This window comes from Eleutherodactylus coqui, chromosome 7 (assembly GCF_035609145.1).
Source record: "Eleutherodactylus coqui strain aEleCoq1 chromosome 7, aEleCoq1.hap1, whole genome shotgun sequence".
In the NCBI taxonomy this organism is placed as follows: Eukaryota; Metazoa; Chordata; class Amphibia; order Anura; family Eleutherodactylidae; genus Eleutherodactylus; species Eleutherodactylus coqui.
In genome coordinates, this window is record NC_089843.1 from 187,753,158 (window position 1) to 187,814,105 (window position 60,948).

Here is a 60,948-nt window from a genome sequence, read left to right on the forward strand (position 1 = left end):
CAATAGTTCAACTCCCTGAAATTTGAGTGAATTTGCATCACCGCCATGTAGGGACCAAATACGTCAGAATTCCTGAATGGTTTTTCCCACGTAGACCTTGGGACAGGGGCACGTCGCCATGTACACTATGTTTTTGGTCCTACAGTTAATGAAACTGCGGCAATCTCCTCCTCTCAGCAGCCCTCATTGGTGTATTCATCAAATCCCTCCCACAGGGAGGTTCTCTCCCTGGTGTATACAGCGCTGATCTTGCAATAGCTAACCATTTACCTGTGGCTCACCATCAGGGCCACAGGCTTTGGCCTCCTTCCCACGAACGGATTTCCGCCGCGTAATTCGCGGCGAAAATCCGCTGCGTTGCCCGCAGCTATTAGGTTCTATTGAACCTAATAGCACAATGCTCACGATGCGTAATTCCACCGCGGAATTACGCACCGCGATTTCTCCCGTCCTCACCCGCAGCATGCTCTATTTTCTGCGGGTGAGGACGGGCTGTACGCACTGACGGCTTCCATTGCAGTCAATGGAAGCCGTCCATTCACGCTATCTCCCGCTGTAACCAGCGGGAGATAGCGTGAAAAAACGCTTTCCCGCCCACCGCCGAGCGTCATATGACGCCAAATGACGCGGTCCGGCCGCGTCACGTGACACGGCCGGCCGTGCACGTGACACGGCTGGTGACGCGAGGGCGGTGGGCGGTGACGGGCGGTGACGCGCGGCGGTGGGCGGGGAAGCGATTTCACGCTATCTCCCGCAGGTAAGTATAGGGGCTCTGGGGGGCGCCGTGACGGGCTTCACAGCGGAATATTACGCTGCGGAGCCCGTCACGCTCGTGGGAAGGAGGCCTTAATCTGTTTGTTATTTTACTCTATGTTTGGCACAATAGGTAACCTTATCTTGGGGACCTATTGTTTGAGCAGAAAAATTTGTTGAAGCCTATTTTTGGCTGCCTGCTTGAATATTAGATTGGTTGTCTGAACTTTTGATAGGAGTCTAGCATTTCTACATTAGTGTTGCTGACATTGCAACACTCTTAGGAGGATAGGTATGCAGCTTTAAATACAGGATCCTCTTTAGCTGACCTATCTGAACATGCACCTGACTTTCTATTAATGTCAGTGCATATGACTAGAAACTCTACATTAGTGCTGCTAACATTGCAACACTTGTAGGAGGATAGGTATACAGCGCTAAATACAGGATCCTTATAGCTGACATATCTAAACACGCATCTGACTTGTGACTACTGTCAGTGCATAAGTTCTTTATCCGAGTCCTCCTTCCTTCTTTACCAACGTAGCCACTATACCATCGTACCCTGCTGGCTTTTTGTCTAACGGTGTCTGGTATATATATATACCTGTTGGCGACATCTTCGCAGACAACCCACTTTCTTGCCAATTTAATCCTACTGATTATATATCCTAAAAGAGGAAGATAGCTTAGTCAATTAAATGATTGACGCTATTAATCCCACTAAAGATTTTTTGGTCAAATATACATCTGTGGCTCCTGATGAACCGCTCTAAAGCGAGCTGAGAAACGCGTTGAGCCGGATTTCTCTGTGACTTCACCAGTCATTCAGAGCCGTAGTTCTCTGCGACCTCTACATACGACTGTCACCAGTCATTCAGTGCAGGAACTCTGTATATGCACTAAAGTTATCCACTTATACTGACCATGCTATTGTGACCATTATCTACATTGGAGACATTGGATGCATAATTCAAACTTGCACCTAAATATATCTTCTCTTTTTTGTGTTAATGTATGTTAGTACTGTTAGTCAGCCCGTATATGTTTTTAAGAGTTTCTAATAAACTATATTCTTTTAGTCTATACCTGTGAAGGGCACAAGGAGGAACCAGAAACTTGGAACAAAGTTGAATTCTAGTCCTGTACATTTGCTCAGATATGACAGAAATGTATGACTTATCGCTCGTTCACATGGGTGTATGTGTACAACTTTACACGCTCTACCGGCAGAGAGCCAGCAGAGACTGCGTATAGAACTTCACATGCCTGGGAATGACGCGATCACAGACATGCGCAGTGTGATTTTTTTCCCTTAAATTCCCAGCTCTGTTCAGAGCGAGCATGCATGTGGAAACACTGCCTGTACGCAATTCATGCGCATGGACAGAATATGATACGTTGCCCATACTAGAGCTGCATATGATACGCTGAGAAATAGAGCATGTTGCGATTTATTTCTCCTGCGTATCGATACAAAGTGCCAAGACACCGATGTGCATAGAACAAGTCCATTGACTTTAATTAACTCCAGTCACAGTGTGTTGTGCACCAAAAATATGCGTGCGTAATACGTGGTGACAATACACCCGTGTGAATGAGCCCTTATTAGAAGCAGTATAATAGAGACGATTAAAATAAACTGCTAGGGCTCTTTATTTAATGGGATATTACTACCTTGACTGTTCATAGCTCAGATAGGAAACTGCCAGTAACTATGAAAACAGCCAATCGCTTCAGCAAGTCCAGAAGTGAACAGGGGGCTATGGAAACGGTAGCGCTACTCTGATGTATCTCACTTCAATAAGAGCAATGAAAACAGCGCTGGACTGAAAAGCTCTTTTGTTTGACAAGTAGTTGGAAACCAAGGGCTGGATTTTCCCATCTCGGACAAAAAAAGACAAAATTAGAGAACCCCAATAAGGCTGTTTAACCCCACCTCCACCCCCCAAAACCTCTTCCCCCCAAAAAAATGCATGATCCTAAAGGGTACGTTAACACGAGCAAGAAAGTCATGCAAATTACACAAAAATATACCCATTACAACAGGTTGCATTTACAAAAATTGCAGCAGATTCTGTTTTCGTGCGAATCTCCATGTCCAATGCAAGTTGCATCCAAGAATGTTGGGTGGGACTCGCTCTCACTCGTGTGAATACACCCTAACGCAATACTTTTGTAACTACTTAGGATTTACCAGAGTACACAGCCTTCGCACATAGCAGAAGTGCTTTGGAATTCAACCCTTAAAATATCAAGTGGCAGATCTGCGCCATTTAGGTGCGAATGTAGCCACTACAGTTTTCCAAGCTAATTGCTGCAGGTTTTCTGTTGCAGAACGCCCGCAGTGATTATGCTATGCTTACAATTTCCACACCATCTGATAACTCTCCATATGCCTTGTACGGACTTTCCGCCCCATGGGAAGACAGCCTAATAATAGCTGCAGACATTTTGCAACACTGCAGAGGAGCCCCAGAAACAGAGCAGCACCAGATAATAATTTCGGGCCAGGACCGTAGGGTCGCTTTGAGGGTACGGCCAATGTGGATTCTCCTACAATTCTGTGGCAAAATCCTCCTCTTGATTTGTCATGGAGTTTACCCTCTGGCTTAGGGGTGTAACTAATGGCTCAGGGGCCCGGGTGCAAAAGTTCAGCTCGGGGCCCCCACCTCTGCCCATACCTAACTGTGCTGCATACAGCTGCAAAATGAATTTACATACATGATGTAGTCCGTTGGCATAAGCTTCCCAAAGATAACCAATTTTATGGAATACATGAAAACGTTGGAGCCCCTTGGGCTGTGTTCATGTTTTTAGTAGCATTTTTGAATCACAATAAAAAAAAATGTGTTAAACTGCAAGCAGTATTCAAAAAGCACATGTAGATAAGAAACTGCATACACTATTAAAAACCAAATATGGACTTAAACAATACTGCATTTTTTTTAACTCCATGAAGGTTCTTAATACATTTTTAAATTATGTGTAAAGTGTGCAACCATATATAGGAAATACCCAGGTTATACCAGCATGCTCCATATCACTATACACAGGAGATATTTAACTTATACTAGCTGTACATATATAATTATATACATGAGATATCCAGGTTATACCAGCATGCTCTATATTACTATACAAAGGCAGATATACAACTTATATCAGCAGTACAAACATATTTATATACATATATCCAAGCAAGAGGCAGTACAGCAGGGTACTAGAGCCTCCATGCCTGTCCGCATCATATCTTGTATCCAAGCTATAGGCAGTACAATAGGGTAATAGAGCCTCTATGCTGTCAGCATAACATCTTGTATTAAAGCTAGAAACAGTAAAATAGAATACTAAAGCCTCCATGCCGGCCCACATCACATCATATATCCAAGATAGAAACAGCCCAACAGTGTAGTAGAGCCTCCATGCCCACCTGTATCACATTTTGTATTCAAGCTAGAGGAAGTACAAGAGGATACTGGAGCCTCCATGCCTACCCATATCACATGTTGTATCCAAGGTAGAGGTGGTACAACAGGGTACTAGAGTCTACATGCTTGCCCATATCACATCTTGTATCCAAGCTAGAGGCAGTACAACAGGGTACTAAAGCCTACATATTTGTCTATATCACATCTTGTATCCAAGCTAGAGGCAGTACAACAGGGTACTAGAGCTTCCATGGCTGCCAACATGACATATTGTAGTCAAACTACAAACAGTACAATTGGGTTCTAGAGTCTCCATGCCGGCCCATATCACATCATGTATCCAAGCTAGAGACGGCCCAACAGGGTACTAGAGTCTCCATGCCCGCATCACATCTTGTATCTAAGCTAGAGACGGCCCAACAGCATACTAGAGCCCCCATTACTGCCCATATCACATCTTGTATCCAAGCTAGAGGCGGTACAATAGAGTACCAGAGCCTCTATGCCTGCCAGCATCACATCTTGTATTCAAACTAGAAATAGTACAATAGGGTACTAGAGCCTCCATAGCGGCTCATATCACATCATGTATCCAAGCTAGAGACGGCCAAACAGGGTGCTAGAGCCTCCATTCCTGCCCATATCACATCTTGTATCCAAGCTAGAGGCAGTACAACAGGGTACTAGAGCCTACATGTTTGTCCATATCACATCTTGTATCCAAGCTGGAGGCGGTACAACAGGGTACTATAGAGCCTCCATGGCTGCCAACATGACATATTGTAGTCAAACTACAAACAGTACAATTGGGTGCTAGAGTCTCCATGCCTGCCCATATCACATCTTGAATCCAAGCTAGAGACAGCCCAACAGTGTAGTAGAGCCTCCATGCCCACCCGTATCACATTTTGTATTCAAGCTAGAGGTGGTACAACAGGGTATTAGAGCCTCCACACCTGCCCATATCACATCTTGTATCCAAGCTAGAGGCGGTACAACTGGGTACTAGAGCCTCCATGCCTGCCCATATCACATCATATATCCAAGCTAGAGACAGCCCAACAGTGTAGTAGAGTCTCCATGCCCACGCGTATCACATTTTGTATTCAAGCTAGAGGCGGTACAACAGGGTACTAGAGCCTCCATGCCTGCCCATATCACATCTTGTATCCAAGCTAGAGGCGGTACAACAGGGTACTAGAGCCTCCATGCCTGCCCATATCACATCTTGTATCCAAGCTAGAGGTGGTACAACAGGGTACTAGAGCCTTCATGCTTGCCCGTATCACATCTTGTATCCAAGCTAGAGGTGGTACAACAGGGCCCTCCCGTATCACATCTTGTATCCAAGCTACAGGCGGTACAACAGATACTAGAGCCTCCATGCCGGCCCTTATCACATCATATATCCCAGCTAGAGACCGCCCAACAGTGTAGTAGAGCCTCCATGCCCACCCGTATCACATTTTGTATTCAAGCTGGAGGTGGTACAACAGGGTACTAAAGCCTCCATGCCAGCCCATATAACATCATGTATCCAAGCTAGAGATGGCCCAACAGGGTACTAGAGCCTCCATGCCAGCCAGTATCACATTTTCTATCCAAGATGGAGGTGGTTCAACTGGGTGCTAGAGCCTCCATAACTGCCCATATCATATCTCCTTTATTTATTCATCGACATCGCTGTATGAGGGCTTGTTTTTTGCGGGACGAGTTGTATTTTTCAATGGTAATATTTTATGTACCATATAATGCACTGAAAAACTTTTAAAAAGTTCTAGGTGAAGTAAAAAGAAGAAAAATTTCCAACATCTTTACGTGCATCTTGTTTTTACGGCCCACAAGACATTTAATTTCTTTTAAATTATCTGCCGCCATTTTCTATGCGCAATAACTTTTTTATTTTTCTGTCCACATAGTTGTGCAAGGGCTCATATCTTCTGGTACGACCTGTAGTTTGCGTTAGTACCATTTTGGAATACGTACTTTTTGATCGCATTTTTTCTTGGAGACAGAATGATCAAAAAAGCGCATTTCTGGCGTTCTTAATTATTTTTTCGGACGACATTCATAGTGTAGGGTAAATAATACGTTACTTTAATAGATCGGACTTTTACAGATTCAGCTATACCAAATATGTATTTTTGTTTTATGATTTTGTTTTTTTTTAATTTCGTCTAACGAATGACCTGTGAAAACACAGTTCATTGATTACAACAGTGGATGATCTGCACTGTTTCCGCCACATGGAAACATACCCTATAAGTTAGATAAACCTACCCTTAGGGCTCAGTCAGACAAGCGTTTCTTTTGCACACCTACGTGCTCAAAATAAAAAAGCCGTCCACGCATAAGCAAAATGCGTATGACCATGGCTTCGTGCCTATTGCTACAGCCGCCGGCCCCATTGAAAGCAATAGGATGCAGGCAACCCCTGCAGTGATTTTTGGGGAAGGAGCAGCTTCAGCAAGGCGAGTTTTTACACTTCACTATTTCATCCTAATCAGATATAAATTCCCAGCTGCAGTTCTTATTGTCATGCTTATTTTGCATTTTTTTTTCCTTAGGTTGTCCTGGCATCCGTCCGTTGTTGAAGCATCTTTAAGGCCATCAAGATCATCAACAAGGAGAAGGACAACATGGAAGAGCTGCAGTGCGAGAGACGACTACTCCTGGCGGCCAGAGATTACCTGTTCCTATGTCATCTCAGTGTCACGCTACAGTCTGAGGTATACACAGGGATCTCCCTGCTCCGGTCACCTATTAGAAAATGCGTTTCTTAGGGCATATTCACAAGGGCGAGCGCAAGTCCCAGGGCCGACTCACATCGCATAGGAAACAGACACTTTGCCCGCGTCCTGTGTGGGAGCTCTTACTATAGCATTGTGCTTTGTATTGCAGGATAACGTCTATTTCGTCATGGAGTACCAGTCCAGCGGTAGCCTGCAGACCCTAATTGATATGTCAGGTAAACTGAACTGTCGTACTACACAGTGAGTAACTAATTCTGGGGTACGGGCAGATCGGTTATGTCGGAGGTAAGATGACATTTTCCTTTCCAGCAGTTATGATTTCATCATTGATACTAAACACTTTCCTCTCTTTATCAGGTTCTTCACAGCAGAGTTGATTTGCGGCCTCCAGTTCCTCCACCGGCGTGGCATTGTGCATCGGTAAAAGGAACATATATTTATATTTTGTCATTGTTTTCTTGGGCTGTGTCTGGTACTGCGGCTTAGCTTTTACTTGAATGGGACTGAGCAGCAATACCAGATACAGCCATGGACAGGAGAGGCGCTGTTTCTAAAAAACGTCTTTCACTTCGTTGCAGAAACATCAAGCGAGACAACATCAAGCTGAATAGAGATGAGCACCTCTGAATAATTGACCTGGGTCTAGCACAAGATGGTCTGACTGCGTCCAGCAAGATCCGCGGACTGTAAGGAACATTCGGCTACATGACCCCAGAGATGATCCTGAAAAAGCCCTACAATGTAGCAGTGGACTGGTGGAGTATGGGCATCGTTGTGTCCAAAATGGCAACCGGACGTTCACCGCCAGTCGATCACCCTGGTTGGATGCAGACCTGAGACATCTGATAAAGAAGGTGCTATGCAAGGATCCAGAGCGGCCCATGGGACTGACAGGAAACATCAAAAGCCACCCATTTTTTAGAGACGTGCGCTGGGAGGAACTGGAACAGGGAGAATAGTGCCACCATTGAAACCTTTCCCTGTAAGTGAAAACATACTGAATGTAATATTTCCATGCCAAGTGTCCAGAAGAGAAGAAAACATGTATATTCTTATACCTCTTTATTTCTTCCTCTTGCAGCACGCTGTAGGTACAAACCGTCTGGATTTGCCAGAAAATGCAAGAGCTCTTCACCCTGTGTCCAACTTCTCATTTCTTGCACCTAGTTAGACACAGTAGGATAGATCCGCGCATCCTGCCCATCACCTGTGTACAGCCGGACATCTAGACGTCTCCCAGTGCCGTATCATCCAAACACTACATTAATCTCTAGGCTCTGAATCTTCCGACCTCTGAGATCAGCATCCCTACAAGACCTCAGTGATTCTACAATCAAGACAGAACTCACTGACTGCGCCCGCGACATCAGATGGAGGTGAGGTGAGTATCTGGATGGGCATTTGATCCAGTCACTAGTTTCCAATTCCATATTTGGAGTCAGGAAGGAATTTTTTTCCCGCCTTATATCAGAATAAATTGGCGGATGTCTAAAAGGGTTTTTTTTCTTTCCTTCCTCTGGATCAATACGACTACCCCCCCTCCCTCCAATTCGGCCACTTCCCAAATATTTGGTCACCTTCTTGGGACAAACGAGTGAGACATTGATTTAGGGGTGGTTCTGGCTGCCATATGTGGAGTTGGGCAGGAGGTTTTCCCAATGTGAAGTCGAATTAGCAGACGCCTCAATGAGTTTTTCGCCTTCCCATGGATTTATTACAATAAACGATCCAGGGAACTTGTCTGACTGCCCTTAATGGAGTCAGGAAGGAGTTCTTCCCCTGAATCAGTGAAAGTCAATGGATCGAACACATCCTTGACTTTTATTTAAAATATACATCAAATCGCAGTTAATAAAATTGTTTTCACCCCAATATCTTTACATGTCTTTTATTTCCATTGTCTTATACTGCTGCTTGTATATTTGGGGTTCTCTGATCTCTTATGTACTCTGATTTTCATTGCAGCATTTTGCCGCCGTTTTCCGCCACAGGTTACTGCGTTCGGCTGCGGTTTTTAACACATCCTATCATTATGATGGATGATTAGGTGCATTTAAGTGTGAAAAATGTGGCAAAATAGATCAGACAGGCCTTTGAAAATCACAGCATTAGGAAACACCGCATTCTAGTGCATATCTGCGAGGCCCCATTGAAATTAATGGGAGCATTGTACTGCAGTGGCCAGAAAATGTTATATTTTACAAGTATTACGAAACAAAAACTACATAAATTTGGTATTGTAAAGCATACGGACCCCCAGGATGAAGGTATCATGTTGTATTTGCTGCAGTGTGTAGCCCAGGGGTTAAAATGTCAGTAAGCCTTTAATGTAACAGTAATACTGAGCCGCCAGCATGGTCCTTCTGCCTGAATCAAGACCGGCTCATTTTTTTGGGTGTGTTCACATATCACCAATTTGCAACAGATTTCACCCTATCAATTTGAATCCAGTTGAAAAGGTTGAAATTTGCACCAAAATCTGAATGCACCCTTAAAAGGCATTTTGCACTACATACGTAACACATTAGGGCTTGTCCTCATTAGTGCTAAAGGATGCTGTGCCCCTCCTCAGTTCGGGGGAACAGCAGCCCTGGCCAAATGGATCAACCGAATGGACCCCATTGACTATAACGGGATCTGTTTGGTTTCAGTCTTGTGTTTTACATGAAGTAGCGCTGCACTGTTTGTGTGAATTCAGTAATGGAGGCTCTGAATTGAACCTCCAACACTGATGTGATGTGACCCAGAGGGCTAGTTCACACAGGCGTATGCGGGGCTCCTGTAGCATTGTACACATTACAGCCTATACACTCTGAGACAGACTGCATACGGGCTGTGTATGCTCTGCACATGCCCACTGATGATGCATCACGGACATGTGCAGTGCGATTTGTTTACATTTTTTAAGCCCCCTGCTATGTTCAGAGCGGGGATGCATATGGAACACTACCCATATACAATGTATTGCGTATGGACAGCGTATCATACACAGCCCATACTAGGGCTGCATAGGATACACAGACAAATAGAGCAAGCTGCGATCTATTTCTCTGGTGTGCGGATAAGCAGTGTCCACACACACTAGTGTGCATGGAAGAATAGTCAATTGACAATCATTGCCTCCATTTACTGCTTTTTAATTACGTGATCTACGCAGTGACACTACCCCTAAATACTCAGTAGGAGGCTCTATTCAGCCACTGACCAGCACCCATCTGTAACATTTTATATAAAAGGTCTTGTTCACATCTACATTGGAGGAGTCATTCAGGGCCTCAGATACAGATTCTGGTTATAGCCATGGACAACATAATGGAAGCCAGACAGACCCGCTTACAGTTAATGGGATCTGTTGTGTCATAGGCCATAACAGAAAAACTGAGTTAACAAGCAGTGATGTGAATAAGCCCTGAAACTATTACTTTTAGCCCTAGGTGCTAAGCGGTAGGTGTTCTCCTTACCACCCCCATAGTCCGTGCTAAAGATGCTGCTGCAGTGCATTGAGGGACACTGCCAAGTAGTCCATCCGGTCTAAACTTATGAGTGAACTACTGAGCAGCGCTGCACAATTCTTCCAGCGCTGACAGAGGGAGACAAGTATAACACTGACATCCCCGATTCAGCGGACCACCAGCTTTCATCCCACAAGCTTAGCCTTAGGCTAAACGTAGGTGACAGTTGTCCCTCTAAAGAGCAGTAGTCCCATATGGTGCACACATTGGGAAGTCTTAGGGCTCACTCACATGGGTGGATGTTTAATGCAGTGCACAGCAGATACACATGCAAGTTTGCTGTGTATGTTAAATTTCCATCGCATATATTGGTGAATGTTACCTGCAGTGTTTTTTTTTGTAAACTAAGTCAATGAGCCTTTAGCACATGTGAAAGATATGCATAATAAATGAGTGACATCTGCCCACGTGAGCCTTTAGGGTTACTAGTATATAAGTAAGGAGCCATCACAGCTCCAGCAGTGGCAAGTAGTAACCAATAGAAGCACAACGTTTTATTGCACAAATTCTTTATTCCATTCAAACATTGAACAAGAGGGCAGATACGTCACAGAGTTCCCTTTCTTTTTTGGCATTCCTTGGTCCAACACAGGTTTGGTTATTAACCTCTTCATTCACAGTGCATTTTAGCCTCCAACACAGGGGAGACTTCAAGCCATTATTGTGGTGTTGAGGATTCAACGTAAATAACTCAGTTTTGTTTCTCTTGCTCAATTGCTGCAAAAGGAAAGAAGCACATTAACACAACATTCTCCATGATTAACCCCTCAGCGACAGCCAATATGCTTTTTGCTGACCTCACTAATGGTCTTATAACCTGCACATACATCTTTTCAAGGTGGTGGCTTGACACCTTACTGACAACCAGGATCCTGCTCTAACTGCCAGATGCAAAGAAACCTCAGATCCTGGCAGTTTAACCCCTTATATCACATAAACAGCTACAGCATTTTTCTGTCAGCTTTTCGCACTCTGTAGGGCGATGCCAAGGTACCCATGGCAGCTGGAAGCCGGACAAAGGCCTCCATGTCTGTCATGTAACTCAGTCCATTAGACCCCACCCCTGGCAGAGTCTAAAAGACTGTCGTCGTTGGTCGAGTAGAATGCACTACATAAGTAATGCAGTGTAGTATCCTAGTGATCACATCTTCTGGTTAAAGAAAAAAAAACAAAAACAAATAGGTATTACTGCATTCATAAAGACCCAATAAAACGCTATTTCGCATGGTGACTGCCATAACATTTTTTAAAGAGCAACACCAGAATCACTAGTTTGTTTGCCTCTCAAAAATGCAATCCAAAAGATACATGTACCTCAAAAATGGTGCAAGTGGGTGGGAGGGGGGGGGGGGAACCCCACCCTGCCACAACTTTCCCCACAAAAAAGAAAGAAAAAAAATGATAAAAAGCACATTTTATCTTTAGCTGTTCACCTCACCCATTGTTCTCAATTGGACCTTAAGAGGTTACATGGTACTTGCACTTCACACAGCATGCATGTGAGGCCAAGTTTCCCATTGAAGTCAATGGGAAACACTTATGATCTTATTTTGCACACAAGGTTTGCAGTTTCACAGAAGCGATACAATTTGTAATCGGAAATGCTTCGCAGATCCTTATAGCAAAAAAAAAAAAAAAAAAGGCTAGTCACTAAGGGGTTAACCCCCCCCCCAGATGAGCAGACAGCCAGAGGATGGCATCTATATGTGGGCACACCCTGCTTCAGGCACACAGCTCAAAAATGCCAATCACTCCCAAACATGGATCTCAGCCTTGCAGGGTATTACTAGCACTACAGAGGAGAGACAGTACAGATCATGGGGGAAGGGGATTCTCACACTTCCCACCAGCCTTCCTCTGCCCAACAAAGCTGATAACAGGAAACAATAGATTCCATTCAATTTACAGACAGATGTAGCAGAACAGACACTCACTCTCTTTAGTAGGCAGCGTGTTCTTTTCTTGTGTCTCCGTTTTTTTCAGTTTGGACTTATCAAACCTTCCAATTTCTGCCAGATCCGGCTTGTCTGCCATATTGTGTTCTGCGGATAAAACAAAATAATCACATATCAGACAAAGGACGGCACCCTATTTACCATGCTATACCCACACATTGTAGGTAGGCCACCACCCCTAGAGGAAAGAATGCCACATGCTGAAATATAATCCCATGGGTGGGAAGCCCCCTATCATATAGTATACACTACAGCCTAGGCTCATAATTTAGCATATGGTATGCAGTAATAAGCACAGCTAATATTACAGGAGAGGCAGTAACAAGCACCAATAGAGAGAAAGAAAAAAGGGACCCCATACTAAGCTCACCTGCCACAGCACTAACCCACAAGCTTCACAAAAGGAACAATGGGGAGAGGGTCTCAGCCCCCCATTTATATACACAGCCCTGCCCATGGTCACGTCACGGCCTCACATCATTGGCCAAGGGAGAGTGAAGCATGATGCAGCTGCTCCCACGCCCAAGGACTACTGATTGGTCATCCCAAATGAGCTGCTGGCTCCTTCTGGTGGATGATGGGCATCTGGAAGTTACAGGCTGCAACCCGTTCAGTGCTGGGGAGGTGACCCTGCTCCTTACACAGATAGAGTCTTGGGTTGTTCAATGTAAACCTTCCAGTATGTACTGGGCAGGTAGAGCACATATAGCACATTATACACCTGGGGATCTCAGGCGGACAACAGCTCAGGGGCCTTCTGTAGTGACAGCAAGTTGTCCATCATTAGTAAAATCCTGTAAGGCCGGTGTCATATGGGCATAAATGCATTTATGTGCACATTTGCGCTGCGTATTTGCACAATGGGCGTTGTGTTTTTCTCCGCACATGTATGTGTTTTACTGTACTTTTTGCACATGCAAATTGTGCACAGAGGGCTCCTGCGCACAGGTGATTTTGCATGCGTTTTCGCTCGATCAAACTATAGACAATAAAATTCATTGATTTCACATTGAGCATTTCATGCCCACATTGACATTGTGCAAAACATATGCGTCATGCTCTATTTTTGCACACCCCGTCTGCACGAAACCGCACACGTAACTGCGCGATTTTGCGGTGTTAACTGCTAACACCGTGAACTAATTAGGCTGCTGAGCCAGTTCAAAACCGGCGCAAGTGTCACCCACGCCAATGTGAACGATACAGTAGAATGCATGCACGAAAACACGTGATCACGCTACATTCACAGCGCAATGACGTTATCCGCTCGCAAGTGTATCTATGCATACGCTCGTGTACAGGAGTGATCAACCACGCTCCCATTCATTCAAATGGCATTTAGTGTAATTATTTCAATATCTGCTCTTTCCCTATGAAAATACACAGAAAAATAGAGCATGCTGCGTATTTTATTGCACAAACAAAATGTGGACGCAAAATATGAGAACCCACTGAAATCAATGCGTTCTATTCAATGCATATTTTGTGCACAAATTTCTTGTGCGTAATACGATGCGCAAATACATTTGTGTTAATCTGGTCTCAGGGCTCCTTCACACAGGCATACTTGCCCACGTATTTGTGCACGCTGAGAATAGAACCCATTGATTTTAATGGGTTCATTCACATGCAAGTATTTTGTGGGAAAAAGAACACATCTGGAACTCATTAGGCTATAAGCCATTTAAATCGGGCATTTTTGAACATGCGCTGCGGGCGCAAATAGTGGGGTAGGATACACTGATACAAGCGCAAAAAGGATTCATTCATGGCAGATATGTTGCGCTGATGCATGGACAGTTGCGCTTATGTCCATGTGAAGCCAGCCTGAGTCTTCCACACAGGGAAGTGCCGTTTATGGCATATGCCGCTTATATGTCTTTCTTTGTTACAGTCACCCCAAGCCATGAGTAGTAAAGGAGATTTAAAAAACCTGCGACAATGTGGACCGACCCGCCCCAGGATTGTCCGACAGGTGTGGTAGTCCTCAGGGACCTAGCTTATTCAGGCAGTGCAGCATCCTGCCCAGGGAGTTCATCCACCCAGCACGCCAATGGTTCTCTGCCAAAATTTTGTCTTCTGCTCTCGAGTATCGATTCATTTTCCGACACTCACCGCCGCAGGAAATAACTGAGCCGACTTCCATCATTAACTTGAAACTAAACTTTATTTTACAATACGTGGCTTTTCTCCCTGGGCGCTGGGGTGGCACACTCCGTAGAGTCAGGAAGTCATGCCCACCTCTCTCGCTGCTACTAGGCCTTGGGCTTGCTTTCACAGTACCTACTGCACACCACCTCAGATTGGTGTACTCTTAATCTGCCAAAGGGAGGGGGGGCACCATCACTCCTTTTATGCCATTCTCTGGTTTCTATGGCAATGGGGACTTTAGGCGCTTTGCATCCAACAAAGGTTGCCACACCCGGGGGTTAAACCAAACGTTGCTCACAATATACTTTTGAAAAAAGGACAATAAAAAGTTTATCTTCAATATACCAAAAAGCACAGGGGCTACACACCGCCCTCCTACAGCGTGTCTGGAGCGAGGGCAGAAATATTATGTAAAGAAAAATTAAAAGGGTTTTTCCACAACTTAGAATTGCTCTACAACCTCTCTGTCCTTCCTGGTTGCTGCTGACCAGGTCATGTGACTGCTGCACCCAATCACTGGCTATAGAAGGTCACTGCTGTGGCTGGTGATTGGCTGCAGCAGTCACATGTTCTAGTCAGCAGCAACCAGGAAAGACAGAGGGGCTGTGGAGCAATTTTAAGTTGTGGGAAAATCCCTTAAAGAATCTGTTTACATGTAAAACTCCACTGCAAACTACACATCATTTCTGCAAAAGCCAGAGACTCAAAAGCAGCATCAATAGGTGAGGAATTTGAGTTGAATCAAATGCAGTTGATTTCAGCAGCCAAAGCGCTCTTCGTCGCCTCCAAAAGTTTTTGCGCTGCCAGTACTTCCTTCACTTAGGCCGCCTGCAGACGGCCGGGTCGGATCTGGCTGCGAGAATTCTCGCAGTGGGACCCGACCTGAGCGCCTGCAGAGAGCAGCGCGGGCACTCACCTCTCCCGTGGCCCCGGCTCTTTCATGTGCCGGCTGCAGGGAGGACGGCATATGCGCAGAGCGGAGCCGGCGGGCGGTGAGTGATGTTTCTGTGCGAAATAGAGCATGCCGCGATTTGTTTGCCGCGGCCGTCTGCATAGGATTGCGTTTGTTAATGCAATCCTATGGCAGCTTCCAGCGGCGGAAATCCCGCCACAGAATTTCCGACCGTTTGCAGGCGGCCTTAAGTGAATGCAACGCCGCTAGTCTGATGACGTGAAAGTGCCATCACCTGACCGCGGCGCTGTGCTCACTAGAAGACCTGAAGAATCTGCTGATTCACACAACTTTATGGGTTTTTCTTTTTTTTTTATTAGTTCCTATTTATTAAAAAATGGTCATTTTGGAGGGATAATGTTTTTTTCTAAAAGGAACCTGTCACCATAGTTATGCAGCCTGAAGCACAGCCAGCATGAACGCAGGACAGCTATGCACAACATAGCGCCCATGTATATCTTATTCTGAAATGCTAGGGGGTTTCAGGATATACATACTTTGTAGTTCAGTTGCGAACCGCACTCTGAGTTATGGGGACGGTATGGCCTCTCGCTGCCTGCATCACCCAGAGTGACAGATCTCTCTCCGCTTGAATATAGGGAGAGATAGATCTCACTAGGTGATTGGGGCAGGGAGCAGCCGGCGCCCCCTCCCACCTGTGAATCTGACCACTGCTTGGAATCCAACTGAGTGTTTACTCAGAAACGTTGTAGCATTTCATAATAGGACCTACATGGGCGCTGTGCACATACCTGCGCTGATAATATCCATGTTCAGGCAATATGACACTGGTGACGGGTTCCTTTTAATATTTATTTATAGTTATAAAGAATGCAATAACTTTAGGCTGAGTTCTCACACGCCAGAATCCTGGCGGAAATCTTGCGGTTTGGCCGCAGCGAAAAAACGCGAGATTTCCGCCGGGAAAGCGCTTCTTCGAAACCCGTGGCACCTAGCTGCGGGTTTTGAAGCAGCCTGGCTGCATGCTTTTCTGTTGCAGACGGCGCTCCCATAGAAGAGAGCGCAGCCACAGCAGAAAAAAAATGGACATGCTGCAGCCGGCGAATCCGCGCCGCAACGCCGGCTTTTGACGGCATTGCCGCGGCGGATCCACCGTCCCGTGTGGACGAGATTTCTGAGAAATCTTGTCCACACGGTTGGCTAATCCGGGTATTAGCGGCTGCAGGCAGATTTGCCGCGGCTAGATTCCAGACGGAATTTCCCCAGCAATTCTGCCCAGTGTGACCCCAGCCTTATTCTCCATATTACAGCAATACCAAATTTATAGAGATTTTTTGGCTCAATAAAAACACTGAAAAAAACTGTGTATTTGCATCGCCGCATTCCATGACCCATAACATTGTTATTAGTGGATCTGTGCAAAGTATTCTTTCTTGTGTCATGGGTTGTAGCTTTCAATGGTACCACTTTTGGGGGACATGCAACTCATTGAATCAATGGGGAAAAAACATCTTTTTTTTCAGTTTCTCTCCTTCAAAAAGGAGCGGAGAGACGGAAACCCTGAACTGACCCTAACGCAGCTGTGAAAGGAGCCTAACGTAGCCAAAATAAATAATTTTTTTTTTTTTTACCTCTGTCACGATAGCAGAAAAACAGATTTCAATCTAAAAAAAGGGGTTTGGTACGGTGTTAGCCAGTAGAGCAAAGAGTGATTGTTCTCAGTAAGAGAAACCAAGTAATCTTGTAGATATGATACTTTTTAATGACTAACAAAAATACATGATGTTACAGCAAGCTTTCAGGTCTTCTATCGATCCTTCATGAGGCTAAAATGGAACTGGTTTAGATAGGGCACATATATAATATACAAATGGAGAGAGGATACCCCTCTTGATTGAAATACAAATGTTCACACAGAAATTTGAGACTGTTTTTCATCCATCACACGATCAGCACCAGCGGTACTAGACAGACCCCACGACTTATAATACCTGAACGAGTTGCTGAGTTGGCGTAGATTTCAGATTGTGGTACGTAGATGGCCAGAAAATGCTATTGCCACTTTATATATATGTTGCACTTCACATTAATGCAGTCTTTATGTAGACTAGTGTATAAGACGCGGGTTTAAGTAAGGCTAATTTCACATGGGCGAATGTGATATCGGGCCGTGCAATGTCCCCAGGAACGCTCAAAGTTAGGATATGTCACAATTTTTTCCTGTGATGCGAGAAAAAAGCTCACTCATGTGTATAACTCCATTCAAAATAGTGGGCTCCATATTCGTGCAAATAGTGCCGAACGGACCCTATTGACTATAATGGGATCAGTTCGGTTTCTGCTCAGTTGCTCAGCACTTCTTCTGGTATTTTGTGCCGGATGTGTACCTGAACTTCCAAAAGGAGGTTCCCGCGCAGATGTGAGAGCAGCCTAAGAGCCACAAAAAACTATGTAGCAAAGCAGCCTTACAAAGGATGATACAGTCCATTCCCATTGGGATGCATGAACATAACAAATGTATTCTTAAAAGTAAATGTGGAAAATGATGAAAACGAATTAGAACCATTAGAATGTGGTCTGATTAAAACAAAGGCTTCCACCTGAGAAAGTGTGGCAATTTCCATTTACTGCAGAAGCACTTATTGATGTGGTTTCTAAGCTGCTTGAACTCTAAAGTTTGTACAGACACAAGTAGAATAATGCAGTATGAATAATACATATCACAGCAGTACAACCTTCAGACCAGGGGTACTCAACTACTTTTAGTAAAGGTCCACCTACCTTAGTCTGCCAACGGAACAACAACAGTAAGTTGTGGTCTTCTTAACTTTTATTAACACTTTCTGACAGAGAATGGGCAAAAAACACCAGAAAACTCGGCCATTGTTTTTCTGTGGGATAAAGTTAACGTTTTCATTGGTACCATTTCTATGGCCCCACTTGGTACTAGTGTCCCCCTCTATGGCTCCACTTTATACCAGTTTCCTTTCTGTGGCTCCACTTGGTACTAGTGCCCCCCTCTGTGGCCCCACTTGGTACCAGTGTCCGTTCTGTGGCCCAGCTTGGCAATAATGAGTCCTGCTCTGTGGCCCCATCTAGGTAAGGCCTCCTGCACACTGGCAAGAGCGATATCGGGCTGTGCTTCACGGCCCGATAGCTCTCTCAAAATCGATGGGAAACCCCTGGATGAGAGGCGGTTTCATGTGAAAACAGCCTCGCATTCCAGCAGGGGTTCCCTTCATCCCACTGCTTTCATTGGGGCGGCAGCAGAGCCGGCCCCATTGAAAGCAATGGAAGAAGATCGCGCTCCTCTTCCACTGCTGTGACAGGGAATTCCTTCATCCCAGCGGGAAGTCCCTTCATCACTGAACACTGTGACAGGAGGGGACTCCCCATGTGGATGAAGGTATCCCCTGTCACAGAAGTAGTAGAGAAGCACGATCTTCTCCCATTGCTTTCAATGGGGCTCTCACTGCTGCTGTTGACCCCATTGACAACAAAGTGAAACCCCTGGGCCGGCTCCCCATTGAAAACAATGGGCGATATTGCAAAAAGAATGGGCATGCTGCGATTTTTTTTTCCATGCAGCATTGCTTATGTCCATGTGAAGCCAGATAAATAAGAATGAAAGCATTGAAATTCATTGGTTTCATAAACATTTTTACACCTACTAAAACCTGTATATCATTTACTATACTGGGCATTTACATAGTTACTTTGTTAAGCATCTTGTGCTGAGCATATCTATAAAATAAAGGCTATCAGTTTGCCAGTATGGCATGCAAATTATCGGTGATCGGCCCAGTGGGCTGCCGGCCGTCTTGGGAGATGGAGACAAATTCTTTCTAAATGCTTTTGTATAAAAAAGACAAAAGTATTATGGAGGTGACACCAATATTGGCTAACTAGGAAAATTATATATGCAAATTTAGGCTTATGTGTGTGTTTTACATCATTGTACATCAATACCAGATATATGGATGGAGGGTGGAGCGCGGCTCTCACTGCCTCATTTACCCCAAACCATCATTATTCTCCGGGGCGCAGAGGGCACATCGCCGCCACCTTAGCATATCAAACTGGTTGTAAGCAAAGAGTAGGGCTGGGTTCACATAGTGCGGATTTGCTGTGGTCTGCCGTTGCATATCCACACTGCGGCAAAACTGCTGCATTTGCAGTGCAATGCAGTGCAAATGTGTTTGGCCAAAAAGCTGTTCTCACAGGGCAAAATTTTTCCACACAGCGGCAGTGCGGAAATGCAGCTGCGGTGCGGTTTTAGAATATGCAGCATATCAATTCTTTTGGATTTTCCACAGCGCTTTTTTGCCCATAGCCTCCATGGATGCAGCAAAATCCGCTGCAAAAGTAAAAAAAGCGCTGCCGAAAAAGAGGTCAAAATACACAATAAAATCCGCAAGCCAAAAAGAACCCTCTGAAGTGGTTCTGCGGCAAAACCGCAACGGAAAGACTGCAGCAAAACCGCGGCAAATCCGCTGCGTGTGAAGCTAGCCAAAGGTTACTACTCAGTGGTTATGCCGCAAGGTCGATGCAGGACTTATTTTTTGCCGGTAAAAAATGATTGAGTTCTGGCCCCGTCTCACCCCCAAATTGCTGGGTCTCACTCCCGATTATCTGGCTGAACAGCAAAGGTTCAACAGATCAATCACTCACAGCATCACACAGTGCAGAACCTGGCACTGATGGTCTAAAGTGCCGGAGATGAAGAGGAGGACCCGCTGAGCCTCTGGACCCAGCGCCAGGCATCCAAACGGTCAGATGCTGTAAGAGATTGGTCTGTTAACCCTTTGCTGCTTGGCCAGAGGAGGAGAGAGAGAGATTAGCAAAGCGGGGGATATACAGCTTCCACAGAGAGACCCTGCTGGTTAAAGCCGATTCACAGCCCCCCACCCCACCAGAATGGTGACTGTAATAGAAAATGCATCCACTTAAGGGCAGAGTTCCTGTCCCAGGACAACGACTGCAATCGATATATGTATAAATCTCCACACTCATGAAAATTACTTAGTGGAATTGGGAATAATAGTCGCAATGCAAAGGCGTCAGCTATTCTGAATACACAAAATACTCAGCAGGAGCGGCCGGCCAAAGGTGGGTGAAGCAGAAACAGCTGAGCAAACGGGCAAGTTAGTGTAGTGGGAGCCGCTCTCCGCTACACTGCTCAGTGCAGGGCACACTGGAGTAAGTTTGGATCAGATGGCTCCTGCTCCTCCGCTTGGTACTGCCCACATCACGCTATACATTCATTTATAGTGCTTCGATGTGGGTGCTGACTGTAGCAGGAACCGCTCACTGCTACATTGGTAGGTAAGTGGAGCGGCATCGTTCTCCCTCAACAAACTTGCGCTGCAATGCGACTTTAATATTAGAAAGTCCTATTGACTTTTGCGATAAAAAACAGGCGATTTTATCGTGGGCGGCAGCGATTTCAGATTATTCTAAAAAAATTTGCCGAAACAAAGATGCGATTTTGACGCTATTTTCTCACCGGAAAATCGCAATCGCCTGTGTGGAACTAGCTTAAAGGGGTTGTCTCGCGAAATCAAGTGGGTCTATACACTTCTGTATGGCCATATTAATGCACTTTGTAATATACATCGTGCATTAAATATGAGCCATACAGAAGTTATTCACTTACCTGCTCCGTTGCTAGCGTCCTCGTCTCCATGGTTCCGTCTAAATTCGCTGGCAGCTTGCTTTTTTAGACGCGCTTGCGCAGTCCGGTCTTCTCCTTTCAGCACGAGCCGCTTCAGTGTGCTCCCCGCTACAGCTCTTCTGCGCATGCGCAGACGAGCTGTCACTGCTCGGGAGCGCGCTGGAGCGGCCATTCTGTACCATCCTCTGTTAGAGGAAGGTGCAGAGCCGCCCAGCTGTCCGGAGAAGCCGCCCAGCTGTCCTGCCGTCCTGGTAAGTGATGGGCCGGGGGGGCTGCCGCTGCGCCGGGGGGGGCTGTCGTCGCTGTGCCGGGGGGGGGTTGTCGCTGCGATGGGGGGGGCTGTCGCTGCGACGGGGGGGGCTGTCGCTGGGCCGGGGGGGCTGTCGCTGGGCCGGGGGGGCTGTCGCTGGGCCGGGGGGGGGGCTGTCGCTAGGCCGGGGGGGGGGGGGCTGTCACTAGGCCGGGGGGGCTGCCGCTGTGATGGGGGGGGGGGGGGGGCTGCGCCGGTTACCTTCTGCCTGGCGGTGGGTGACTGGTCGGCCGTGTTCACTCCAGGGGTCCGGTCGGCGGCTGCGGGGCGTCTGGTTGCCATGGAGACACAGCTGGTAGCGTCTCGGGAGCGCGCACGTCGGGCTGCAGCGAGCGAAGGGAAAAGAGCCGGCGGCCATCTTGGGAAAATTTTTATAAGTTGCTGAAACGCTGGAACGGTAAGTAGAAACCAGCTAGAAAGGTCATTTACAGGGGTAATTAGTAATGTTTGCTTAATTAGGGGGACTGGGCAAAAAAAAAAATTCACTGCTTCCTCGAGACATCTCCTTTAATTGAGAAAAAGTAGCAGAGAAGTGGCAGCATAAGATGATGCAACGTTTCAATGAAACGTTGCCTTTTTAAACTTTGAAACAATAAAATGTTCCTTTAACTAAAGAAGTTTTTTTCACTTGCATCATCTTATGCTGCCACTTCTCTGCTACCTTTTCTCCATATATCTAAAGGGGAATTTGTCCATAGCCCCGAAGTTGGCTCTGCATTTGTTTGGACCAGTTGCGGTCCTTTTTGTCTCCACCCCCATAAGTAATTTTTCTGCGGGGGTCCTCTGTGAGTGCCGTGGCCCTTTGTTTTTTGATCTGGAACTAGCTTAAGGCATATATATACATATATACACATATATATACGAGGGGGTGCTGATAAGTCTTTGCCTTTGTGTTCTTTTTTTGTTTCTATGGTAACGAATGTTAAATCACATGAAAGCCTTATGTGTCTAATATATGTTTATAAAAAAGTTGTGTTTGTAGCTTATGGCAACAGTGATCTAGGCACGTGGGAAAACAAAATGGCGGAGTCTAAGGCAATATTCACTGCAAATGAGAGCAGAGGAGTGATGAAATTCTTGTTTCTGCAAGGAAAGTCCACGAAGGATATTCATGGTGATATGTCGCAGACATTGGGGGATCAATGCCCCTCATATTCTACAGTTAAGTACTGGGTGGCCAAATTTAAAACGGGCCACTTCAGCGCCAATGATGAGGAACGTCCTGGACGACCGAGAGAGGTTGACGTTCTGGAGATCGTCGATGCAGACATCATGGGGATTAGTCGTGAACATGTTTGTGTCATTATCCATGAACATTTGAACATGAAGAAGCTATCTGCAAAGTGGGTCCCCGAATGTTTGACAACAGATCAGAAAAGTATGCGAGTGAAAACTTCCCGGTCCATTTGTCAGCGTTTCCAGACTGATAAGAACTTCCTGGATCGGCTGGTCACTATGGATGAGACCTGGATTTATTTGTATGACCCTGAAACCGAGGTGCAGTGAAAAGAGTGGAGGCACAGTGGTTCTCCTCGAACAAAGAAGTTCAGGGTGCAAAAATCAGCCACTAAGGTGATGGCGTCTGTGTTCTGGTATAAGGAGGGCGAGCTGCTAGTGGACTACCTTCAAAATGGTTCCACCATCAATACAAGGTATTACATTGAACTTTTGGACCAATTGAAGGCAGCTCTGAAGGCCAAAAGGCACGGCAAGCTGTCCAAAGGAATCTTGTTCCTGCAAGACAACGCCTCCGCTCACACTGCACGAACGACCACGGCAAAACTGGTGGAGCTAGGCTTCCAGCTGGTTGACCACCCACCTTATTCACCAAATCTAGCTCCCTCCGACTATCATCTGTTTCCAAACCTGAAGAAACACCTCAAGGGTACCAAATTTCACACCATTTCTGATGCCATGGCTGCTACGTATGACTGGTGTGAGGCACAACCGAAATCCTTCTTTTTGCAAGGCTTAGGCTGCCTGTCCATGGGCGCTGCGGATCTCCGCCGCAGGGAGCCGCTGCCCGGGAGCAGGAGCCTGCAGGCGGATCTCCACGGTCAGCCCTATCTGACAGATAGGCTGACCGCGGAGAATCGCGGCAAATTGCAGCATGCTGCGATTTGCCGCCCGCGAGTGGAGAATCGCTCGTGGACAGGGGGGAAGCCCTCTCTATAGCAACGCTATGGAGAGCTTTCACTGCGTTCCCCGCAGCCGGGTTGTCGCTGCGGGGAACGCAATTCAAACTCGCCCGTGGACAGGCATCCTTACAGAACTTGGAATACCGATGTAAGAAGTGTGTTGACATCACTGGAGAGTATGTGGAATAAATGTAAAGTTTCATCTTCCTATCTCGTTTCTTTCTGGGTAAAGCCAAAGACTTATCAGCAGCCCCTCGTGTATATATACATATATATATATATATATTTTTTTTTAATTAGTTTCAGCAAGCCACTTAGTAGACTCTGTGTTTTAATTACGCCTTGAAACTTTTTCATTCTCTGTCGACATAGCTGTATGAGGGATAGTTTTCGTGGGACAAGTGGTGCTCTTTAATGGCATCATTTTAGGGTACATATAGTGTGCTGTATAAGTTTATTACTTTTGGGGGGGGGGGGAGAATTGAAAAAAAGAATACCACCATTGTTTTCATTTTTTACGCTGTTCAGCATGCTTTTATACAGAACGACCAATCGGGTGCCGATGCCTGACAGGTCTTCCCAGCAATAGTCGTTCCTATTCTTTTACACGGGAACGATTGTCGCTAATGAATGGAATAGTTCTGGCCTGCCCACCCTCATTCACAGTAAGCAGGCAGGTGCTCATAAGTGATTACATTGTGTATGGGCAGCGAGTATACCTGCCAATGAGAAGCGACGGTGCGGGAAATATAAACAGGTGGACTGCGTATCACAGGTTATACCAGAATGCTCCATATCACTATATACAGGAGATATATAACCTATACCAGCTGTACATATGTAATTATATACAGTATATACCAAAGTTATACCAGCATAGTCCATATCACTATATACAGGAGATGTATAACTTATACCAGCTGTACGTATATAATTATATAAAGTATATACACAGGTTATACCAACATGCTACATATCACTATATACAGGAGATGTATAACTTATACCAGCTGTACATATATCATTATATCTATATATATATAAAGACGAAAGCCATCACTGACTGACTCACTGACTCGCCACTAATTCTCCAACATCCCGATGTTGTAGAAACATGAAATCTGGCACAAGCATTGATTATGTCCAAAATAGGAAAAGTAAAGGGGTCCCAACTCGATTATTCAATTCTAGCGCAAGAGAATTGGCGTCAAAACTTTATGTATGTAATCTAATTCTCTCACTTCCCAATGTCATAGAAATTTGGAACAAGCATTGATTATGTCATAAATAGGAAAAGCTAATGGGTCCCAACTCGATTATTCAATTCTAGCGCAAAAGAATCAGCGTCAAAATTTTATGTACGTATTCTAATTCTCTCACTTCCCGATGACATAGAAACATGAAATTTGGCACGGGCATTGATTATGTCATAAATAGGAAAAGCTAATGGGTCCCAACTCCATTATTCAATTATAACGCAAAAGAATTAGCGTCCAAATTTTACATACGTAATCTAATTCTCTTACTTGAAATTTGGCACGGGTATTGATTATGTCATAAATAGGAAAAGTTAATGGGTCCCAACTTGATTATTCAATTCTAAGCGCAAAATAGTTAGCGTCCAAATTTTACGTACGTAATCTAATTCTCTCACCTCCCAATGTCATAGAAACGGGAAATTTGGCATGAGCATTGATTATGTCATAAATAGGAAAAGTTAATGGGTCCCAACTCGATTATTCAATTCTAAGCGCAAAAGAATTAGCGCCCAAATTTTACATACGGAATCTAATTCTCTCACTTCCTGATGTCATTTTATATAAAGAAAACGTCGCATGGTTACCTCCACGTGGTGTTTCCTGGGTAACGCAAAGAACCATGCAAAATGGTGAACATATTTTTTTCCTCGGTATCTCTAAAGTAAGCACGACTTCATAAGATTTTCCGTGTGAACACCAGATAAACAACAGTACCAAATTAACTCGGGCGAAGCCGGGTATATCAGCTAGTACAGTATATACCCAAGTTATACCAGCATAGTCCATATTACTATATACAGGAGGTGTATAACTTATACCAGTTGTACATATTGTGAGACGGTGACCGGCAAGGTACTGGAGGGAAGGTATATCTCGCCTAGGATGCTCTCCTATGCTGCTTTGGGGAGCGCTTGGGCAGATACGTGCCACCGAGCAGCCTGGGCTCGGTGGAGGAAGCCGGCAGGATGGTGTCAGTAACACTAAGTTACTGACACGGTGTAGCAAGTAAGTGGCTCCAAGCCGCATAATCCGGGCCGGCTTTTCCTGGAGTGACCAAAGTGGAGGGTGGGATGGTCACTCCCACGTACCAGGTGGGGCTGGTACCAGGCCATATAAAGCCTGGGCCTACAGGGCCTAGGGGAGAGCTGAGACCTCTGCAGGTTCTGAGAGTCCTGGCTGGCTGTGTGCAGGAGCCATTTTGTTACCAGTGTGTAGACAGGGACGCTACATGTATAGTAAGTGCTCAGACGAGCAGGATTTACTTTGTGTTTGCCTGATGTTAAGGCCTGTATTTTGCTTTGTTTGCTTGGAAATAAACCCAGGCAAAGCCTGGACTAAAGACTTTATCCTATGTGTCACTGTCTCTGACTGCTTATGCCCGGGTTGCTACCGATCCTAAACGCTAATCCCTCACAATATATAATTATATACAGGAGATCCCCGGGTTATACCAGCATGCTCCATATTGCTATATGCAGGATGTATAATTTATATCAGCTGTACATATATAATTATATACAAGAGATACCCAGGTTATACCAGCATGCTCCATATCACTATATACAGGGAGATGTATAACGTATACCAGCTGTACATATATAATTATATACAGGAGATACCCAGGTTATACCTGCATGGTCCATGTCACTATATACAGGAGGTGTATAACTTATACCAGCTGTACATATATAATTATATACATTATATACCCAGGTTATACAAGCATAGTCCATATCACTTTACACAAGATGTATAAGTTATACCAGCTGTACATATATAATTATATACAGGAGATCCACAGCTTATACCAGCATGCTCCACATCACTATATACAGGAGATGTATAACTTATACCAGCTGTACATATATAATTATATACAGTATATACCCAGGTTATACAAGCATAGTCCATATCACTATATACAGGGAGATGTATAACATATACCAGCTGTACATACATAATTATATACAGGGTATACTAGCATGCTCCATATCACTATATATCCCTTGCCTGAGTGCCACCCACAGCCGGCCTGTGGCCGAGAAATGGCATATGGCTGGGCCCCACTGGCCCCCGTTCACTAAGGGGTCGCGTCGCAATTGTGACCCCCTAGCAGTATGCTGCTGCTCCCTATTGAAAGACAAATGGAAGTTAGATTATGGTCACTATTTCCCAGGTGCCCCCAAGCTGCATATAGTTAAAAAATGTTGTTTTTTGTTTTTTTTTGGCCAGGTATATACGAGCAGATTATCACACGTCCGTAATACGGATCCGCATTACAGATAATATTGCGACTGTATGTTATCCATATTTGCGGTCATTGGTTTTATTTTCTACAGGGGCCAAATACAAACATGCTTGTCTGGAAGTAGCCTTTGCCGGGGTGGAGAGGGACAGGACAGAGTGAACCTCCACCCCCTGCCTGCACCACAATCAGCACCGATCATGGGATCAGCAATGACGTGTGTACGGCATCATCATAGAACTACACATCGCCGATGACGTACGCATACATCATCTTGTGATCTTGTGTTAGCTTGTTTTAATGGCCAAGTCAAGAAGAGGGATGGATGGTGCAAGGGACAAATATTACAGTCGCCTACGGCAACCGGCTGTTATTGCGTTGACTTTACAAATGACCACTGAAAAATGAGAAGTAGTATCCAACTGGCTTTTACTGGCAACTACTCTACTTTTTTGTACCAGTCTTGATTCTTCTCTTGCCAGCTGCCCTGACTATTCAGCCAAATCATAACTCCATTAATGATCAGTGTTGTCCAGCCTGCTTACTGATGGTTTCCAGGTAGCACTACACAAAGTTATGATACCATAGTACAGTAATTAAAAAGATTTGCTGACTTTATGCCGAGTAAGGCCGCTTTCACACGTGCGGCAATATCACACGATTTTCCGGCGATGACATAGTGTGAGAAAACGCATGTTTGTGAAACCCATGCTTTTCAATGGTTTCCTTCACGTTAGCGATGTTTTTCCTGATGCCATGTTGTGAAAAAACAAAATAGCGACTTGCTCTATCTTTCTGCGATATGCGATTTATTTTTATCTCCCATGCAAAAAACTTGCGATTTTCGTTGGTGCGTTTTTAACATTAGAAAATCCTATTGACTTTTGTGATTAAAAAAATCGTGTGATTTTATCGCGGGTAGCAGCGATGGGAGATTATGCTCAAGAAAAAGCATCGCTAACACTCAAAAATCGCAGGATCAAAGCTGTGATATTGTCACAATTTTCTTATCCGCGTGAAACTGGCCTAAAAGTTGTTTTTAAACGACAATAAAATCACGTGATGCGAGAGCGAGTAAAAACGCAGAATTATGAAACCAATGATCTTCCATGGTTTCCTTCACATCTGCGATGTTTTCACTCATGCAATATTGCGATTAAAAAAAAATTGCATCATGTTCTATTTTTCTGAGTTTTGCAAATTTTTTTTTATCGCCCATGTTTCCCCATGGAGCCTCCCTTTTATCGCATCACAACGCATGAGCTTGCGATTTTCGTGCAATGCAATTTTAACATTAGAAAGTCCGAGTTGACATTCACGCTAAAAAACCCGTAAAATGTTTTTGAAAGAAAAAGCAGCGCTGACGCTCAAAAATCGTGGAAACAAAAACGTGATTTTGGCACAATTTTCTCACGGCGATATCGCCATTGCCGTGTAAAACTACCCTAAAAGGCAAAACTTTCCCCAGAGGAGGGCTCCTAAAAATCTCAGCTCCCCACATCACATCAGTTATATCACCGTCTAAGGGCCGGTTCACACAGGCGTAAGCGCATTTTGATTGCGCAAATGTGCCGCATATCTACATAATTGAAAATAATTTACGCCCACGGTTTTTTTTTTGGCAGCTCTGGCATGTTATTTTCTGTGCTCAAGTTCACTATGTATTTGTGCATGCAGAAATATGCGTAAATACGCTCCAAGCAAACTTGAGAAAAACTGCAGTATAGCAGTGGAAACGTTGCTGCATGGATTAAATAAAGGAAATATCGCATATTAAGGATATGCCTTGAAGATTTTATGCACCCCGGATGCTGCTCTATATGGTTACTGAAGTGCGCTCCAAGATAGGGCATGCCGCATATTTTTTCACGCAATCGCATATCCAATCCATGGGTTCTATTCGCTGTGTGTTACGTGAAGATATACGCTTGTGCGCACTCGCTACCCTTAGGCCCTTTTCACATCTGCGTTTTGGCTCCACTGGGGATTTCCGTTTCTCCCTCCCGTTATTGGAGGAGACGAACTGAAATAAAATGGAAAAAAATATTGGATCCATTTTTTCCTATTGATTTCAATAGGGTTTTAATAAATCATGGAAAGGCTTCTGTTGCCTGCCATTCCATCAGGTTTCCGTTTTTTTTGCATGGAAAAATAGCGCAGTCTGCAGCATTACTTTTTCGTCCATGACATCCAGAAACTGATGGAACGGAAGCAAATGTAAGCATTCCCATTTGCTTTCCGGTTTATTGAAACCCAATTGAGATCAATGGGGCCAATAAAAGTAGCGGTTTTTTTAATGCTGTGTTTTTTTAACGCGATTGTCAATGGGACTTTTTGTTAAAAACGCATCGCACAAAAATCGCAAACCATAAACTTGCGATGCGTTTTTAACATTAGAAAGTCCCATTGACAATCGCGTTTAAAAAATGCAGCGTTAAAAAAACCCACAAGTGTGTAGGAGCCCTAAGGCTGAGCGTATGTTTTCTGAGCATTATGTGTGCGCTGTATCCCCGTTTGATACGCGGTAACTCGCAGGCAATCAATTACATATCCTTACGCAGTTGCGCTCATATTAGCGTGTTGGAATTGCATAACACGCGGGTGCAAAAAAAAAAAAACACAGCATGTTCTGTTTTGCAGCTTATAGGCCTCATGTCCACGGGGAAAATCAGGCCCGCCGCGAATTCTTCATGTAGAATCCCACAGCGGGTCCCTCCTGCCCCGCGGATATGAGGCCTAAGGGCTCATGTCCACGGGGAAAAGAAGAATTAAAATCGGCAGCGGATTTTAACTCTTCTCCCGCGCGCGGATCCGCACCCCATAGGGATGCATTGACCACCCGCGGGTAGATAAATACCCGCGGATCGTCAATAAAAGTGATTTTAAAAAAAATGGAGCATGAAAAAATCTGGACCATGCTCCATTTTCATGCGGGTCTCCCGCGGGGACGGCTCCCGCGGGCTTCTATTGAGGCCTATGGAAGCCGTCCGGATCCGCGGGACACAAAAATCACATTTTACTTACCCGCTCCGGTTCTTCTCTTCGGCGCCGCGCCATCCTCTCTCAGCCGCGGCCGGATCATTTTGCTTCAGCCCGGCGCATGCGCGGGGCACGTCACCGACGTCATCGTGCACATCCGCCGAGCCGAAGAATGAAGATCCGGCCGCGACGAGAGAAGATGACGCCGCCGCGAAGAGAAGAAACGGAGCGGATGGGAGGTGAGTTTATTGTCATTTATTTGTATTTTCAGCGCTCATGTCCGCGGGGCAGGAGGGACCCGCTGCAGATTCTACATGTAGAATCCGTACCGGGCCCGATTTTCCCCGTGGACATGAGGCCTAAGGGCTCATGTCCACGGGCAAAATAAGAATTAAAATCCGCAGCGGATTTTAACTCTTCTCCTGCCCGCGGATCCGCACCCCATAGGGATGCATTGACCACCCGCGGGTAGATAAAATACCCGCGGATCGTCAATAAAAGGGATTTTAAAAAAAATGGAGCATGAAAAAATCCGGACCATGCTCCATTTTCATGCGGGTCTCCTGCGGGGACGGCTCCCGGGGGCTTCTATTGAAGCCTATGGAAGCCGTCCGGATCCGCGGGAGACAAAATTCGGAATTTACTCACACGCTCCGTTTCTTCTCTTCGCCACGGCGCCATCTTCTCTCCGTCGCGGCCGGATCTTTTTTCTTCGGGACGGCGCATGCGCGGGGCACGTCACCGACGTCATCATGCGCATCCGCCGAGCCGAAGAAAGAAGATCCGGCCGCGACGCAGAGAAGAGGACGCCGCGACGAAGAGAAGAAACGGAGCGGATGGGAGGTGAGTTTATTCTCATTTATTCTTATTTTCAGCGCTCATGTCCGCGGGGAAGGAGGGACCCGCTGCAGAATCCGGAGCGGGCCTGATTTTCCCCGTGGACATGAGGCCTAAAAAGAAGAATAAAAACTCACCTGCTCTGGACGATGCGGATCTTCCCTTCTTTGCGGCCGGATCTTCTTTCTTCGGCCCGGCGGATGTGCTCGGCACGCCGGCAGCGTGCCGCGCGCATGCGCCGGGCACATCGCCGGGCCGCAGAACGAAGATCCGGCCGCGAAGAAGTGAAGAACCGCATCGTCCGGAGCAGGTGTTTAATTCAGGCGCGGGTCTGAATTGAGGATTGCCTGCAAGATACTGCGTATCACACGGATGTACAGCACCCCCGCAATACGCAGTAATCATATAGTAGTGTGAACGAGCCCTCAGCTTGCTGCAAACTACAGGTCTACAAGAAAATGGCCGCCGCGGCGGACCGCACGAGGACTGCAGGTTGCTCCCTGGTGGCCAGTGGATATAACCCGGCGCACACGGAAGGCCTGCTGCGAGCCGGCTGGTAGTGCAGCTTCTTACTCCTGCAGAGCAGCGCCCTGAGAGGATGCAGTCTCCGGGGGAAGAGGATGGAGAGGCGGCGGCAGTACCGGACGAGCTGGACGCAGAGATGGCCGCTGACTGTGACCCGGACTACGAGCGACTGTTCGACCGCTACAATCCATACAGGTAGCCGCGCTGTCAGGGAGGGGCGCTTAACCCCTTCACCACTGGAACCCTTTTTAGTGTTTTTTTTTTTTTGCTTTTTTTTTTTTTGAATTTTCGTTTTTTTCAACCCAATTCTTGATCCCAATGATACCAAGCTTGTTCTTGCTGGACTACTGAAAAAAAGAAAAATCTATGAGGAATGCTTATAAAAGGATCTTGTATGTGGGTCTTTATTCCTTAAACAAAACCCAAAACTTTTTGGCTTTTTTTATTGTAATAAAACAATTATTTTCCCCTTTAAGCTCTCAGGGGAATTGAACTGGTGATGGTTCGTACACTCCTGCAATATGATATACTGTGGTATTACATTATAATGGGATATGAAGGGCATGGCCTGATGGGCAATCTGCAATAGCAGCCCTGGGAGCCTGGCATTGGTAATTTGATTGTGTGGGGGGGCTGTCTGGGACCCCCTAATTCTCATTGGGAGAATTAAATTCTCTTCCCGCTACATATTACACCCCCCCATAACATAACTACACAAGGGATTAAACGCTATCGCTATGGCGCACATATACGTCTTATTTATTAGTATCCGCTGTATTTGCAGGGAAAGGAAAGAATGGGCGGACGTGATGCCAGTTCCTCAAGACGATGGACCGAACCCAGTGGTGCAGATCGTCTACAGCGAGAAGTGTAAGTGTGGGGAGTATTATCAGGCGGGAGGAATAGAACCGGCGTTCTCGCCCTGATCCGCTTGGGCCGGCTGCGGGTGAGGGGATCCAGCTTGGACAGCCCCTAACTTTGTCTGACCGTATAGGACTGTGGCGAGTCCCTGCTATCTGTAGGGGGAGCACCGCTGTGAGCAGTGTCGCCCTGCGCGGCTCCCCTACAGCTGCATGCAGATGTTACTTGACGACTAACAAGAATTTGCCTGCTGTTCGTTTTATATAGGCATAACAAAAATCATTTGCTCGCTTACACATCACTGTGTGAGACCGGTGACTTTAGTCATCCGCAGTCTCTGAGCAGTAAATGTAAGCGATTGAATGATATGTCAACTATTTATCTGCTCGTATAAGATGACTCCGGCGTTCGCTCGCGCAAACTATTTATTACCTTGTGTAAAAGGAGCCGTAGGAATACAATTGACCAACGCATCCATATCTGACCTGTGAGGGTCTAGCCCCCGGAATACCACCTGTCGCCTTCCTGAAGGGGCTGCGGTGCTCATGAGTGCTGTGACCTTCTCAGTGTTCACACCCGAGTATGGTTCTGCTCGTGTTCAGTACTTCGCAGTGACTGCAGGGAGTGCTGTTTCCTGGGACCCTGTTATAGCTGGCGGGGTTTGCCTGGTGCTGTCCACGTCAGTTGAGTGCCGTATCCAGCCCTTCTGTTATTTTCACTTTTCACTTCCTATGATGGATCTGGGCGGTGAAAATAATAGCGCAAGTGTGAAGCTTATCTAACAGTGGCTAAAGTCCCGCCACACCATCAAATACATCCAAGTATCCGACGTCAAAGAACTACAGGGGGACTTCTAAAACTATCTGAAAGAAAATCTGTCTTTGTTGCCCATAACAACCAATCACAGCACAACCTACACTGCTCTTGGAAAATGAAAGTTTCACTGTGATTGGTTGCTATGGGCAACAAAGACAGATTTTCTTTCAGGCAGTTTCATAAATCTCCCTCTGTGTATCCACTATATGCTGTTCTTAATGGACCCATCTTTTCTTGTGTGGTTTTTTTTTTTTTCCTTCTCCCCACCCCAATGGCAGGGAATATATTTCTTTGGCAAACATGCGCTTGGTTCTAGTGCCCGCATCTGTGCAGTACGCTTGGTTCTGGTGCTGTACAGTTTGTCTAAGATCATTTAAATTGTTTATCCTAGTTTGGGCCTGCAATCTTCATACGGGGCCCATTGTAACCTTAGTCCACCCCTGCGTGCTAGTAAGGTGTTGGACCTACATCTGTCAGTTATTGTATATTCTGTGGATATGCCATAACTGTTTGGGATGGGGAATATTCCTTTTGAGGTGGTTCTGTGCTAACTTTTAGTGCTGGATTTGGTATATTTAGAACTTTTTTTTTTTTCTTTAAATATTTTCTACAGACTGATATTAGACAGAATAAAGTTTCATAGAATTCCAGGCTGTTCAGTAATGGCCCGCTTACACGGGCCGATTATCGTGTAAACTTATGCAGCAACTGAACGGCATTTGTTCAGTTTGTGCGTACAAAAACCAAACGCTGTGCCTTTCAGTGTAAACCGTAGTCACCTTTGAACCACTGTCTGCTTACTGTGATACTCGCTAATGTGTAACCGTGCAGAAGTGGGCATCACTGGGATGAATGTCTGGCATCGTTTGCCTGACAGCTCATCCGTGTAAATGGACCATAAGTAGTTAAATAAAACAGGCAAAAAGTACAATGAGTTGTCTTGGGTACGCCTCTTTGCCCCTTAGTTGCAGCACAGGGATGATCTCCCTCCATCGGGGCTGTGGAGTCAGTAACCCAAACTTTCCACTCCTGTTCTTTTCCGCACGCTGACTCCTTCATAAATTGCTCATGTATAATCACTGGTCAATAAATCAAACTTTTTTTTTTATCTGTATCTGGTTTGGAAACAGGTTGATTCAACTAACTTTGGGTTGCTGAATTCAGTGGAAGAATCAGATTCTATCACGTCACATTTCTGAGATACATAGCACTGTTACATAGACTATAATACAGTGTCGCCACATATTGTCTGGTTTTAAATTTAAAAAAACTAACACTCAGAACTCAATGTTTTTCCGGTAATGTATTTGTGAATTTGAGATAGTAAAAAGTTATCTCACCTTCTGAAGAGCTTGCGGTGCTTGTGGTCTGTACACGCATAGAAAAATCAACCTCCGGTCCGTTTAGCCATCCCGTCCTGTGGCTTGTTCAATAGCAGAGAAATATGTAGGAATCCGGACACGTGAGTTGAATTTTCTTTCTTTGCTTTATTTTCGTTTAAGCTTGCATGATCAGGTACGTGGTATCACAAGAGCGTGTTTTGGCGTAATGCCTTGTTCACCTCAATGTATGATCCATAGCTTACTGATTTATAGGTTAAAAACAATTACTACTGATTCCAAATACCTGATGTATTAACTCCTTCATTACATTTTGTTCACTGCTGGTTCTCTTCCCACAGAACCCACTGCTTGAATCTTACTTGGTAATTAACCCTTGCAGATCATTATATATTGTGCACTCGTTTCTTATCCCCTATGGCACTAATGAACATTAATGCAATCGTGTTATGCACTTAAACAAGTCCTTTGTACATTATACTGAGATATATATCCATTATTATCACTTTAAACACGTTAGGGAATTTATATTGTTTAAGAAAAATAGTTAAAGCATGATTAACAAACTTATAATATGCATTGTTGGACTAATAAAATATATGACCCCTAGATGTAAGTGTTAAGTAACATGCTGTCATAACATGATCGCATCATAATTACATTGAGAGTCCATCAAAAACAAAATATTTTTTTCTTATAACTGTCTTAAAGTTCTAACTTATAGGTGTACAGTCCATAATGGTAAATTTTATGTAAATTATATAACTGCATAAAAAACGCATATGAAAAGAAAAAACAAATTTTTAAACAAAAAAAAAAATTACTTTTTTTTTTTACCAGTTTATCATATTACACTTATGATGTTATAGTGCTGTGATTGCATAAGAATCTATTATACATAGAAAAAATTCTCCTAGGATCTCTTTTAACTGGGTCTTTATCTTATTTATTTATTTGGTATTAAACCTAGTATAGCCTTATCTATGATAATGTTTGAATTACATGTAGACTGCATGTGATGGGACCCACTTGACCTTTGACATGTTGTATATATTGTACTATTGATTGTTACAATCATACATTCACTTCAATACAAATATAATAGATCTGTTTTGATGTTCAACCCCTCTGGTTGTCTGGTATTCAGAGTGAGTATCCAGAAACCTTCTCGTTTAAGTACTTCCGAACTATCTACTTTTTGTTTTCTTTGTTTGGTCAGTTTTTCTATTCCAAAATATATCAAATTCTTTATGCTTCCCCCATGAACTTCTATGAAATGTTTCGCTACTCCTGAGTGCTGTTTATTACCTTTTTCTACATTTCTAATATGTTCTGTCATACGCGTCCGCAGTTTGTGTATAGTGCAACCTACGTACATACGTTTACATTCTGTACATATTATTATGTTGAAGGAATTGCAATTTATGTATTCTTTTATCTGGAAATGTTTTTCACCGGAACTATCACAAACTATTGCATTTGTGTGCGTATCTGCATGTGCTGCATTGAGCACTGCCACATTTTACAAATCCATTATGTGTTAACCAGTTTTTGTTGGTACCACTTTTTTTAGAGGAGAAAGAACTGGGGGATAAAGTGTCATAGATTTCTGCTTCTTGCTACTACCCTTACCCCCCTACCTAAGATGTCTCTAGTTATTTTATCTTGGTTTAGTACAGGTAGATATTTTACAAATATTTTTTTAATGCTATGAAATTGTTCACTGAACCTTGTGGAGAACACTAATGGATTGTCTCCACTTTTCTTTTTATTGTGTGAATTTTCTAACAATTTCTATGTTTATTTTTCATTTTACGAGATGTTTTCTCAAGGAGACTTTTTTTTATATCCTCTTTCTTTCGATCTATTATTTCAACTTCGGTTCTTTTATAATCTTCATTTAAAGAGCAAGATCATTTAGCTCTAATCATTTCTTCTATTGGTATAGCGTTAATTACGTGCTGTGGATGTGCACTACGTGCATGCAATATTGTGTTGCCTGCAGTTTCTTTTCTAAAGGGTTTGAAAATAATTTTTCCATCTGCATTGGATCCTATTATAGTTGGATCCAAAAAGGATGCAGTGTTTTCCTTCCATTCACTGGTAAACGTCAAATTATAACTGTTTCTATTGATATAAGCCCCAAATTCTTTCAAAGTGATGTTCATGTCCTCTTGTGCTTTCTTTGTCCAGATAATATCGTCGATATAGCGCGCATACCACACCATGCGGTCCCTGAATGGATTATCATAACAAAAAATGAATTTGGTTTCCCAAAAACTCATTGTTAGATTTGCGATAGTTGGTGAGAAATGGGAGCCCATAGGTGCTCCCGATATCTGTAAATATTTACTGTCAAACATAAAAAAATTATGTGGAAGAAATTCAATAGATAATAGAATAAATTCTTTTAATGCCATTGTATAATTACTATGAAAATCTAAATGATGTTTGACAGCCAGCAGGGCCACATGGTGTGGTATACTTGAATATAAATCGACTACGTCACACACAATCCAACATGAGTCGGAATTCCAATTAAATTTTTCTAATTGCTGTATAACCATTTTACTATCACGTAAATAACCAGTTGAATTTGAGACCAACAAAAGCAGTAAGACCTACATATTGCAACATTCAAACTGGTTTGGTTTGTTAAAATGGGATGATGAAGCTTTTCTCTTGTATGGTGTCTAATTGGTCTCCCAAACCAGAAACCAACAGTAATCCCCCATCATCGAAGGGCTCCAGTGTCCATGATAACTATGTTCCATACTAATGATGCCTTGGTGAAAGCGTTCATCCTGTTCATCACTGAAGGCACTGGTGTATTATGTCGCCACCGGAAGTTAGGGGTGGGGACATAATACAGTAGGTGACTCCCCAGCTTGTGATTGGCTGTGGGCAGTCTCCCTGCCCCGGCCCTCTTGCTGGTCCCTTAGGCTCTGCTGCCATCACTCACCCCCGGGCAGGCGCTGCTGGCATGCAGATCCCCGGCCCTGTGCCTGCTGCGCACCCCTGGAACCTTTGCTGGTGGCGTCGGCGCTCCTGCCATCACTCACCCATGGACGGCCACTGCAGATCCCCCGCCGCTGCTGCCATTCTGACACCCTGCCCTCTGCCTGCTGCAGTCGGTGCTGCAGAACCCCGGACCTCTTGCTGCTGCCCTCACTCACCCCTGGTCTGTGACATGCTGCTGTTCTGCCTGGGCTCCCGGCTCCGCCGATCAGTTCCCCCAGCGTGTCGCCATCTGCAGGTGACAGTTCCTGCTCATCAGCGGTAGAGCGGAGGACAGCTGTGAGCGCGGGACCAGGGGGGGAGCAGAGCGGAGGACAGCTGTGAGCGCTGGGACATGTGTGACCTGCAACGGCCATGTAGGTAAGAGCGCAGCACAAGCGGGGGACACAGTCTCGCCTGCCAGGCCCATTTTCCTAGGATGCTGAATCTTGTTTTCCAATCCGGAACTAGGGACGTGACAGGGGTGTTTACTCCTGGTGATGGCTATCACACCCCTAGCTTCCGGTGGTGTCAAGATACACCAGTACCAAAGGCACCCAAACCTTTGGAACAGCAAGCTGCAAAGCTCAGTGCTTTCCTTTCATCCATTCTGTTAGAGTTGTTGTGCAAGTTATACAAGCAATATGAGGTGCAAAGCTTTTCTCCTGATCTCAAGAGAGCACAATCAAAATACAGTTTATAAGCCTTCTTAACTAAATCGGTGATTGGTTTCTTCGGGTTTTTGGAGTGAATCTGCCACACCCATAACAAAAGTTTACACAATGTTTACCCGTTGCCACAGTACTAACTATAACTGTCAGATTGTTTCACTACCTCACACAGGAAACTCAAAACACAAATAAGCAGAAACTGAGGTAACAAACTCAGAAAATATTGATCTGCTAAGGTAAGACTGAAACACTTAGGCCCAATGTCCACATGTGATTTTATTTATAAAATCCGTGTGCGGCATTTGCACAGGAGATCCGTGCATCTTGCTGTCGTAGGGATGCATTAGTATCCGTAAGGCAGCGACAAGCACGCGGATGGGACTTCTTCCCGGTGTGCGGGTCGCACGCACAGGAAGAAATTGCAGCATGCTCCATTTTTCTGTGGGTCTCCCGCACAGACTGCTCCCACGGCTTCCATTGTAGTGCTGCGCCACAGCTGTTTTTGTGCTGTGCTGCAGGAGTTGAAAGAAAGGCTGTGCGCGGCACGCTGCCAGCGGGCCGAGCACATCCACCGTCTGGAAGAAAGAAGATCTGGCCTGCAATGAGGAGAGCCCCGCAGCGTCTGGCCTCATGTCTGCGGGGAAATTATAATTAGCAAATCCGCATGTGAAAGGGGGGGACCCTGTAAATCCACATCCCATAGGAAAGCATTGACCATCTGCAGTTAATTAAATAGCCGCGGATGTTATTTTAAGTGATGTGCGGTTTTCACGCACATTAAAAAAAAAAACACGCACCACATAAAAAAAGACAATTAATAGTGCATCCACAACAGAAATCCACGCGGGCCTGATTTTCCCCGTCGACATGAGGCCTTAACAGCAGTACAAATAGGTACATGTCGGTAACCTTCCTGCTCAACTACATTGTTCTGCCATCTAGTGACCATTTTTAGAACTTCATCAACTGTATTACATTCAAATAAAAAGTTTAGCTTAGTCACTGATTTAATTTTATATAAAAAATTTACCAGAAAATGAGCACAAACTGTTTAAAAAAAAAAAAAAAATTGCATAAAAACCTTACACGATGCATCATTTTTAAATGTAAATTCGGATTATACACCCCAAAATCCATAAGAATTGATATATCGCACACCAGATGCAAAAATGCTGTTGAGCAGTGAATTGTCCGTAACAAATCTCCTGCAGTGAACTGGTAGCATAAGGCGTAATGGATATCTTTATATATATATATGAAGCATGAGCTGGGCTGGTCATTCTTACTGCTCTGCGGCTATATCTTTGTGCAGGAATAATAACGTGACCTTTACTCCTACAGTCCGCGATGTATACGACTACTTCCGTGCCGTTCTTCAGCGAGACGAGCGGAGTGAAAGGGCTTTTAAACTGACAGGTGACGCCATTGAACTGAATGCTGCTAACTACACAGTGTGGTGAGTAACACGTAGGATATAATTCAGTCTGCACCCCGAGGCTCGTATGATATGATGCGCTGTCTGACTCCATGAAGTCTGTCTGGGAAATGTTGAGACACGAAGGAAGAGCACATGTAACGACATAATTGGCGATACATTAGTGGCGCCAATTATGCCAATACAGCTTTTCCAAACGTTCTTGGGACCCTTTTACACCGGCCGACCTGTTGGGCACATACAGTCATCACTAGTGATCGCGCCCGCCTCCATTCACAGTAGGCAGGCTGGTGTTCATAAGTTAACAACTGCCTGTTTACATACTGGTGGTTCAGTCGCTCCATGCACTTACACTGAATAATGGTGAAACAGCTGGCTAGTGGGAATCGGAATGAAACTGCATGGTTATCCGCTAATCCTCATGAGTCGGTCGTCCGTCTCTCAATCACTAGATTTTAGAGCAGATCTTAGGTAGTCACTCACTTCACTTCCAGTAGGAAGGTAGTATTACAATGACGCTTGAGCAACTATGTGACATTGTCTTATTAAGTCTGCCGCTGCAGAATAAAGTCTCTCCTCTCTGACTCACTGAAGATATAAGCAGGTCTTTAGGGTTATCTAAACTTGGCAACCCTCCTAATTAAAATGTAGCTTCAAAGCTAATACTTGGGAAGGGTGGCAACTTTGTAATGTCTTCCCCACTTCTTCCTCATCATATTTGGTTGTGGGCAGCAGTGAAGATGAGTTTTTATATTGGTTCTCTGGAGTAGAAATGACTATTCTAGAACACAAATTATAGGTCAGAGCGCTTTCTACACACAGAAGAGCACGTTGTGGCTGACATGTCTGGGATATGTTCTCCTACATCTCTACTGTGCTGCCTTTCCACACAATTCCTGCAATTGGTGAAAAGTTTAGAAAGTTGTATGGCAGCACAATTGTACAACTTTAATGAAGCTCTTAGAACTCTTAAACTTGATGAATAGCAGGAATCCTGCTCAAAAGTGACTGACGCTATTAGGCAGGACTTTTTTACAAAATTTTTATTATGTCCAAATGAATGACAAGCTTTTATTTTCGTGCCCATATCATATAGTAGTAATTGAATCCATTTGCATTTCAGGCATTACAGACGAGTACTTCTACAATCACTGAAGAAAGATTTAAGAGAAGAAATGAACTATATAACAGCAATAATTGAGGACCAGCCGAAAAATTACCAAGTCTGGTAAGAGTACATTCGAAATGGCCATTTCTTCAGTGAATGCCGACAGCTTAAATCAAATGCTGATTAACCCCTTGAGTGTCGGGTTTCTTACCACCCTGTCACACCCAGTACAGCGGGTTTTTTAAATAGTCTAATCATTTTAATTTCAACTAATTTTGCAGTCGCGTTCCAAGAGCCATAACTATTTCATTTTTCCATTGACACGGCCATATGAGGGCTTGTTTTTTGCGGGACAAGTTGTACTTTTTGATGGCATCATTTTTGGGTATATATAATGCATTGCATAACTTGTAAAAAAAAAAAAAAATTTGTAGGGACAATAAATGTAATAACATTATTCTGAGTCAGCGCGATACCAAGTGGTGGTTTTTTTTTTTTTGTTTTTTTTTCTTTGCCATTTTTGTACATTTAAAACATTTTTTTTTTTTCTTAAAGGTTTGCTTTTGTGTCGCCACATTCCAAGAGCCGTATTAATTTTTTTTCCATTGCCAAAGCTGTAGAAGGCATTGTATTTTGCGGGATGAACTCTAGTCTTCATTTATCTAACTTTTTCTGGAACATGTAAAACTTCGAGCGCTTTTTATTCCCCTTTCTTTTTTTTTTTTTTTTTTTTTTCCCCCTAGTGGCAAGATTAACAAAATCTGTAATTCTGGAATGTTTGTTTTTATTTTTCACTGCATTCTCTGAGCAGTATAGATAATGTATTAAAGTAAGTCTACAGGCAGTACGATTATGCCAATACCAAATTGTAGTAAATTTTTTTTTTCTTTTTCACACTATAAAAAAAAAAAAAAAAAAAAATTGTTTAAATCACCTCCTTTTGTCATATTTACAATAAAAATCTAAATCATAAGAGAAAAATACAGATTTGGTATTGCCGCGTCCGTAAACGTCTGATCTATCAAAGTAGTGCATTATTTACCCCGCACAGTGAACGTAGTGCATTTGTGGCATTGTTTAAATTTTTTTATTTATTTTTTTTGGTCACCCTGTCTCCCAGAAAAAATGCAATAAAAAGCAATCAAAAAGTCGTATGTATTCCGAATGAGCACTAACGTAAACTTCAGGACATCCTGCAAAAAATGAGCCCTTGCTCAAGTACATCGACAGAAAAATAAGTTATTGTGCGCAGAAGATGCAGCAGAAAATAATTTAAAAAAATTAAATCTCTTGGAAAAAAAATAGTTTGGTATCGTAGTAATTGTGCTGACCCATAGTTTTATTCTATTATGTCATTTTTGTTGCAGTTTGTGTGCTGTAGAAACAAAACGCACTGAAAGATGGTGGAATGTCGTTTTTTTCCCCCATCTTACTCCACTTAGAATTTTGTAAAAGTTTTTTAGTACATTCTAAGGTACTTTAAATAGCACCATTGAAAAATACAACTTGTCCTGCAAAAAACAAGCCTTCATACAGCGACGTCGATGGATAAATGAGTTAAGATTTTTTATTTTTTTTTAAACGGGGGGAGGAAAAAAAGAAATAAAGGGGGGCTTTTAGGGGACTTCCACAGAGACCCATCGGGACCCCCTGATCACATCCCGGGAGTTCGATGGTGACAGCCCTTTACATGCTGCAATCACATAGACTGCAGCATTTAAACGGTTAACACTGCAGAGATCGGAGGTCTTCTCTGATCTCTGCTGTAAGAGCTGGTGCCTGGCTGTTCTCTGACAGCCAAGCACCAGCTCTCTTTCTGCCACAGAGACCATGGGCTTGAAGCAAGCCGATGGTCTCTATGGCAACCTGTAAACAAACCAGTGCAGGGAGTTTGAATTCAGAAGCGGGAGATTGCTGGCAGATCAGCAATATCTTCCTGCTTCTGTTTTTCAAAGTCCTGCACTGGTTCTCTGTGGGACTGTGCGGGCTGAGCACAATGCCACAGCTTGTGGCATTGTGCTCTGCAGCTTCCATAGTGATACATAGCCCGGAAATCTTCCAGGCTATATCGCTATGGGCAGTGGAGCTCGTCACAGAAAATTACCGGACGTGCCACTCAAGGGGTTAATAGATCTTTATGAAGAAAACTATAAACTACTGTAGTTGTAGCTAAAGTCAATGAAATGGTAACTAGAAGCTCAGTTACAGCAAATGTGAAGCGATATGCCGCAGGATACCATATGGAACCGATGTACCCTCATGCCTGCCCATATGACATCTTGTATACTGATGTACCCTCATGCCTGCCCATATGACATCTTGTATCCAAGGTAGAGGCAGTACAACAAGGCACTAGAGCCTCCCTACAAGGGGTCAATTTTTCACAATAAATTAGCTTTTCTTTTTTTTTTTTTTTGCTCTGATATTGTAATCCCTTATATTAATGGTATAATCGCACAAGGTTTCAATTCTGACAGCTCCTAGGTGCTTGGGGTGTTTTTTGACAATGTGTGTATGTAATATAGGTCACATTGAAGGTGAAAATTAAATTAATATATGTATATATTTTATTTGCACCTTCACTGGGACAATTCCATTGACAAATTTGAGATCTTTTTGAGGTGGAAAAATAACAAAACATGTTTGCATAAGTGTGAACACCCTCTTATATTTAGGGATGTTCAGAATTAGCCAATCACATGTAGACATGATGAATAGTCAGTACTTCACGCCTACAGTGATTTTGATCTACCCAATATAAAGCTGAAGTCTTCTAGTGGAATTTTTGTAACACTAAAGTGGCATTTTTCAGTAAAGCCCGTACAGATTTTACAGGACCTCAATGGGATCTGATTGTTGGAACGTATCCATCAGGAGAAGAGGGGGCAAAACCTCTCCAAGATGTTACATATAGCATGGGGCACAATGAAGACTGTCATCAAGAAGTGGAGTAAATTTGGCACAACAAGAACTGGACTTCCCTCAAAAGTTGATGAAAAGATTAAAAAAACATTGACCCAAGAGGCTGGCAGCAACATTAACCCCTTCCCTCCATATGACGTAAGGGTACGTCATGGCAGCGGGGTACTTCCCGCTACTGGATGTACCCTCACGTCATGTGGATGGCGCGAGATCAGAAGCGATCTCGTTCTATTCAGCAGCGGGAGCCGGCTGGCAGTGATAGCAGGCCTCCCACTGCAACACTGGGGATGCATCGGAGATGTGCCCCCTGCTGTTAACCCCATCCATGCCATGATCTATGGAGATCGTGGCATAGGAAGGGTTCAGAGGGAGTGATCCCTCTGACGTTGCTGGGCTCTCGCGATATAATCGCAGAGAGCCCAGCTGGTTGTCACGGCAACATGACGCCAGATACTGGCTTTCTGCATTGCCATTGCCTGTAATAAGTGATAAGGCATTGCAGGAGAGAAGTCCTGCAATGCCTTATCATAATGATCAGAGCTAGTATGGTTTAAGTCCCTCAGAGGGACACGAATGGTGGGGGGAAAAACCCCCCACATATTTGGTATCGTCATGTCTATAACGACACGTGCAATAAGTTGCACCAGCTTTTTATCCTGCATGGCAAAAAGCGTATAAAAAAAAAAAATTCTAACTTTTAGCATCTTGCCTCCCAAAAAAACAAAATGGTAACCAAAAAACTACAGCTTGTCTCGCAAAAAATAAGCCCTCACAGAGCTCTGTCCATATGGGGGGGGGGGGGGGGGGGGGTAGAGGACTTTGAATGCAGCGATTTAGAAGAGAAAAAAAGATTTGCAGAAAAGTGGCAGATCTATGGCAGAATTGATGTGCTCTCCTTACGATCATAAAAAAATAAGTTTTACAATATAGTCTATGTATCTAAAAATGTCCCCAATAAAACTACAGTTCGCCATGCAAAAAAACCAAGCGCTTACTTATACGGCTGTGTCGACGGAAAAATAAAGTTAAGGCTTTTGAAAAATGGAGATTAAAATCTGCCAAAAATCGATGCTGATGGACACTGACTTAAAATGACTGAATGTCGTTAAGTCAAAGGGTACAGCAGCAAAGTATTAGTTTTAGGGTGTGACTATATGTGCCATATTATTTTAGTGTGGGGTTTCTTCCCCACCTAAAAGATTTCAGTTTGTCAGTGGAATTGTACAGATAACGGGTCACACACTGAAGGTGTGGAAAGATTGAAATCCTTCATCTTTGGACTTTTTTTAACATGACCTTTTAGCAGAAGGATGGATGAGTATGACGGAGCTGTGGTGTTAATTCTCTAAGTGGGTATTTTGTGACTTCTGTTTACTGGTCGACCTCTGCCGAGTGTGAGCAGCCGGCATGAATGTTCTAGCAATTGACAAAGTCGTCTTCTCTCACCCTTTAGGCACCATAGAAGAGTTCTGGTTGAGTTGCTAAAAGATCCCTCAGAAGAACTTGACTTTGTTGCAGACATCTTAAACCAAGACTCCAAGAACTACCATGCGTGGCAGCATCGGCAGTGGGTCATTCAGGTAGGGTATGGGTCCTAATGGGAACAACCCTTTAGTCCGCCTAGTTAATAAGCCTCTGTGCCCACACTGTCCCATCTCTACTAGATGTGATTAGTAATGAATCCTCACTTTTGACCTGCAGAAAAGTTTTATTTACTATTCCAGGAGTTCAATTTGTGGGATGGTGAATTGCAGTATGTTGACCTGTTGTTGGCCAGAGATCTCCGGAACAACTCTGCATGGAACCAAAGATACTTTATTATTTCCAACACGTCTGGATACAGCAACCCCGAGATCCTGGAGAGAGAGGTCCAGTAAGTGATAATAGAAGTCGTCTTATTTAGGATGCTTGTATTTAAGCCCACCTGTAGATGTCTTACAGCGCTGGTGGGGAAATTTGTGAAACTGTCTAAAAGGAAAACTGTCGTGGTTGCCCCTAGCAACTAATCACAATGCAGCTTTCTCTGTGTTCTGCTCTGGTAAAATTATGTGATTATTTGCTATGAGCAACAGACTTTATTTTTTAAGTTTTAAATGGAAGGAAACCAGGGCAATGGTGCATTAGGATGGATTATCTGGCAGGAGGCCATGCAGGCAATGCATTTTGGCGCCCATCTGGCCACTTTGATGCTAAACTGCTTTGCCTGCAAGGTCTCCTCCTGCCATCCTAGCCCGACATTTCCATGGTTTCATTCTGTGCATTGATTAAGAAGCTTTGTCTGTCCAGATTGGGAAGGCTGCTGCTCCTGAGACGCACCCATTACTTGCCATTTCAGCACTTGCATATCATTATTACATCTGTCTCCTTTATTCAACACCAGATATGTGCAGTGGAGTTTTTTTAAAATTATATTTTTAAAGGCTGCCTCCTAAATTATATATATTTATTATATGCTCTTGTCTAAATACATACCAGCTAACCAAAATGCTCCCTATTAACATCAGGAGTGTTTCGGCTAATGGGTGAATGCGAGCACAGCTAAATGTTACTTCTTACAATGCTCTGAGTAAAGGAGGTAAAGGGCTTTCTTCTGTCTCTTGACATCATACAAGCAGTATAAATGGCTCACAGGGAGATGCTGAAGGAAGGTGACTGCCCAATAGGTGCCTTTTAAAGCAGAAAGTGATACAATTTTAAAGGGACTTTCTAGGACGCCCCAGCTATCATAGATGAGATACAGGGGGGGTCGGAGCGGAGGCCGATGCTCCAACCCCAGTGTAGTGGCTGGTGCTTGTAATTGCAGGTGCAGCTCTCATTGGAACTCCAACCTGCAATTGGGAGCACAGGTCACTGCAGTATTGCTTTGAGTACTGCATAATACGGTTTGTGTTCATAGTATGGCCATATGTAGGCACTGAATAGGACTGTTATTTAGCATTGTACATGGCACTGTAATTGGGGAAAGTGTTACTGTTCTCCCTAAATCTTGATCCAGATTTGCACGCAAGGACTTCATGAGCTGCTGTAGGAAATCTATTTGCCTGTGATGCTTGCTGTGAGCCTTTTTGAATGTTTTTGGGGCAGGGTAGAACAAACTCTAGAGGATTGTCACCCACCTAAATCACAAGTCCTAAGTTTACAAACTGGGGCGAATGCGCTTCCATGCTGGTATACAAACAAAATCAATGCAGAGTGCCTGCAGCACAAACGTTATACCTTTTTGCCAGGGGAGGTTTGAACTGCACAGCCAATTCCAGAAGATGGACTCAACTCTTTCACTATCACAAATCACGAAGGCCAATGTGAATGGCAGCAGACACGCTCCGGTGCATTTAAAACAGGCTTTTCTTTATTCCATCCTTAATAAAATACAAGCGACATTGCGGCCCTTGCAAATGGCTTTTTTTCAAGCTGGTATACAAAGGGATGGGGTGCTAGCTTTCAAAAATTGAAAGTTTAACCAGCATTTAATGCGTTTGCTTTGATTCTAGGCATTACTGCAATATGTTAATAGCCCCTCTTGCTACGCAGCTAGATGAAGACGTTGCTAGGGATTTTTCTGACGGCCATCAAGGAGTCGGGAGGGAATTTTCTCCCCTATTATTATTTTTTTTTTCCCTTCTGCCTCCTTTTTTGCAGACAGCTGTTGCCTTCATAAGGCTGTATTTAATTAAACTTTTCTTTTTTTGTTGTTTGACCCTTTGAGTAAAAGGTTATAGCTACACTACATAATTCTGTAGCAAATCACTGATTGTTTTGAACCTTCTATGGTCTACTCCTTTTAAAGCTGTATAGCTTTAAATTCTCTATCCCGAAATACGGCCATTCCGTCATCTCTGGGAATTTTGTTTAAGGAGTACTCTCTTTTAGCTATATGTGTGTCCTATTTGAGACTTGTTCATCAAGTTCTTTTTTATAAAGATTTAATAAAAGTTATATTTTAGTTTTGAACCCTACAGTGACAAATTCAGTTTGACCATCTGGTGTTCCTCCTGCTCCAGTGATTTCTTAATCTCTATGTAGGGACATGTAGGTTGGATTGTTCATTATGATGGGACTCCTTGAAAGTTGGTGTGAAGATTTAAGCAAAATCGTATTTGATTTGTATAAACAGTCTGATTTTAGAATCTCTATAATTTTGTACTTCTTAGTCTGTTGGAAGAATAACTCTATATATTTTTGACCACTGCTATTCATTTCGCTACCAGGTATGCCCTAGCGATGATCAAGGTTGCTCCTCATAATGAGAGCGCTTGGAACTATTTGCGAGGGTAAGAGCTGTTCTTGAAATCTTCAAGTGTATTATAGCCCGTAGATGTTACAGCCAGTAGCAGCTGTGGCGCTTACCTGATCGCCGCCCCACCCCCACCACCACAATGTGATTGCATGGTGCTGATCGGTTGTTATTGTTATAGCTTAATGAAGACCCCTGGGTCTGCCCTCTCAGTACTCCTATTAGCAGAGTATAATACTTTAATGTTGAAATCACAATATACGGCAATACAATTTTTGCTGCAGTATTTGTGGCCAGACGCTTTCTGCGAATACCGCAGCAATGTCTGTCCATAGCATGCCATCTTAAAAGATTCTTCCCTGCCCACAAGTAGAAATCAACTGCGTTCCCACGGGGGGGGGGGGGGGGGAATTGCAGCATGCTCTATTTGGTATGGAAAATCGCACAGGCGGCTTCCTTGCAGTCAATGGAAGCCGTCTGATCTGCGGCGATTCCAAAATGTCAATTTTGAAATTGCCATGGATCCACATCGCCGGCGCATCTTGCCCTATACTGTGCATACGCCAACTGAGACACTCGCAGCAGATCCAGACAGGGGAGTATGGGTCTCTGGCTGGGCATCGGGTCTGATTCTGTAGTCTGAATCTGACTCGGCCGTGGGTATTTGGCCATATATGAGTAATCGCATGGTAGTTTTCGATTTGCGGCAGGAAAAAAGCCTACAAAAAAGTATTAAATTTTACAAAAACTATAATATATATTTCCAGAGCGTCATCCCGACGGCCCCATTACATATGGAGGTTGCCCTCTGACCCAGGTAGGGACAGGAAGAGTTTAAAAGCACCTCCCTTTCCACCCGTGCTTCAGTGTCTTCCTGTCCCTACGGTGGGACAGAGGAGCAGCTCCAGAGCTGCAGGAGATGGGAAGCTGCGGAGGCAAAGAAGACTTACCGCAACGAAACTTACCGCACGCTGTGCGGCCCCCCTGGAGGGGTAGAGGTCGGGGCCGCACACTCAAGAATCCCTTCATCCCCGACCTGCGCCGCCGACGGAGCCGTCAGTCGCCTCAGTAGCGCTGGTCTCCCTCGCGCGGATCGCGTGTTCGGGCTGCCGCGATGGGATAGTTCCTCCTGGCAGGGGAACGGCAGCGGCGGCCTCCCTGGACCTCGGGCGCATAGCGGTGACGTCATCCGGCGTGGTGACGTCACGCGCACAACGTAGGGGGCGTGGCTACCGGTGAAAACCCGGAAATGGCGCCAAATTTAAAAATCCTCCCCATAAAAGCAGGCTAAACTCCAGGGAGGATCCTGCTGACTGCCAGACAAGTGTATGTGAGTATGTCTACCCGCGACAGCTCAGCACGTGAGGGAGAGATTGACACCCTACCAACTGTAAGTAGGCTATACGCCAAAAGATGCGCAAATGGTCACTTGTACAGCGGATGCATATATGTTCCCTTTCTTGTCTCCCCTCTCCCCCACTTTCATGGGTAGATGGATAAGGAGGGTCCAAAGAAAACGGACCCGAGGAAAAAATCGAAAAAATGCGTCCTCTGCAACAAAAGGCTCGAGGAGAGCTATAAAAAACCCCTATGCGAGGAGTGAGTGTATTACCGCAAGTAATGCTCCTGAATCCAACGCTTGCACTGCTATAACAGTGAATTGCTCTGCCTTCACAGATGCACGGGGAAAATTCTCGCAGAGGAGAAAGCAGCATTCAAATCCGATATCCGCTGCATGATAAGGGAAGAGCTGCAGGCTTCCATGGCGTCCCTTCCCCAGGCCCAGCCAGGTCCGTCACGGGTCCCTAAAAGACCTAGACAGACCGAGTCGGCGAGTTCGGTCTCCGGTGAATCACTGGAGCTCCTGTCCGAAGGGGAATTAGAGGACCCACCAGTTCCCATAGAAGACGAGAAGAAATATTACTTCTCATCAAGCGACATTGCGCACCTCATCAAGGCGGTGAGGGAAACCATGCAAATTGAGGAAGATAACCCGCCGAGAACAATCCAGGATGAGATGTTTGGCGGCCTCCGATCTAGAAGAAAGATCATGTTCCCAGTCAACTAGACGCTGCAGCAAGTGATCACAGACGAATGGCAGGAACCGGAAAAAAGGATCACTGTTCCAAGAGAGATCCGAAACCGGCTCGCATTCGCTACCGAGGACGTCCGTCTGTACAGGGAAACCCCTAAGGTGGACATCCAAATCGCAAAAGTGGCCAAGAAGACCCTCTTGCCCTTCGAGGACACCTCCCAGCTATCCGATCCGATGGATAAAAAAATCGACGGATTAATGAAGAAAGCCTGGGAGGCAACATCCCTCACCATCGAGGCTAACATAGCCTCAACCTCAGTGGCTAGATCCATGGCGCTCTGGCTAAACAGGCTAGAAGCCTCCATAAAGGATCGGGCCCCCAGAGAGGAGTTGGCCAGCTGTCTCCCCCTCTTAAAAATGGCTACCGCCTTCCTGGCTGACGCATCAGCGGAGACGGTAAGATACGGGGCAAAAACCGGAGTCCTCAGCGAGAAGGGCACTATGGCTGAAGACTTGGGCCGCAGACATTACATCAAAAAATAAGCTCTGCGCCATCCCCTTCCAAGGGGAATATATGTTTGGGCCCGTCCTGGACAAAATCCTGGAAAAAGTCTGCGACAAGAGTAAAACCCTGCCCGACAGACAACCTTTCAGGAAACCATCCTTCCCGAAGAGGACGCGCCAGCCTCCTCCCGAAGTTAAAGGGAAGACTGGAAGATGGTCGTACCCCAAGGGAGGTCGGGGTAAGGAAGTCCAACCCTCCCCTGAACAAACAGGGGGTAGATTAGCGGGCTATCTAAGCCAGTGGCAAGGGGTAACGTCTAACCCCTGGGTACTCCGAATAATCGAAGCAGGGTACCAAATTGAATTCCACTCGCTACCCCCTAGGAGATTCCTTATAACCTCCCCGGGGTCCCTACAGGAACAAGGGAACCTCCTAAAAGGCGTTCAGGAACTTAAGGACCTAGGGGTCATTACACAAGTCCCCGATTACGAAAGGGGTGAGGGATTCTATTCCCCCCCCTATTTCTAATAAAAAAACCGAATGGTTCCATTAGGACTATATTTAATCTTAAAGCCCTAAATAAATTTATCTCGTACAAAAAAATTCAAGATGGAAACAGTAAGATCCATCGTCCCACTAATAGATCGAGATAGTGTAATGTGCACCATAGATCTTAAAGATGCATATTACCATGTCCCAATAACGGCAGCCCATCACAAGTACCTGAGGTTTGCTCTGCGGGAGGGAGACAAGATCCAACATTACCAATTCACGGCCCTTCCATTCGGAATCTCCACCGCCCCTCGGGTATTCACGAAAATCGTAATAGAGATGGTAGCCTATTTCAGGCGGAAGCAGATCCGCATATTTCCGTATCTGGATGACTTTTTGTTGGTGTTAAGGACGGAGAAGACCATGCGTATAGACCTATCCATGGTCTTGTCCACCCTAAACAGTTTAGGGTGGATAGTTAACAAGCAGAAGTCCGACTTGAATTCTGGTACACAAAAGGTGTACCTGGGAGTATTACTAGACTCCCACATCCAGGAATCCCGGCTTCCATCATCTAGGAAGGAAGACCTCACCCAAAGAGTAAACTCCTTCTGTCAGGCTACGGCGGTTTCCATTAGAGAAACAATGAAGGTGCTGGGCATTCTGACAGCTTGCATTCAGATAGTCCCATGGGCACAAGCCCATACCCGGCAACTACAAGGATTTATCCTTGCCAACTGGGACAAACGGCAGACATCCCTGGATAAGAAGGTGACCCTGTCCGTCCGAGTCAAAGAGTCCCTGCGCTGGTGGACCTCACAGAGGAACCTAAGCAAAGGTACCTCTTGGTCACAAGAATCTACCGTACCCATCACAACAGATGCCAGCAAAACGGGATGGGGAGCCCAAGTAGCCGACCAAAATCTACAGGGAATCTGGGACCCCCAAGTAGCTAAACGCTCATCCAATTTCAGAGAACTAAGGGCAATCTGGGAAGCCCTTCAGGCGGCAGAACCCCTTATAAAAGGAAGGCATGTCAAAATTCTAACCGATAATATGACAGCTCTGTCATTTGTTCGTCACCAGGGGGGAACGTGACACCCGCACCTGCAACGACTGGCAACAGAGATACTCTGCTGGGCGGAATCCAACGTGCTGTCCCTCTCAGCGATCCACTTAAAAGGGTCCACAAACGTCGCTGCCGACTTCCTGAGCAGACAGAGCATTCATCCAGGAGAATGGGGACTGAATCAGCGAGTCTTCGACCAACTAATCTGCCAGTGGGGAGAACCGCAGATAGACCTGTTCGCCACGAAGAGAAATTCAAAGTGCCAGGACTTTTACTCGCTGAACCCCAGAGACAATCCACGCGGGGTAGACGCCCTGTCCCAAAGCTGGGACATGGACCTAGCCTACGCCTTTCCTCCCTTCCCACTGATCCCCCGCTCCCTCAGGAAAATCCAAACCAGCCGGGCGTTAGTCATACTAGTTGCCCCTATGTGGGACAAAAGGCCCTGGTATCCCCTGCTAAAAGCCTTGGCGATCCGGGGGTCCATTCCTACTACCAGCCGTAGAAGATCTTCTCCTCCAGGGCCCACTAACATACCCAGGGGTCGAGAAATTGAAGCTAGCAGCATGGATGCTGAAAGCATGATACTGCGTGGGAAGGGACTCTCCCATAATGTAATTACTACCCTAACAAAAAGCCATAAACCTATCACGACAGCTATCTACGATAGGATATGGAAAAAATTCAGAGTTCTGTAAAATAGAGCCAGGGAAAATCCCGGGAATTGACATTCCCGTAATCCTGGAATTTTTGCAGGCAGGCCTAGAAAAAGGCCTTAGTCCTAGAACCCTTAAAGTTCATACAGCAGCACTAGGGTCCTATCTAGATTTTCCCTTGGCAGAACTCCGCTGGGTGCGTAGGTTTCTCAAAGGGGCAGAACGGCTTCGACCCTTTGTTAGAGAAACCTTTCCTACCTGGGACCTAAATATAGTCTTAACTAGCTTTTGCCAACCCCCCCTTCGAACCCCTCTCACAACTCTCCTTGAGGCTGCTCACACTAAAAGTTACCCTTTTAGTTGCCATAACTTTGGCTCGGAGAATAGGGGAATTGCAAGCATTACATTGTATTGAACCATACATGGTAATACAAGACAACAGGATTACCTTCAAACTAGACCCAGCCTTCCTTCCGAAGGTAGTGTCAAAATTTCATAGGGAGCAGACGATCACTCTGCCCTCCTTCTGTCAAAATCCCCGCAACGAGAAAGAGAGAATTTCATAACCTAGACGTTAGGAGAGCTGTTCTAGCGTACCTAGAGGCCACCCGTTCTTTCCGTAAAAATAACCTCTTCATTCAATTTCAGGGGCCGGCAAAAGGAAAGACGGCAACTAAGAGCACCATCGCGAGGTGGATCAAGACCGCCATCCAAGAGGCATATAAAGCCAGGGGTCTCGATCCTCCGGGGAAAATTAGAGCCCACTCCACTCGCTCTCTCTCCTCCTCTTGGGCAGAAAAAGGCCAGGCGTCTGCCGAGCAGATTTGCAAAGCGGCGACCTGGTCTAGTATACATACATTTACCCGACATTACAGGGTTAACGTCCAGTCGGACAAAGACCTGAGTTACGGACGTAAAGTCCTTCAGGCAGTGGTCCCACCCTAGGGCCACGTATAATTTGGTATACTCCATATGTAATGGGGCCGTCGGGATGACGCTCTGGAAAGACACGGATTACTTACCGGTAGTCCCATTTCCAGGAGTCATCACGACGGCCCATAGTTCCCTCCCCTTTAAGAATAATTTATGTTCTTCAAATGTAAATATGACCGAATAAAGGTAAAATTTGGTTTAGTAAACATTGTCCACCGTAATAATTTATAAGTCACTGAAGCACGGGTGGAAAGGGAGGTGCTTTTAAACTCTTCCTGTCCCTACCTGGGTCAGAGGGCAACCTCCATATGTAATGGGGCCGTCGTGATGACTCCTGGAAATGGGACTACCGGTAAGTAATCCGTGTCTTTCTTTTTATGAAGAATATAAGTAATTAAAAAAAAAAATAGATTTGGTATTGCGTTGTCTAGAACAACCCGAACTGTTCAAATGCTTATCCTGCATTGTAAGCGGCGTAATAAAAAATAATGCTCTTTTTATGAAGTCCATTGTCTCCTCTAACAAAGTATCCTAAGCAATGCTGATAAACACTACAGGTTGACCCACAAAACATGCCCTCCCACGGCTATATGGACATAAAAACAAGTTGAGTCTCAGAATATGCCAACACGGCAAATTCCCCTTTTATTTAAATATTATAATTATGCAACAATTATAAAAGTATATAAAAACTACCAACTGCCCATCAGAATAAATACTGCAAAAACAAGACCCAAGCCCACCCCAAAAAATGTACAACTGCCAATGTTTTTCAATGCACTATATAATGCATTAAATGATGCCCCTGTGACGCCAGCTGTGTTCATCTAACCAATATGTTTGCTTTTAGAATATTACAAGACCGAGGTATGTCAGATTATCCAAACCTGTTGAAGCAAATCCTGGTTTTGCAGCAAATGCACAACTCGCCATTCCTTGTGGCCTTTCTGATAGACTTGTATGATGACATGTTAGAGAAAAAATGTGACGATACCAAGGATATCCTGAAACAAGCGCTAGAGGTTTGTACTGTTTTTATGGAATGTTGGAGAAATTGGCCACACAAATACTAGCAGGATGAGATGATTCTACATATATTGTACAGAACACGGTTATTGCTATGGGATGTATAGAAACGAATCATTAGACCCTACGAAACGGCCAGACATGGTGCCAAGAGCTGATCTGATTATACAGCCAACCGTAATATGGATATCCCTCAGGCATCAGCCATCTGCGGGAGCCACAACACACTGCATGTTTCCAGGTGGGGCAGGACATTAGACAAACTAGATAAAGGGAGGCTTTTTATTTTATTTTTTCCTGTGGGAGCAGCTGCCGTATATCGGGCAAAAGGTAGTTCCAGAACTATCTTTTTAGCCGCATATATATATATATATATATAATATATATATATGCGCGCGCGCGCCATAATTCGGTCGCATATGTTCCATTTTTGACGGTCCAATGTATTTACGTGCCATATATGCGCCCATGGGGACAAATTCATTGGAAACCAGATGGTCTCATATATTTTAGTTGGCCGTAAAAGCGCTCGTGGGAAAGGGCCCTAAGGGGTCAGACAAGGGAAGTTAAATTCTGCGTTGCTAGGAGTTAGCAACGCTCGCTGCTAAAAGCGCTGTGAGGATTGCGTGAACGGACTCCTTTAGGTCCGTGGAGCAGCCCATTCACATGCTCTGTGGTGCAGATTGCGAGCTTTCCAGGCTCCCTTAGGAGCCTATGGAAAGCACACAGCAATGATGGGACATGTCCTATCTTGCCCGCACCTCAGAGCCGAGATACGAGTTTGCACTCGCAGCCCTTTCTTTTGTCAGAAGCATGGAGTTTCGCGCACCTAATAACCTCCATGTGAACGCTTCTATAGGAACCTATTGGTTCCCATTGGTGTGCGCTGCTAGCAGCACAGAATTTTAGTTCCATATGACCAATCCCATAATCATTGGGGGGAAAAAAGAAATGGATATTTTAACATTTAATTTTTTTAAACTGGCTAGTTGGAGCAGTCATATTAGACTATTAGACTTTTTCTGCAGTTTACTTCACTGTATAGACTGGGACAGAATGAGCAGAATTGGATCATAAAAGGTTGGCTTAGTGATAGCTGTGTTGTACCAATGGATGAGAATGCTCTACCAATGCTTGGTCTTAGGAAATGAAGTAAATCCTCTGCTTTCGGTTATCTAGAACACAATCTCCCTGAACTGGTTCCATTTATTGCAGCTATCATAATGCACGCTGCCATACAGAAAGAAAGGATGTGTCTCCAACAATGATGTCCTGAGTTATAGGGGGTTATCGCATTAGCCCCCCCCCCCCCCCCCAGCCTAGTGGTTGGACCCCAGAGACAGCGCACCTGAATGCCCCATGTTTATGGAGCGCTGGTGCACATGCTTGACTGGTGCTCCATTCACTTCCATGGGCCAGGGAGAGGTTACTGAGTGCATTGATCTATGCATGACTCATAGACTGGAATGGAGTATTGGTGAAGCATGTGTGCCACCGCTCCGTAAACATGAGGCATTCAGGTGCCCAACTTCAGGCTGTCTGGGGGTTCTAGTGGACGAACCCCCACTGATAAAGCCATTAAACCCTAATCCACAGGATGGGGCATACATTTCTTAACTTCGAATATCGATAACCTTAAAGGCACCACCTTTCTCTCTTTAACTATGTACGTGTTTTTTTTCTTTCACTTGCTGACATGATCTACACATTATTCAAGGAATATTTAATTCCCACAAGTTAATTTGGTTGCACAATGAAGAGTCTACGCCTGTCTGTTAATACAAGATGTAATTTTTTTTCCCAGCTCTGTGAGATCCTGGCAAAAGAGAAGGACACCATTAGAAAAGAATACTGGCGATACATCGGCCGGTCTATGCAGGCGAAGTACGATGGCGATGTGTCCCATAAAGAAGAATGCAATTCTGTAGAGATCGATGTGCAATGAAAGGAATTGGATGGTTTAACATATTTTCATATTTTTACAAGTGCATAAAACTAAAGTGTTACTAATTAATCGTAACAATTCTCTTATATGGTACCTGTAACATTACTTTAAAGGAGTTTTGTCATTAAAAACTAAATCCCATCCCCCAGATGGCCTAAAATGTCCAATAGGGCCACACTCTCCTCATCTGGGGCTCCACGACGCAGCCGAAAGCTGGCACTGGTGATGGCTTACAGGTAGAAGGGCTGGACGGAAGCACATGACTGCTGTGGCCAATCAGAGGTTGCAGCGCCATGTCCCCAAACTCTTGGTATCGTAGCAACCAGGAGTGCTGGTGGTGACACTGCGGTCTTTGATTGGCCATGGTGGTCACATGCTTCTGCCCATTGGGTCGCCGCCAATCCCAGCGCCAGCTGTATCTTTGGCCCCCAGGAGAGGTGAGTATACCCTTTTTGTTTTAAGCTGGACCCAGCGCGCGGTGGTGGCGGTGGTTATGTTTTTAATGACAAAACCCTCTTAAAGGCTGATCAAGTTCTACTTAACGGTTTGGGTTCCATTTAGGCAGCACAAGTTGCTCATTGTGGAAATGGCATTTCAGAGGTCAACCGTTACCTTGTGGCTTCAAGTAAACCTTCTCCATTAGAAAAGCTGCCACACGAGACCGTCCCAGTATCTAGTAGTAGGAATGGTAAACCAGTGCATGCTAATAATGGGTATACTGAGAGCTTGTAGGAGGCGTATGAAGGCCTTTGTGGGGGGAATTACTAGCAAATTACACAATTTTAAAGGTTTTCTGTAGTTTTCTCCTTACAGAAACCAATCTTGCAAGTTGGATGATAAGTTGACCCTGGTGATAGCAGTTTAGGCCTGCAGTGCCAGGGATTATCCTTGTCAGTGAAACACTGTATGGCTCCACATCTATATCCATATTTTACCGATCTGCTATTAGTCCGCTGTGGAGTAAATCATTGTTTGCGTCTAAATCCCGATGACCGTCGTCAGCACGGTGATCATATGGTCTGTGGAACAAGCTGTTTTTAAGGCTAGGGCTACATTACTACTTCCGTTGTTGAGGGGACTCTCATCCAGACCGTGTGACCGTCGTACATCATTACGAAGACCAGATGCTCACTGGTAACTGTTCTTGCAAAAGTAAAAAAATCTGACTTTATTCTCCCATGACATGAAGCCAAGACAGCAACGTTTCAACCGGATGGTCTTTGTCAAGCTGTTGGGTAACTGTTTTTGCGTCTGTCAGAAAAATTCCTCTCCCAAACCACCACATGGCTTTCATATGTCTTCTGTTATAGAGGCTTTTCCTGAAACGCGGGGATTTTAATCTGTAACATTGCTTTACATGACTGTAGCCTTTAACTTGGAATAAACCTGAAAGAGAAATGTGTGTGGGGGTCTTATTTTTTTTGTTTTCTGATAACTTCTGCTCCATTTGCAATTTAACTTCTAAATGTACTTTTCTGAATGCCGGTTGAATAGCGCTAATCTAGAATACTTCATATACACATTATTTATACCCTATATAAAGGTATAACTGAGTACACCCACCCTTTATCTGCTAGTAGAGTTCTGTAATGTAGTCGTCACTGGGTAACATTCCTTTGGGGTAGAAGAGGATATATAAAGATAACGAGTAGACAGAAGGTGACGCATGGATGGCAGCTGGTAAAGCAAGACTAGTATCTTGGCGTTACTGACACATAAGTACATGTTGTGCTGCTCAGTATAGATGGTTGAGCCTAAACCCTAGTGGGCTAAAGTACCACCCCACTCTGCCATGGGCATTCTGATGGGAGTCCTAAAATCTAGTGGGAGGGAAAGGAAAGGTGCTGCTTGTTGCTGGGGTTTAGACTGATTTGTATATGAGAAGGCTAAATCAGTGCACAGAGGAAACTGGCGATTCAGCCCACTGGGATTAAGACTGTTTGTAGCAATGGTAGTGCCTAAAGGAGGCTTGAGTAATGGAATTTATGAACTATAGGGATTTAGAGGTTTGTGTGGTGTTTTTTTTTTAAATATTTTTTTTATTTATTTTTTTTTTTTAAAGGAGATGTCCCGCGCCGAAACGGGTTTTTTTTTTTTTTAACCCCCCCCCCGTTCGGCGCGAGACAACCCCGATGCAGGGGTTAAAAAAACCACCCGCACAGCGCTTACCTGAATCCCGGCGGTCCGGTGACTTCAATACTTACCGCTGAAGATGGCCGCCGGGATCTTCTACCTTCGTGGACCGCAGCTCTTCTGTGCGGTCCACTGCCGATTCCAGCCTCCTGATTGGCTGGAATCGGCACGTGACGGGGCGGAGCTACACGGGGCCGCTCTCTGGCACGAGCAGCTCCATAGAAGACTGCTGAAGACCCGGACTGCGCAAGCGCGGCTAATTTGGCCATCGGAGGCCAAAAATTAGTCGGCTCCATGGAGACGAGGACGCCAGCAACGGAGCAGGTAAGTATAAAACTTTTTATAACTTCTGTATGGCTCATAATTAATGCACAATGTACATTACAAAGTGCATTATTATGGCCATACAGAAGTGTACAGACCCACTTGCTGCCTCGGGACATCTCCTTTAAGGCATTGTCTAGGGCTTTTACTAGCGGGCCTGCTCCAGTGTGCACAGTGCTGTTAGTCCAGTGACCCAGGTTGATATTGCCTGCACAGCCTTCACTGAACTCAACGGGCAGTGGACTACGTGATCAATGGCTTCGTTCATATAAGCATATTTTGCAGCGTATCTTGTCTGCACAGAAAAATACACAGCATGCTCTATTTTCCTGCACATGAAAATGGGCACACAGTAATTGGTTCAATATGTACCATATCAATAAATGGGAGGGTGCTTTTGTGCCCAAATGCACACGATTTGCAGGTACAGTAAAACATGCAATGTCCAGTATGTGAATGCCCCCATAAATGTATCCCTGAGACACCAGCCCACATCTAATAAAGGCTTTCATCAAAGCACTCACACGAAAGTTAAAACCATTTTGGCCACACCATTTTTGCACAGACACTTGCAACTTTTCTAAGTTGTGACCAGTGCAAAGTTGGAAAGTGGTTTCTGCTATCTTGGCAAGTGGCTGCATGCCACATTTATCAATTATGGCTTTAGAAGTTGCTACATTTTGCAGGTACTCCCTCCAGCTGGGGTTTTGTATAGAAGCAGGAAAATGGTTTAAAAATGCACCATCAGGCTGCTCTCACGCTGGACGCTCTTTACCGCGATTGCCGTGGTATTCTGAAGGCTGTAGCACAACACTCCCATTGATTTCAGGGGCTTTCGCAGAGCTGTGCTCGAATGCAGTGGTTCTAACACCATGATTTTTGAGCACTGCCTCGCTTCTTCTGTTTATGCGTAATTTTTTTAAATGCACCTCCTCACAGTGATGGGATTTAAAAAGCAGTCAAATGCTGTACTATGCCCTCAAAATTGTGAACATATGTGAGAGCAGCTTTCATACAGGTGAGAAAATTGTGTGTTCTGAGAAGTACAACTCTGAACCCTGTTCTTCTGAATGCCGTCATGTACATCTTTATGTGCTCTCGCAGCACTCATTGCTCTCAATGGCACAGTGTGTTGGATGAGGTTTACCCACTGAAAACAATGAGAAACACTCTGCGACGGCTTCCTACTATCCTGCAGTGATGTGAGGCTGTTTTAACACACAAACTCCTCGCATCCGCAGGGACATCGTGCGTTGGCGACCGTGATGTTAAGCCAAGTGTCACGGCCCGATATCACACTTGCCAATGTGAAATCAGCCTTAAGATATTTGCTCAATTAAATGTTCTACGGTGTTGGGAGCGGAGTTTTTAATATTTGTGTAATGGTGGCACACATTGCACAATCCATGGAGACTTCTTCATTGGGCTGGCGCTGACCATGTTTTGAGTTATCCAGTGGAGCCGTAACTGGAAGGTGTCATTCGTAAACACATGCCCATAGAAATATATATCCATTGTGGAACATGTAATGCTGTATGTGCTTGAGCAAGGAGGGGAGAAAAACTTCTGAAACTCCTTGCACCGACTCTTAGGGCTCCTTCACCCCGGTTATCACAATATCACTCATGAAATGCCTGAGCGGCAGCAATGCTTTTTCTTGCAGTAGACAATGAGTTTTTAATGTTAAAAATGTGTTAAATGAAAATGGCAAGTTTGTGCGTTGCAATATGATAAAATGGAGGCTCCATAGGGAAACGGGGGTGATTTAAAAAGACAAAAAAAGCTGAAATTTAGGATAGGTGGCAACTTACAAATCTTACAACATTCCAGATGTGAATGAAACTATTGAAAAGCATGGGTTTCATAATTCTGCGTTTTCTCTTGCACATGTGCAGGCCCCTTATGCTATGAACAAACCTTATCATCCAATTACACTGGAATGCCCGGCCTACTTGTACCTGAGCTCTTTGATGGCAGGGGTGTGCAAGTGTTGTGACTGCACACTGCCCCC

At 44.7% G+C, this 60,948-nt stretch overlaps 2 protein-coding genes across 2 annotated transcripts; one reads left to right on the forward strand and one right to left on the reverse strand.

Moving 5' to 3' along the window:
* Positions 1–10,941: 10,941 nt before the first annotated feature.
* Positions 10,942–12,879, reverse strand: TMSB10 (thymosin beta 10). The gene is made up of 3 exons (XM_066574120.1): positions 12,775–12,879; positions 12,384–12,491; positions 10,942–11,166 (listed from the first exon to the last, which is right to left on the reverse strand). The coding sequence occupies exons 2-3, from the start codon at positions 12,481–12,483 to the stop codon at positions 11,141–11,143; spliced, it is 126 nt and encodes a 41-aa protein (XP_066430217.1). The 5' UTR covers positions 12,484–12,491; positions 12,775–12,879; the 3' UTR covers positions 10,942–11,140.
* An 18,284-nt stretch (positions 12,880–31,163) lies between these two features.
* On the forward strand, positions 31,164–57,878 carry FNTA (farnesyltransferase, CAAX box, subunit alpha). The gene is made up of 9 exons (XM_066574119.1): positions 31,164–31,630; positions 32,220–32,305; positions 39,462–39,576; positions 40,679–40,783; positions 45,039–45,165; positions 45,310–45,458; positions 47,794–47,856; positions 54,360–54,531; positions 56,340–57,878. The coding sequence occupies exons 1-9, from the start codon at positions 31,509–31,511 to the stop codon at positions 56,478–56,480; spliced, it is 1,080 nt and encodes a 359-aa protein (XP_066430216.1). The 5' UTR covers positions 31,164–31,508; the 3' UTR covers positions 56,481–57,878.
* Positions 57,879–60,948: the final 3,070 nt, after the last annotated feature.

Bases quoted from the DNA above. Each gene is read 5' to 3' on its own strand.
- TMSB10 (XM_066574120.1), bottom strand. From the start codon at position 12,483: ATGGCAGACAAGCCGGATCTGGCAGAAATTGGAAGGTTTGATAAGTCC. The intron at 11,167-12,383 runs GTGAGTGTCTGT...TTCCTTTTGCAG, and splicing joins CACGCTGCCTACTAAAGAGA to CAATTGAGCAAGAGAAACAA.
- FNTA (XM_066574119.1), top strand. From the start codon at position 31,509: ATGCAGTCTCCGGGGGAAGAGGATGGAGAGGCGGCGGCAGTACCGGAC. The intron at 45,459-47,793 runs GTAAGTGATAAT...TTTCGCTACCAG, and splicing joins ATCCTGGAGAGAGAGGTCCA to GTATGCCCTAGCGATGATCA. The intron at 47,857-54,359 runs GTAAGAGCTGTT...GTTTGCTTTTAG, and splicing joins GCTTGGAACTATTTGCGAGG to AATATTACAAGACCGAGGTA.